The sequence below is a fragment of the Hemicordylus capensis genome, chromosome 1, assembly GCF_027244095.1.
Source record: "Hemicordylus capensis ecotype Gifberg chromosome 1, rHemCap1.1.pri, whole genome shotgun sequence".
Classification (NCBI taxonomy): Eukaryota; Metazoa; Chordata; class Lepidosauria; order Squamata; family Cordylidae; genus Hemicordylus; species Hemicordylus capensis.
The window spans coordinates 20,753,968-20,813,134 of record NC_069657.1 but is presented as its reverse complement, the minus strand read 5'-3'; the positions used below and the strand labels follow the sequence as shown (position 1 = coordinate 20,813,134).

The 59,167-nt window shown below is 47.3% G+C and overlaps 1 long non-coding RNA gene across 2 annotated transcripts; it reads left to right on the top strand.

The window, feature by feature from the left end:
- Positions 1–20,165: 20,165 nt before the first annotated feature.
- Positions 20,166–35,964, top strand: LOC128336524 (uncharacterized). Of its 2 annotated transcripts, none has more exons than XR_008311994.1 (3): positions 20,166–20,279; positions 30,095–30,205; positions 35,817–35,964. It is a non-coding gene; the product is annotated as an uncharacterized LOC128336524 (long non-coding RNA). The 2 variants fall into 2 exon arrangements; XR_008311992.1 differs by lacking the exon at positions 20,166–20,279 and adding an exon at positions 24,470–24,779.
- The last annotated feature ends 23,203 nt before the right edge of the window (positions 35,965–59,167 follow it).

Here is a 59,167-nt window from a genome sequence, read left to right as displayed (position 1 = left end):
TCATCTGAGCCCAGGCTGTTATGTAAGGTGTTCTACGGCTGCAGCTTTTCCGCTTCAAAAGGATGTGATCGTCTTCGCTGCATGTTGCTCTGAAGTACGGTTTTAAGAGAAAGCAGGATGGAAGCTCCTGCATCATTAATGTGATCACTATAACTGCCTGCCTGCAAGGGAAGAGAAAGCACATGCATATGTAAATGCAAGAGCTACTGGACTAAAGCTGGGAGGAGGCGCTGGCTCAAACCTACAAAGGGAGAGGAACCGCTGAGCTAATGCCACCTGTCTGTCCTTAAAACACCTTGCGCGTAATTGGAAGCCCTTGCATATGAGCTAGACTAGCTTCAAACAAAGTGCTTCTAATGAATGCTGAGGACAGAATCAGGCTCTTAGGTTACATCTGCACCAGAAATACTGTAGCGTGTCGGAGTCATGGGTCTGTATTGTAATTCATCATTGGCGAAATGCCTACCAAATGGTGATTGCATAAATGGACTCGCCATTTTGTTTTTAAAAATTACTTTAGAAGAATGGGCTATTTATAATGGTTGACCTAAGGGCAATTTTCAATCTGATCGGCAAAGGTCATGGGCAAAACTACAGCAAACCAGTACTGACAAACGGTAATGGGAATCTTGGCAATATCTCTGTATTTGCATTTCTTGAGCCATCCAATATGCCCACACTCTTTGCTCTCCCTTTGTTTCCAGAGGCCTGTTAGGTTGGACGGCTCCTGCCCCATTCCTTAGTTTTGGTTGCTACTACTAGACATGCAGGTAGGTCTGAAATGCAGGTGGGGATTGGTGTAATCAGAAGTGCACCTAGGTAATTTTGGAGCCTGGACTGAAAGGCCTTTGAAGTCCCTGCCCCCACCCCCTGCAAGTTAAGCATCATCCCATACACACACACACACACTATTTTTAACCCATGGGTTCTTGAGGGCACAAACAGCAACTGAACTCACAAGAATGTAAGGATATAAAACAGGTATATATTTAGGCAAATATACATTAGCAGCAACATTTCAACACACAACATATTCCCATCCCACATATTTCTTTCCCCACTCCCGCCGCTGTCTTTAAAGCAGAGGTCATACCTGGCCGCTCAATGCAGATCACAGTCACACTTGGCCACCCAGCACACTGCAGGCCGGCAGCATGGCGCTCACACCACCTGGGACAGACTAAAGAGGATGGGGGGGGGGGCCAGGTAGAGTTGCCATGCCCCCCGGAATTTTGGGTTTCACCCAGATTTTAAGCATCTCACCCAGATTGCTTAGCCCACCCAGATTCGCCCGGATTTCAGCTTTTATTTTTTTAAAAAAGAAAAGAAAAGCTAAGCTCTAGCCCTTGCAGAAGCGGAGTTATGGAGCAAAACGTGGAGTCACTCTTCTGCTCAAGAATTATTTTCAAGCCAGTTTACATCATATGCAAATTAGGCACCCGGATTTGGAAAGCCAGAATATTTCAACCCTCCCCCCACCAGGGAGTGTGGCGGCCCTGGACTTCAACCTGGAAGGCCACGAAGAGTAAGAGCTCCTCTGGGTGTAATAGCTTCTGATGTGGCAGAAACACTGATCACTCCCTAAAGCGGGAGCTCCCATCACTCCCAGCTACAATTCATTGCTCTCTACATTACAGTGTAGATAGCAGTAACGTTCCTTTATACAATTCCTAAGAGGAATGGTGAAAGATTGTAGGGGCCACAAGAAAAGTCAGCTACTTGCTCTCCTCTCTCAGCTTTCAGATGGTAGCTTCCTTTTCCTCACTAGTAAAGCAGTCCACTAGGAAGACGACTGCTTGCCTTCCTGCCTTACAGGCATGGGGAACATTATTATAGCAGGTTGTGCTATGCTTATGTCCAGCTTCCAGGCTTATATAAAAGGTTCAGTGGTCATTCCCAGTCATGGCCTAATTGGGTTTCAGCTTGAGTAAAGCTACTGTTAGGGGTATAGCTCAGGGGCAGGGCACTTGCTTTGCATGCAGTGGGTCCCAGGTAGGCATCTCCAGGTAGTACTGGGGAAAACACCTGGTTTGCAATACTGGAGAGCCATGGTAGGCGTAGGAAAATAAGAAGCTGCCTTATACTGAGTCAGACCCTTGGTCCACCTAGCTCAGTATTGTCTGCACAGACTGGCAGCGGCTTCTCCAAGGTTACAGGCAGGAATCTCTCTCAGCCCCATCTTGGAGATGTTGCCAGGGAGGGGAGTTGGGACCTTCTGCATTCAAGCATGCAGGTGCTCTTCCCAGTGCAGCCCCATCCCCTAAAAGGAATATCTTACAGTGTTCACACATGTAACTGCTAACTGAGCAAAGAGACACCCATTAAAGTGGTGATTTCTCTTCTGTTTAGCAGGAGGAGAGCAACTGGTCCTATCCAACCACAGTCCAGCATCCCCCCAGTGGCTATTGCTGGTGTCTACCATATGTTTATTTTTCGATTGTGAGCCCTTTGGGGATGGCGGGGTGGGGGGGGTGGGGGCGGATCTTATTTATGTATTATTTATTTTTCTATGTAAAATGCTTTGAGAACTTTGGTTGAAGAGTGGTATATAAATAGTCGTCATCGTCATCTCCTGTTCAAATACAACCCTGCTTACCAAGGAGACAATTTATGCTTGCAAGTTGCGACCACAAGACCAGCTCTTCAATGGTCTGACTCAATATAAGGCAGCTCCATCTGTTCATGTGGCATTAGATGTTCCCAAACCATTTACTGGGTCCAACTTAATTTTTATTCAGTGTGTTAGACCCCAACCCCCAACCATATGGCACCTGCAGATTGATAGATTACACCCTACTCATTCTCTGAGGAGCTTAGCACAGCTTAAGTACGGTTCTCAGGTGATCTCCCGTCCAGGCAGCTTATGGGGCTAAACCTGCTTAGCTTCACCAGCAGATCTACATTAGGTGTCTTCAGGCCATTCTCTAGTTGGGAACCTGCACCAGTTACCCACACAGCAGATGCAGGGATTTTAGGAAGTGGAAATACACTGCTAATGGGCAAAGCTCCCGAATCAAGCAATGAGGGGCGAAATGAAATGTGGCAAGGAGCAGTGATGCAGAAGTCACAGCCTAGTTTGGGTTTCTTCAGTGTAGAATTTGCAAAAGCTGGAGCAGAATTCACAGGGCATTCCTTTGATGCTGAAACTAAGCCCATCTCCCCATAAACTCTTGAGAGTCAAAGCATAAACTACATACCTATGTGGAAGAAGAGATTTGGGAGAGAATTGCATTCTACTGCCTGATTTCTAAATGTCTGCTCCGAAGCAAGTTCCACTCAGCTCTATGGGACTTGCTCCCAAGTAAGTGTGCATAGGACTGCAGCCTCTTACAGCTTCAAAATGTCTCCCTGTATTGATCCTGCACTCACCGCATTGCAGCGAGGTGCCGTAATAAGATGTATTTTTCTTTCTCTTTTACTGCAGGACAGAGCATCAAACATAGCAGTATAAATGTCATGCCATTTTCTTCTCCAGTATTAGAGGCATGGAAATCAAGTCTTCACAGCAATATCAGCTTCACTGCACTGCAATATCCATTTCATCTTGTTTTCCAGGCACCCTGCTTTTCTAACCATATAGTTTTGTCTCCTGTAGAGTTCCTTCTAATGAGGAAAAAAAATGTGCCTGTTTTCTAAGTGTGCCTTTCTGAGTGGCTCAGGGAGGACAAAGCAGCAAATCTCTCAGATGATGGCCTAATGGGAGAGGAGAGGGAAGACACCCCTTCCTCCCAACATGCATCTTCCTTCACAATTAAAGACCTCTACAAAAAGTGCCCATGCCACACTTCATTTTAGGTGGGTGGTGGAGTTTTTCTGCTCACCAGTTTTCTGCCTCTGGGAACGTCATTAAGAAGTCTCAACTGTTCTGTAAAACCCAAACCAACAGAGCTGTGCCTTACCTCCATGACTGGAATCTGATATGATCGGATTTTGATAAAGCCCATTGGCGTGGAGGGTACATAGGAAGCTGCCATATACTGAGTCAGACCATTGGTCTGTCTAGCTCAGTATTGTCTTCACAGACTGGCAGCTGCTTCTCCAAGATTGCAGGCAGGAGTTTCTCTCAGCCCTATCTTGGAGAAGCCAGAGAGGGAACTTGGAACCTTCTGCTCTTTCCAGAGCGGCTCCATCCCCTAAGAGGAATATCTTACGGTGCTCACACATCAAGTCTCCCATTCATATGCAACCAGGGCAGACCCTGCTTAGCTAAGGGGACAAGTCATGCTTGCTACCACAAGACTAGCTCTCCTCTGGTACTATTTATATTGAACTGCACAGTGGTGCTATTGGTTCAACATTGGCTTGAGCCAGTGTATATCAGAAGCCTTATCGGCCAATGGTGCAGTAGGTCAGGCACAGCCGGTGTTTGCTGTGGCGGGTGATGCAGGCAAGAGGGTACAACTTTTAAAATTTCTGAATCTGGCAATGCACAGCATCCCGTGGGCCCAGCCTAGTACCCAGCCCAGCATTCCACAGGCCCAGCTCACTTACTACAAACCAACTAGAGTAACTTAAAGTCTTCCTTCAAGCAATAAGGAGGAGCCATTCACTCCTTGGACTCCATCACAGTTTTTAGAAAGCTTCTTAAATCTTGGCTTTTTACCCAGGCTTTTTCATGACTGTTTCTATTGCTGCTTCTATGTGTTTTGACTCATTTATAGTTTTTATGCTTGTATTTTATAGTTTTTAAATTAGATTTGTTTTATATTTTTAGCTTAATATTTTAATTGTCATTTTTAGGGTATGTTTTTTAACTTCTGTAAACCGCCTTGGGGTTGTTTTTAATGAAAGGCGGTATATAAATTCAAAAATAAAAAAATAAAATAAATAACTATTTACAGAGCAAGCGAAAGCTTTTAAGGGGGTCCAGTTTCTTTCAGATTCAGACTAGGGTTGCCAACTGATCGGGGTGGGGGTGGGAACAAGCCAGCATTTTCCTGATTAACAGCAGTTTCATCTGCCTGTTGTGTTTCAGGTTTGTTTTTAGATATGAATGGTTTTAATTTTGTGTTTTCTGAACTTTTGGCAGCTCTGAGGGGCGAAAGGCAATCCATCTAGCAAACAAACCAGCAGGCAAATAGTTCCCTGGCATCTGAGCAGGTATGAGGACCGGGGCCCACCTCCTGTTCCACTGGAGAGTGACCGAGTGAGTGCAGCCTGTCCTGCTGGCAGCCTTTCCTCCTTTCTCCTTCCTTCAATTCGCTATCCAGGCAGGGGGTAGCAAATATTCCCCTGTGCAAGCCTTAACATGCCTAATGTAATTCCCAAGGTTCCTCTGGCTTTGCTGAGTGACAGGAAAAACTTCTGCTCCCAAGCTGGGGGTTGCTGTGCCACCGAGGCTGCCAGTGCTGAGTAGCTCATGGTAGCCTTGGTCTGTCTGAATGGACTGAAGGCCCACGATGATGCAGCCCCATGGCTGAAGCTAAGCATCTCTCACCCTGTAAGCTGTCCGGATGGGAGACTACTGGCTAGTACTGGGAGCCATCTGTAAGCTGCTGGGAGCTCCTCAGAACAATGGGATGGAAGAGTAATTAATGGTCAAGGATGCCAAATTCAGCTCAAAACTAGGCATTTGGAACACTGGTAAATACATTCTTATTATTCATTCATTCATTCATTCATTCAGCATATTTCTATACCGCCCAAAACACAAGTTCTCTGGGTGGTGTAAGACAATAAAAACAACCAATAAAAAGATTAACATATTTCAACAATTAAAATTTTAAAAGTTAAAACTATTAAAACACAATTAAAACAATATCTAATTAAAAGCCTAGATGAACAAATGCATCTTGACTGCTCTTTTAAAAGTTGTAAGAGATGGGGAAACTCTTGTTATAGCAGGAAGTGTGTTCCAAAGCCTCGGGGCAGCAGTGGAGAAGGCCCGTCCCTGAGTAGCCACCAGACGAGCTGGTGGCAACTGCAGACGGACCTCTGCAGATGATCTCAATGGGTGGTGCAGTTCATAGTGAAGAAGACGTTCTCTTAAATACCCAGGGCCCAAGCTGTTAAGGGCTTTATAGGTTATAACCAAAAGTTTTGGTCCAAAACCTTGTACTCTACCTGGAAACTTATCGGCAGCCAGGGTAGATCTTTTATTATCATCCCATTCAGAGGCGTATCTAGGGAAAATAGCGCCTAGGGCAAACACTGAAATTGCACCCCCTGTCCAAGCATCTGACACCCATCTTTCAGATAACTTTACCATAATATCAGCTGAAAAATACAAGTCAAGTTCGTTAATCTTTTAATATTTCAAAAACTATTTAGCAGTGGACTTAGCCAGACCAAAAAATGCTGGAAAACTACAAATTTCAGTATGTGGGGCCTCATGAAATACCCAAATACTATGTGGAGATGTACTTGGAAAACTAAACAGAAGTGCCTGTCTAATTCTCTACTATGCATTGTAGCATCACCATTACATAAGTTTTAAAAATCAATGGAGAATTTGACTTTTCCCAGATACTCTGTAAATAATTAAAGGATATGCAGAGTAAACTGTGTCACGGCTTGGAATATATTCTAGTCTTTCAGAAAGACAGTTAAAATGAGAGAAAGAGAGCAAGAAACTCCCAGTGGGCCTTAATATTAAGGGTTTCACACTGATTCAAAGACAAACTCACCATTAATAGCCATATTAGCAAGACATCACATTTAACTCACTTATCACAAGAAGCAAAGTAAGAGCAAATGAATACAATCCTAGCTCTTAAGCGTCAGCTCAGTATTCACAAGCCCTGATTGTACATAGTGCCAATCTGAATATGTGTACAGTGTCTTATATTATATTTTTATTATTATTATTTTTACCCATAGCCCCTTTGGGGGGCTTCCTAAAGGCTGGGGGGATTTGCAAAGATTCCCCCTCACCCTGCTGGCCTCTAGGGCCTCACAGGGACCATTTGAGCATGTGCAGTGGCCGTTTTAAAAAATATTTTTTTTTAAAAGGCCACTGAAAACAAAATGGCCACTGCACATGCTCAAATGGCCTCTGCAAAGCCTGGCATGACCTAGAGCCTCACAGAGGCCATTTGAGCATGCACGGTGGCCATTTTGTTTTTGGCAGCCATTTTTAAAAAAAAATTACAAAATGGTGCCCCCCTTCAAGTGGCGCCCGGGGCACATGCCCTGCCTGCCCTACCCCTAGATACGCCCCTGATCCCATTTTATTATCACCCCATTATATTATCATCCCATTCTTCCAAAATAACAGAAAACCTCAGTATTCATGGGGTTTCCATTTCCAGATAGTGCTGCAGATACCCATTAGGCATTGGGGCAATGCAAATCCTGGGGTTAGGTTCCTAAGGGGGAAATGGCAAAAAACCCCAAAAAAACCAAAACACCATGAAAAATGCACAGTAAAGTGCTCTACCATGCTCCGTGGGTACCCAGAAGCCTTGCAGTGCCCTCCAAGAGTCAAAAATCAGCCAAATATTTTGTTTGGGGGGGGTGTTTCTGGTCCCCCCCCACAATTAACCATAAAATGGCTCCCAATATAAAAATGGTGGCCAGAAATGCCAAGGTCATTTCTAGCCACTCCCAACCCACAGATACACAAGTTTAACCCCTTTTTGGCCAAATTTTTAAGCATGTATACCGAGGTCAGGTGTCCATTACCCAACCAAGATATGCGAATCGGCAGATGCAGAATCCTTGAATATCGAGGTTCTCCTGTAATATTGTCCAATTTGATATTAATGTGACAAGGAATATCAGCCTCAACTAGTGCTCCACTGTTATTGTTTTCCACCTCTGGCAACTTTTAAAATATATATATTATTTAACAAATTTCTAAACTGCCCAAAACGCGTGTCTCTGGGCAGTTCACAATTAAAAATACCATGAAAACAAAATTAAAACATTAAAACAATTTAAAATTTAAAACATGTTAAAAGTGTTAACTATTAAAACTATACATCTAATTAAAAGCCTGGGCGAACAGATGTGTCTTGACTGACCTTTTTAAAGTTTTCGGAGACGGGGAGGCTCCAGATGATCTTAATGGGCAATGGGGATCATGGTAAAGAAGACATTCTCTTAAATACTTCTTCCTTCCTTCTCTAAATGGAGTGAACCTCAAGATCATGAATCTCAAACTGTGACCCTCCAGCTGTTTTTAGACTGCAGCTCCCCACCACCCTCGGGAGTTATAGGCATCCTCGGCAGGAGGGCTGCCACTTGAGACCCCTGCTGGAGATAGTAGAGAAAGATTTGGGGTAGAGAAGCTGGTCTTGTGGTAGCAAACATGAATTGTCCACTTTGCTAAGCAAGACATGCCATGGGCTGCATTTGGATGGGAGAGTATTATGAACACTGTCCACTGTGAGATGTTCTTAGGACATGGGGCTGTAGCTCAGTGGCAGAGCATCTGCTTGCATGCAGAAGGTCCCAGGTTCACTCTCTGGCATCTCCAGGGAGAAAACCCTGCCTGAAATGTTGCCAAGACACTGTCAGTCAGTGTAGACAATACTGAGCTAGATGGACCTATGGTTTTACCCAGTACAAGGCAGCTTCCCTAGGGTGAAGTAATCCTTGGAGCACCATATTGCAGAGTTGGCCAACTGGGGCCCTCCAGCTGTTGCTAAACTATAGCTCCCATCATTCTTGGCTCCCCTTCATGTCTCAGTCCCCCTTTGCTCCATGGCTCCTCCACAGGTAGCTGCAGGACAGGTGCAAGCTCTGGCTGCTCAGGGTCTGTTGGATCTAGGGGTTTCTCATCAGGGCCAAAGGTCTCAAATGGAGCATGCTTCTCCCTTGCAGAAAGGTGCACCTTTGAGCACCTTTAAGCATTGGGGCAGTTTTCTTAGGAGGTAAGGTGAGGCAATCACCTCAGGAAGTAGATGATTGGGATGCCAGCGGGATGCTACCCATTGCTGACATTTTGGAACTGATCATCAGCACTTTGGAACTGATCATCTGGCTCTTTCAAGGAGCACCTCTCCTCATGTTTCTTGAAAAGCTAAGCATGCAACCATAAATGAAAGAGGAAGGTGGGGACACAAACATCTCTGGATCCAAGAGGTGGTGGGGCCACTGCCTCGGAACCAGCCCTCTCTTTGCTCTCCCCTCCTGCCTCCCTGACTTATTGGCAAGCTGCTGGCTCCTTATTTGAGTATGGGAGTGTGTGGTATTATTTGCATAGGAGCAAAAGAAAGGTTGTGCCTGGTACGTTCTGTTTTTCACCATGTCCTTTCAGTTCTTCCTCAGCAAAGACATGGTGGAGGGGAGAGGAGGAGGAGGAGGCGGTGGCCCAGGAGTCCATCTTCACCTGTTGACTCAGGGCCTACTTCAACCTTGTTATGCTCCTGGTCAGTTTTGAAAGGGAGTTGACCTCCATTGGACACATAGAGCAAGGCAGCATTTGGGGCTTCGCCTCAGGCACTGCAGAACTTTAAGCCACTCCTGGTCATGATCATAATTGTTTTTCAGTTTATCTGACCAAAAATGTGTCGAATTCAGTGTTCGGGTCTCCCAACAGCTAGTTGGATGCCCCAAAGTAGGGCATGCTGGACTATTTTTCATGGTACAGAATTGGGGTGCAGAGTTTTGTACTTTTTAGCAGAGTGAACACAGCTCTCTGAGTATCAGAGGCTGCAAAGAAGCCATGGGGGCAGTGGCGGTGGTTATCTACCCCTATGGTTTCTCTGCAGCCTCTGATACTCAGAGAGCTGTGTTCACTCTGCTAAAAATATACAAAACTCTGCACCCCAATTCTGTACCATGAAAAATTAATTCTATGATCTGTAAATGAAGTGAATTAATAATGCATATTTCTATATACATTTTTTCATAATTTTGCTTCGGTGTGCTATGGGGTGTAGCAAGATGCTATGCTTGTCACTGAAACCCCATACCTGAGCACTAAAAACCCTGCTCAGTTTGTGAGAGTTCAGTAAAAGTTGCTTATGCACTTTCAAGGCTATCTATAGGTCTTAAGGACTAGAAGCTTGCTTTATATAAAAATGAAAGCTGAGAGTCACTTTTTCATTTCATGCAGAGTATCTGCATGCTTGCATGCAGAATGTTCCAAGTTCCCTCCCTGGCAGCTCCGGATAGGGCTGGGAGAGATTCCTGCCTGCAACTTTGGAGAAGCCGCTGCCAGTCTATGTAGACAATACTGAGCTAGATGGACCAATGGTCTGACTCAGTATATGGTAGCTTTGTATGTTGGTATGTTCATATTTTTTAAAAAGAAAGCAGAGTTTTATATGCATACTTCCTGCATATAAATCTTCTGCACAGCAAATTGGTAGAAGTTCAGAATATAAACAACTCTGGACCTGCTTTCTCTGAATATAGACTTTCCTATTATAGCTCTATAGCCATTGCTAAATCTATCCTCCGTGAATCTGACTAATTTTTCAAAAGCCCATCTGCTACTGGCTATCACAATATCCAGGTTTAAACAGTCTGTCACAAACAGAAATGTAATCAATGCACCAAATGAACTAGTCACAGATAGCCAATTCAATGAGTGGACTGTGCATTGTGGGAGCAAATTATTAAAAACGATTAAGTGAGGCCTGTTGTTGACCAGGCAAAGTGATTTTGTGTATATTACACTTATAGGAAAGTTTAGGAAATTAAACAAATGTCATATATATATTTAATATACTTGCAAAAGGGAAGTAAAAGAACAGTTTGAAATGTGTAGGATTTTGACTTCAAACATGATTCATTCTATTGAATAATTACCCCAACTTCTAGATCATTTATGAATAAATTAAAAAGCACCAGTCCTAGTACAGATCCTCGGAAGAACTTACCTAAGCCACAAGCTAAAATTTCCTGATGCTGTACACCCAAAACTTTGTAAAACCTTAAACTAAGATAAAGTCACACTTCCCCTGCCTGGAAAAACAAAAGTAAATGAAATTAGTGGATTCAGTAATAGTGACAGTGTGATCCCACTTCATGATTATTCAGCAGTGAATAAGGACACAAAAAGAAGCAGGTAATATGTGTTCACTTTAAATCCGCACTTCAGATGAACCAAACTATTTGGGGTAGTTTTTCTCCTCTCTCATAACACTAGAACCAGGTTATCCCATGAATGATTGCCAAGAAATTTAGGACTGATAAAAGGAACTATTTTTTCCTTAATTCACGCATAATTCACCTATGGAATTCTCTGCCACAAGATGTACTGACAGCCAGGGGTGTAACTATAATTGAGCAGATAGGTTCAAAGCACCTGGGTCCCCGAGCTCCTGAGGGCACCCCCCAGCTCCACCTCTCCTATCTTCTTCATTATCTCCTTCAGTCCAAGGGGCTGCCAAAGAGAGGGGCAAACACAGCTCCCACCCCAGCTATGCCCCTGGTGACAGCCAACAACCTGGATGGCTTTTAGAATGGTTTAAATACATTCATGGAGGACAGGTCTATCAATGGCTACTAGTCTGAGGGCTATAGGCCATCTCCAGCCTCAGAGACAAAATGCTTCTAAATACCATTTGCAGGGGAGTAACAGCAGGAGAGAAGGCATAGCCTCAGCTTTTGCCTGTGGGCTTCCCAGAAGCATCTGATGGGCCACTGTGTGAAACAGGATGCTGGACTGGATGGGCCTTAGGCCTGATCCAGCAGGGCTGTTCTTATGTTTTTATTGTAGGGACAAGTTACATATTTTTGCTAGGAGATCAGCAATTTCACATTTGAGTTCCTACAGAACTCTTGGGTGGATGCCATCTGGCCCTGGCGATTTGTTAATTTTTAGTTTTTCTAGACAGTTTATAACATCCTCTCTTGTCACCTCAAATTGGCCCAGTTCTTCAACCTCTAAGCTTCAGAAGCAGGTATATTGTCAGGATCCTCTGCCATGAAGACAGATGCAAAGAACTCATTCAGCTTCTCTTCAGTCTCCTTATCCTCCTTAATCATTCCTTTCATGTCCTCATCATCTAAGTGTCCAACCACCTCCCTGGCAGGTTTACTGCTTCTGATATATTTAAAGACGTTTTTGTTATTCCCCTTGACACTTCTAGCTATATGCTCCTCAAACTCTCTTTTTGCATCCCTTATTGTCTCCTTGCATTTCTTTTGCCAGAGTTTGTTCCTTTCTGTTCTCTTTATTTAGGCAGGACCCATTTTCTGAAGGAAGTCTTCTTCCTATAGCTTCCCTGACTCTATTTGTTAGCCATGCTGGTGTCCTCCTCAACTTGGTGGTACCTTTCCTCTTTTTTGGTATACATTGTGGGCAGGGGGGAGACACCTACCTAAATTTAACTAGTGCCAGCAGTCCGTCTGATATCTCTCGAGAGCAGCTAAAGTGCCACAAGACCAGGAATTCCACCCCCCCCAAAGTAGGAGGCACTTCATTCTCCCCACATTTCCTAGCCAGCCCTCTCCCTCTGCTCCTATCTTAATCTTCTTGTCACCCCTAGCTCAGGGGCTTTTCCCTTTAGGAACATAGGAAAGACTCGGGAAACACAGCTTCTTTCACTCTAACGTAGTAATCCCCACCCCACCCCTGCACAGATGCTGTTTCCCTGCCCTCTGCTCCCCACCTGCTCCCAGGATCACTAGAGATGGTGGTAGAGAACGAGAGAGTTCCTCAGTGCTCCCCAATATTCCACCCAAATTAAGGCTGCAACCCCTTCATGCACCAAAGGCCTTGCAGTGCCAAGGCAAGATATTTGCAGCCTGCAAAAGGGCAGCACGTTGACCAGTAAAAAGTAACTGTAGCTGGGAGAAGAAGCCCTCACTTTCCCCGCCCTCTTAAAAAAAAAACACCCTGCAGTTTGTTCACCTTAATAGCTTGATAGGATTTGGGGGACTATCAGTTAGGGTTGCCATATTCAAGCTTCCCAAATCCAGGTGACATAATCTGCATATTATGCAAAGTATGCAGTAACTAATTTGCATTTATTTATTTATTTATTTATTTATTTATTTAATGGATTTGTATACTTTCCCTGCCTTCTCTGCGCTCCAGTGTGATCAGATCCAGAGTAAAATCTGGGCAATCCAGGGAGTGCATTTGAAATCTGTGTAAATCTGGGTGGAATTTAGCAGCTGGGTGGAAGAGCCAAATTCCAAGGGCTACCCTACATTCTTGGGGACATGGCAACCCTACTATCAGTTGGCAGCAAAGTATATCAGAAGAAGACAGACTAAAGCCAGTAGAATAAGCAGCTCAATTTGCAGTAAAAACGTGCCCCACAGAAGACCAAAGTAGTAAGATGCCTGAATAAAAAATACATATTGATTGCTTCTCTGACCTGCCAGTGTCTACCTTGAGAGAAAAGTAGTCTTTTAATTTAGCAAGTGATGAATAGATGGGGAGCAACGGCTAATGGTCTATGATTAAGCACCTCTGGTGGCTACGAAGCAATTCATTGCAAGTGATGAATGATTTATACTGCGTTTGCAAGGAGACAACTAATTCCTCCAAGTTGCAGATGAATACAGGTATCAGCTGACTGTAAGGACTCCATGGCTATGGAACACATACATACAGATGGTGGAAAGTCAGCTATAGAGGAGAAGGGGGTTGAGAAACGAATGTGATTCCAGGAGGATGCCTGCCAGAGACACTTTGGCAGGGGGTTCTTCACTTTTCCCAGAATGCATAGCATAGCAATGCAATGTGAAGTGTGTTTGAAATGTGTATGAAACACACACACACACACACACAAATCCAAGGTGGAGGGAGGGAAGTGACAGCTGCCCTAGAATGACTAGTTTCAAGCAGGAGTTGTTGTTGTTGTTGTTGTTATTTCCCAACCTTGTTCCCAACCAAGAGTTCCCAAACTTGGGTCTCCAGATGATGTTGGACTACAGCTCCCATCATCCCCTGCCACAATGACCAAAGGTCGATGTGGCAGTGGATGATGGGGGGGGTTGTAGTCCAACAATATCTGGGGACCCAAGGTTGGGAACTCCTGCTTTAAACTGGAATCCCTGCTTTAAGCCATTCCACATCACTTGAGCAGCTGTTTCCACATGATGAAATGTTTTGTGTGCAGTGGCTCATCATGCAGGTTAGGTGAGTTTCACCAGACTGGCATAAATCATCCAAAAGGGTTTGTGCTGTAGCAAAAATGTCCTCCAGGCTTGCTGCGCAGCAGACAGAGAGTACATGGAAGGGGTGAGAGTGCTGAACTGACCAGGGAGTTAACAGGTGTGAGAATCTGCACCTGCATCTTCTCCTGCTCAATGTGTAGTGTTAAAAGGAAAGCCGATTTTGAGGTTGTTACCTGGCAACCCAAGTGTGGCTGGTGCTCATTACAGCTAGACCAGTAAAGGAGGGATGCTATTTAAGGAGGCATTCACAGAAATTGGGCCTTTATTCCGGGTAACTTGACCTCATATAATATATCCCCCAGCCGGTCCAGTTCTCTCTATTGTTAGCAGCTTGGACTAGATTCACAATTCCGTTCATCCTGCCACAGATCCTTAAAGTAGCTTAATACAGGTGAGAATCAAAGTTGGGAGATTCTTCAGTATAGCTCAGGGTTTCTTAACCTTGGGCCCCCAGATGTAGTTGGACTATAACTCCCCAAATCCCCAGACATGGCCTTTGTGGCTGAGGATTCTGGGAGTTGTAGTCCAACAACATCTGGGGGCCCAAGGGTAAGAAACCCTGATATAGCTCATTAAATAAGAGTCTACACATGTTCGCTATTTCTTTAAAACAGGGGTTCCAAGAGGGGGTACTAGTACTCCAGGAGTACCTGAAGAGAAGAGCTCCCAGGGGGTACTCAGTGCCCTCCTGTCTCCCCATGCTGTAGCCGCACTATTTGTTCCCCATCTGAGGATCATCGGCTTGAAGCCGACATGTGCTCAGCGATGTGTCCACTGCTGAAGGGGAGGAAGTAGGGTGAAGACCCTCCTCTTCTGCTCCTGACTGGCTGGCTATGTGCTGAACCCCAGCATACCCCTCTCCTCAGCCTGACTAACATGTTTCAGAAAATTAGTCCAGAGTAGTAGTAGTAGTAGTAGTAGTAGTAGTAGTAGTAAAACAACTTTATTTGTTAGCCGCCCCATAACAAATTGTTCGAGGAAACTTGCCCCATTAATTTCAGTGGGAGTACTCATGAATAGCTTAGACGGGATGTAAGCCAGTGACTGGAGTAGCCTCTCTCATAACTGCAATATTTAAATGTGTGTAGTGTGCACATGCGCGCGCGCACACACACACACATACACACACACACACAATCTCTATGGGGCACCAGAGCTGAAGGTTTGCAACAGAGTATACTTGTTAAAAGAGATTGGGAACCCCTGATTTAAAACCATTTTAAAAGATCGCAGCCGAAAAAGCACATGTATAGCATTAGCATCAGTGCTTCTGAAATGTGGGTGCTCCTGAATAGAGGGATGATTTTAGCTGATCATCCCTCTTCTCAAAGGCACTTTATGTGCTGAGGGTCCGCAGCCCTCAGATACCTACTTGAGTGTTGTAGAAAGTGCTTTGATAGGAAAGGGAGATCAGCTAAAATATCACACACACACACACACACACACACCCCTACACCTGTGCAGGAACACCTGTGCTTCAGAAGTGCTCATGCTAGCACTGCATATGTGCTTTTTAAGCTGCACACATTCAACTTTTAGGATGTCAGCCAGCTTTATATCTAGTTCATAAATTGATCACACACACAGACGAAACTATAGGCAGCAGTTGACCAGAAAGAAAAATTAGTAATAATCAGAGATCAATAAGACCTTGGATGTAAACACCTGAAAGTTACAGCTTCCAGGGTGTTGTAGACCAAGGCAAGGACAATAAGGGCATTTTAAAGTGAGGCAATTGCTTTGCCATGGCATGGATACACCCACATTCAAAAGAAGTCTGAAAGTCAATACCTTGCTTTAGAGGGAACACTGTACAAAGGATTCTATGCAAATAAAAAGCTCACCTGGTTACCATAGAGGCAAAGTTCAGTTTAATGCAAGCAACATTTCAGTAAAGATCTTATCCGTGCGACAACACAATGGTATTGTTTGACCCTTTGCATATCTTGCGTAGACTGAGAGAAAGGGGGGGACATAAATAGTATTTTACACAACAAAATCCAGGGCCTGCTGAGGAAAGTGAGTATTTGTCCCAGTCAGATTATATCAGTCTCTACAGCTCTGTCCCTCTTGAGGGCAGGACTAGATCTGATGGGTTGAAATTTCAAGGAAACAGATTCAGGCTAGGCATTGGGAGAAATTTCCTAACTGTGAGACAGTGGAATGGTCTGTCCCACATAATGCTGGGCTCTCCTGTGCTAAAGGTTTTCAGACAGAGGCTGGACAGGCATCGCAGGGATTTTGCTGCAGTTTCCTGCTCTGAGCAACGGTGGGAGGTGGGGGGGCATGGTTGGACAAGAAGCCCCACCCAAGGAAGCCCCCCTCCAACTTTAAAATCCAATGAGTCTATGTCACGCTGAGCAACTAGCTGTGGGTACTGCCGTTCCCAGATACTGTAACTGCAGTGTCCTAAGCTTGGTCCTCCCATTTTAATAGGATGAGAGAAAAGAATCTCAGGATTATCTATCTATCTATCTTATTGGTTTGAAGCCCCACTGGTATGTTTTGCAGACTATGGGAAACACCTATATTGGGCAGCAGCGATATAGGAAGATGCTGAAAGGCATCATCTCATACTGTGCAGGAGGAGGCAATGGTAAACCCCTCCTGTATTCTACCAAAGACAACTACAGGGCTCTGTGGGCACCAGGAGTTGACACCAGCTCAACGGCACACTTTACCTTTATCTATCTACCTACCTACCTTTCTTTAACATATTTAATTTATTATTATTTTATGTGAAATAAAATATGTTAAAATAAATAAAAATATGTTAAACAAATCTTTCTTTCTTTCTTTCTTTCTTTCTTTCTTTCTTTCTTTCTTTCTTTCATTTACTCAGTTTATATACTGCCCTTCCTAAAGTGGCTTAGGACGGTTGACATTAAAATAAAAAACACGTAATAAAAACAATTTAAAAAAAACATTTAAACCAGATTAACATTAAAACTAGATGATATTAAAAGGCAGGCTAAAAAGATGGGTCTTTAAGGCTCTCCTGAAAGCCTCCAAAGAAGATAATCCTTTTATATCCATGGGGAGTATGTCTCACAACCTAGAGGCGACAAGTGAGAAGGCCCCATCCCAGATCAGATGAACTGGTGGCACTGAAGATGGACCCCTCCTGATTATCTTAATGAGCAGCAGGGATCTTGTAGAGAAAGGTGCCCTCTCAGGTAACTCGGACCTAAGCCATTCAGGGCTTTAAAGCTAATAACCAGCACTTTGTACTTTGCCCAGAAACATATCCACAGCCAGTGCAACTGTTTAAGAACAGGCATAATCTGGTTGTTGCTGGGCTGCTACAGCCACTGTCCTTATTGGCATGTGCCAGTGGCGGAGCCAGACCGCGAGCGGCCCAGGTCCGGATGCCGCGGCGGCCCCATTCACCCCACCCCCTACTTCTCACATCAGACGGGGGGGGGGCTAGCCATGCCCTCGCATCAGACGTCAGATGCAGGAGGCGTGGTCTGGCTCCCGAACGGGGCCACACAGCCCCATTTGGGAGTTAGAGCCAGGCAGGCACTGCATTTGCAGCACGGCCGGGAGCGGCAATTCCCTGCCTTAAATGCAGTGTTGGCCGTCCAACTCCAGAACAGGGCTATGTGGCCCTGTTTGGGAGCTAGATTGGGGCCAGCTGTGCGTTCACAGTGCTGGCCATTTAACTCCCAAATGGGGCACTGCAGCCCTACTCGGGAGCTAAACCAGCACCTCCCATGCCAGACGCGGGTGGGGGGGGGGCCTTTGAGGGCCTCAAGGCATGGCCCCTGAGGGGTGGCAGCCCAGGTTCTTTGAACCCGTTCGCCCAGTGGTGGCTCCGCCCCTGGCATGAGCTCCAAATGTCTCAGTTTATCAAAAAGAGCCCTTATTTTTTAATACCTGCATCTGATAAATCACTAGCTGTACCTCACTGACTGACATACCACGTGAGGGTACGTCATGTGGAGGATTAACTACAAGGATGCCATTTTCAGCAGCAGCCTCATGCTGAGTGTAATATATAGTTCCCTCCTAGGGTAACAACTTTGTGAGGTTCAGATCTCACAGGGGTGTGTGCTGCTTATTTATTTTTAAATTACTTATAATTATTGATCCTCCCAGACCAGCAAAAAGTCTTGAAGCTATCACTGTCCTTTTGTGGCCCAAAGGAAGAAGAAAATAAATAAAATCTTAACATGTTAGATGCTGTGAATATCTTTCCAGTGTCCAGGGGAAAAACAGGTTGTGAGAAGGGATTCGTCACAGTTCCTGAGATACTAATTGTCACACTTGTCAGTCCTATTAATAAGCACTCACCAGTTTTGCAGGGCCCCCTGTAGCTCATGATAATTTTCCATTGTGGTCTTGGGTTGAAAAGGTTCTCTCTGACAGTCATGGAAATGTAAGGGGAAAAGGCCATGATTAGAATTTCAGAAGAGATTGCTTGTAAATTGGAAGACTAATTGGAATAATAAATTAGCTGCATTTGAATGATGTTACCTGTGCTGCGCAGGTGAGTCAGAATGTGACAGGATCATGTTCTGTGGGAGCTCTTAAAATGGAACAGAAAAGTAAGGACTCTCTAGAGAAGGGGTTCTCAACCTTTTTAAACAAGTGTTCCACTTCTATCTCAAACAAGTTTCAGCTCAGATATCGCAGCAGGGAAGTAAGTTGCCTAGCAAGCAAGAGGTTGCTGTTTCAAATCCCTGCTAGTATGTTTCCCAGACTATAGGAAGCACCTATATCCGGCAGCAGTGATATAGGAAGATGCTGAAAGGCATCATCTCAGACTGTGGGGGGAATGGCAATGGTAAACCCCTCCTGTATTCTACCAAAGACAACCACAGGGCTCTGTGGTCGCCAGAAATTGACACCGACTCAACAGTGCAACTTTACTTTAAAACTTTACCGCATATATGCAGCCAAGAATTGTGACCCCACCTCCCGTGCCAAAGCTGGTTGGAAATAAAATACAAACTAAGCGAATCTGCCCTGGAATCAGACAAGCAAGCAAGCCATCAAACAAAAACCCCTAACTCTACTCTCTGGCTTCCTTCCTCCTCCTGCCCTATAAAGCCTAATGGACAGAGCTCCACAATATACCTGTCACCCGACCTTACCTCTCCCTCCTCCTCTTCACCTGACTGGCTGGCTATGTGCTCGGGCTCAGCCCACCCCTCCCTCAGCCTGATTGAGAGGCTCAGCATCCAGGGAAATGCCAACAGTGAGCTGGGCCTAAGCCAGAGCTGCACAACTTTGCCCCTCTTGCAGATGTTGGACTACAACTCCCATCATTCCTGAATTTTGGCCACTATGACAGGATTATGGGAGCTGCAGTCCCATATTATTGATGTTGGTGCATTTTTCTGGCTCATTGCCACGGCAGCACTCTCCTGTGTTTTGATTTATAGTGGAGGAAATGTTCAAAGCCTTCTGTATAAGCTGTAGAAATGGCTAGCCTAGTGATTACCTTTTAAGCCCCATATTGCTTAGGACAGGCTGCCCAGCTTTGGCCCGCCAGCTCTTTTTGGACTGCGGCTCCCACCAACAGCAATAATTCTTCATGGAACATAAGCACACAAAGATGGTTCCTGTTTCAAATTCATCAAAACTACAGAAAATAGAGTTCTGGCTTGCAAACAGGGAGAGGCCAATGAAAGGGAAGTGGCTGAATTTGTCCTTGCAGTAAAAAGATCAAGACGTATCATGTGGCAGGCTGTTTTAAGGATAGTTGAATGTTGTATTACCTGTGTTTTGTACACATGTTTATTTTGTTATGACCCACAGTTAGGTCAGGTTAAGATCACTCATTGCTGATTGACTGATCTCATAAAGGTGTTTAATGAAAAAAGATTTGGATTTCAAATCTCCTACAACAAATGTGCCTGAGATGGTGAAAAGCTGCAGGCAGCTTTCACCATGGGTGATAACATAAGAGATAGGCATTCTGCATTCACACATAATGCAGAACCGTGGGCCCAATGGACCCACAGTTCCGCTCCCGCTCCCCTTGCTCTCCCGTCCAAATTCAGACATCGCAGAGAGCTCCCTGTCTGCAATCAGTGAGACTGAAGAGAGGAGGGGAAACTGGCTGCCTGGGCTTCCTTCTTGGCTGAAGGACAGCCCCAGCAGCCAATAGCAGCTGGAGCGAGGGAGGAGCTTCCTCTCTCAACTCTGGTTGCAGAACAGGCAGACTGCAGTGCCGCATTTGGACGCAATGCTGGCACCGTTAAACCGGAGGTCCAGGCAGCAAATCTTACTACAAACTGAAGGTACAAATTGGAGTCAGGGGATGGAAACTTTGGTTCCATTCTTAGTCATAACTGCTGTTGCCCACATACAGATGTACAGAGATTGAAACCGGGGGCCTCTTCATCTCTGGTTTCATGTTAGGTGCGAATCCAGCCATAGACTCCTTCTTTCACCTGCTGCCTTTCAGTGTGCAGCACATCAGCCACTGCTTTTTAGAAATACATCAAAGAGATTTCTTCTTCATGCATTCAGAGAACACATGAGGGGAACTTGGAGCTGTAACTCCACTGTCAATATGCTTGCTGGTTACATCCCCTCTGGCAGACATACGCTTGGCATTTGCTTGGCATATGCTAAATCATTGTAAACCGCTTAGAGAGCTCCGGCTATAGAGCGGTATATAAATGTAAGTGCTATTGCTATTGCTATTTGTGTGAAAGGGAGCCTACCCACATATGTCTCCATGCTCAAACACACACACACACACACACACACACACCCCACAGACACAATTAAGAACAACCTTTGCTGATCAGCAGCTGGGGCCCCAGTTCCCCAGGCAGTCAGACACACATCTCTGTCAAATGGTCCTGAATAAAATGTCTACAATGGAAGGTCAGCCTCTGTAATTCAGAATTTCATTCCAGTAACTCAGTCGGATGGGAATTCTGCCTTTAGTCATAGCCAACTATCCTGTATCTTATTCTCCCTCAGAGAGAAAAGTGGCTTGTAAAGGGTGGGGGGATTTCTGAGTAGACAAACAACTAGCAAGGAAATGTTTCTAATAATTCTTCTTCTTCTTCTTCTTCTTCCTCCTCCTCCTCCTCTTCCTCTTCCTCCCCCTCCTCCTCTTACACCCCAAACCTGTTTGTCCTCAGATCACCCCAAAGCCACAGGCTGCCTTCACACATAACGGCAAACCATGCCAGAGGCAACTGTGCCATAGGTTAACAAGTAAGAACTAATCAGCCTACTTTCCTTTCACTGTCTCTACAACTGGACTAAATTTGGCACTACGAGATCCACAAGTTAGATTTCTTGCACCTCAAGAAATCTAACTTGTTCATGTATCCACCATATTGGATTGGGGTGGGTGACATCATCACAAACTACGCCATTGAGGTGTCCCTATGTGTCCCTACAACTGTACCTAATTTGGTTTATATTGGTCCTGGCGTTGCAAAGTTGATAGGGTGTACAACACACACACACACACAGAGAATGCCAGGTGATCTCATAATGGTGAGATACACATACTAGTGTCTATCTTGTGTTTCTTTTTAGATTGTGAGCCCTTTGGGGACAAGGATCTATCCTATTTATTTATTTATTATTTCTCTGTGTAAACCGCCCTGAGCCATTTTTGGAAGGGCGGTATAGAAACTGAATTATTATTATTATTATTATTATTATTATTATTATTATTATTATTAAAAACCCAATGAAGCACTACCTTGGCATGGTTGTGGGGCTTGCGTGCTCTGAGGAAGGTGAGAGCTATGCCAGAGGTCCAACCATACTGGACAGGTCTCACCAGAGGAGCCAGACAAAGAGTGCCTCTCCCATCAACAATATGGTGAGACGTAACTTTAATAAATCTATAACAGATCAGTCATCGCCCGGGTCAACAAGGACCGTGCCAGGTGCTGGAGTCCTTGGACATCTGGTGGTAAGTGGGCTACATGACTCAGGATCTTCAGTTGAGCAACCAGGGCTGGAGACTGCAGGGTTATTGGAAGAAACGTCGCTTAACCAGAAAAAATATATGAAAAATGCCAACAAGGAAATAATGATCTGCTATTACAAGTCTAGTCCAACTAGAAGAAGTTATTTAAAAAGAATGTACCAAATTTGGAAAGAGAAGCATCCAGATACAGAAATAACAGAACAAAGGCTAGCAGACCAGAGAAGATTCATAATAAGAAATAAAGTATTCACAGGAGTTGAGCTGGAAGAACTGCAAAGATCAACACAGGCTCAAGATATGGAAGAAGAATTACCACCAATTGAAGAAGTTGCTCAGGCGCAGGTGGAGGAGGTGTTGGAAATCGAGGATGCCACTGTTGCTGAACTGTTTCAAAATCAAAACCAGGCAACCTCCCCTTTGCCTTCACCTCAAAATCCCAAATGCCGTTTAACAGAAAAGCAACAAGAACTAAAGCAAAAAAATAACTCAGCACATGAACCAAACAACCACCAGGGTTCGACTTCCAGCTCTAAAAACAGTTGCAAAAAACAACTTGCTCAGGCATTAAAAGATGTCAATGCTGCACTTGCAGAAATAAGAACCAAGAATTTGCAAGAAACAAACCAACTAATGTACAGTGCAGCAACAATAACAACACAAGAGCTCGGATATAAGATCAGTGAACCTGTAAAAAAAGAAAGTAGTACATCACCTAAATGGAAGATCAGATTAGAAAATAAAATCACCAGGCTTAGATCAGATGCTAGTAAATTGAAAGATATGAAAGACAAGAAGCTGAAGAATGAAAACACCAAACAGTATCTGATCCAAAATATCATCTAGATTCAAGGAGAATTAGAGAAGTCCTGGAAATAATAAAGCAGCAAATAACAGCAGTGTCAAAGAAGATTAGCAGATACGAAGCCAGAATTACACTACACAGGCAGAATCTCCAATTCCAGTCGAATCAGAGACGTTTCTACCAAAGCATAGAAGGAGAAACTACAAGAAACATAGAAACACAAAATAAAGAAAAAACAGTGCAATTCTGGGGGAAATTATGGGATAATCCAATAGACTATAATAAAAAAGCAGGCTGGGTGAAAGAGGTCGAAAAATGTAACCAACAAATGCAAGACCTAATAATAACACCAGATTTAATAAGTGAAAGAATTAATAAGTTAAAATAATTGACATAGCAATACCAGGGGATAGCAGAATAGAAGAAAAAGAAATAGAAAAAAATAACAAAATACAAAGATATACAAATTGAAATTGAAAGGCTGTGGCAGAAAAAGACCAAAATAATCCCAGTGGTAAGTGGCGCCCTGGGTGCAATTCCAAAACAACTTGAAGAGCACCTCAGCACCATAGGGGCCACAGAAATCACCATCAGCCAATTACAAAAAGCAACATTACTGGGAAGAGCCTATATTCTGCAACGATATCTATAATAATAACAGCAACAACATTGATAATAAAATTCAGCCATCCCAGGTCCTTGGGAAGGACTCAATGTCTGGATAAAACAAACCAGTCAATAACACCTGTCTGACTGTGAGGAGGAGGAGGAGGAGGAGAAGAAGAACCCTACTAGAAAGTAGGCTAAAAATTGTGGTACTCCAAATGCAGAAAACTGTGGTTTTGTCTCTGAACTGTGGGTCAATTTTAGCCCCCAAACCTGAATTGTCTCCTCCTGTAGTGGTCTGTAGTGAGTTTTGCCACCGAGACCTCAGATTTGAAGGCAGCATCGTGTCATCCATATTCCACCACCATGTTCTAACCGGGCTTGAGGGTAGGAAGCTCCTCCCCCTCTCTTAATGAATTGGCTGCTGCAGCTGTCCTTCATGCAGTGTGCGCAGCCAATGACTCCCCCTTTGCAGTCTCCCAGACTGCATATCGTATGGGAGCACACACGGGGCAGGGGCAGGGGGGCGAGGGGGTGAGGATGAAGGCCGTTATGTGTGAAGGAGGCCACAGATTGGCATCCTGATTAACAAAGTGCTTGTGTGACGAGCAAAGTTGCGCTAGTGCAAGAAGATTGCGTAGTATGGTGTTTTTGGTTAATCCATTCCTTGATCTGGGCCAGCTTTTGAATGGGGCTTTAGTGACTTGTATTCCAGTCCTGGAGTGGAGGCGGGGCTAATAAACAGCCAGCAGCAAGAGCACGGAAAAGCAGTCTGCAGTTGCCTCTCTGTACATAATATCTATTTCATTCATTTATTAATATTCCTGATTCTACTCCACTGCCTTGTCCTTGCATACACAACTCTTTCTCTTGTATTCTACACATAATTGTGCTAACCCTGTAACATTAAACAGTTAAGAATGTAAAACAACCATTTAAAACAGTATCAACAACAAAACAACAAACAGTTCTATTTACTTATTCATTCATTCATTCGATTTCTATACCGCCCTTCCAAAAATGGCTCAGTGCAGTTTACACAGAGAAATAATAAATAAATAAGATGGATCCTTGTCCCCAAAGGGCTCACAATCTAAAAAGAAACACATGATAGACCCCAGCAACAGTCACTGGAGGCACTGTGCTGGGGGTGGATAGGGCCAGTTATTCTCCTGCTGCTAAATAAAGAGAATCACCACGTTAAAAGGTGCCTCTTTGCCAAGTTAGCAGGGATACAGCTGGTCAAAGACTTTATGAAATCAATATGTATTGAGCACTCTTTTAAAACCTGCTAGAGATGGGGAAGCCCTTACAACAACAAGTTCGTTCCAGAGCCTCGGGGCAGCTTTATAGAAAAGGCCCATCCCTGAGTTGCCACCAGAGGAGCTGCAGGCAGCCGAAGGTGGAACTTTCCTGAAGATCTTAGTAAGTGTCGGGGGTCCTGAAGGAGAAGGCGGTCTCTTATATTTTAAATTAAATCTTTCTATTATGTGAAAGATGAAAATCTGTTCTCTGGTTTGTTTGTTTTTAAAACAACCTTAAAAGCAGTCAAGGGTAAAATTAGATCAGAGTAGTGGTTGTGGGAAGGAAAGATCTAACCCTTTCCCCCATATCTTTTCCCTGATCAAAATTCCCCCAATAAAGTTGCTTGAAACCCCACAAAAGAGAAAAGACCTTTATTGTGCCAGTGGGCCTAATCGCAGTTTTAGGAGGGCGCTTTTGATCAGGAAAACAGCATAGGAGGGAAAGGATTAAACTCTGCATTTCTCCCCAGAACTGCCTGCTGCCTAGGGTTGCCAGAGCTTGGCTTTCCAAATCCGGGTGCCTGATTTGCATTTTATGTAAATTGGCTGGAAAATAATTTCTGAGCAGAATAGTGTCTGCTCATTTTGCTCTATTACTCAGCTTCTACAAGCAACAGCAAGAAAGAGGGCATACCTTCCCTTCTTGCCTGTGGGCTTCTCAGAGGCATCTGGTGGGCCACTGTGTGGAACAGTGTGTTGGACTAGATAGGCCTTGGGCCTGATCCAGCAAGAGTGTTCTTATGTTCTTATGATTCAATTCCACCTTCCACCACAGCTGCTTTTAAGTCAGAAATAATACTTGGGAAATCAAATCATGGGTTTCCTGGTAATTTGTAGTTTGGTCCTAAGGAACATGATTATAGGGGGCTGTGTTTGCAGTCATAGTGGAAGCTGAATGTTAAGTTCTTTAAAAGATGTGCTATTTACATGGGGGGGGGCATATGAAATGAATGCCTCCAAAATTATGTCATACTAGCTGAACCCGCACAGAGCTTCTGTGCGGTAGTTTACTTACTTTTTGGAGTTGTGTTGTGAGAATTTCGCCTTCTGCCCCTCTGTCCCGCCTGCCATCTCCCCGCCTTCTGCCCCTCTGTCCCGCCTGCCATCTCCCCGCCTTCTGCCCCACTGTCCCGCCTGCCATCTCCCCGCCTTCTGCCCCACTGTCCCGCCTGCCATCTCCCCGCCTTCTGCCCCACTGTCCCGCCTGCCATCTCCCCGCCTTCTGCCCCACTGTCCCGCCTGCCATCTCCCCGCCTTCTGCCCCACTGTCCCGCCTGCCATCTCCCCGCCTTCTGCCCCTCTGTCCCGCCTGCCATCTCCCCGCCTTCTGCCCCACTGTCCCGCCTGCCATCTCCCCGCCTTCTGCCCCTCTGTCCCGCCTGCCATCTCCCCGCCTTCTGCCCCACTGTCCCGCCTGCCATCTCCCCGCCTTCTGCCCCACTGTCCCGCCTGCCATCTCCCCGCCTTCTGCCCCACTGTCCCGCCTGCCATCTCCCCGCCTTCTGCCCCACTGTCCCGCCTGCCATCTCCCCGCCTTCTGCCCCACTGTCCCGCCTGCCATCTCCCCGCCTTCTGCCCCTCTGTCCCGCCTGCCATCTCCCCGCCTTCTGCCCCACTGTCCCGCCTGCCATCTCCCCGCCTTCTGCCCCTCTGTCCCGCCTGCCATCTCCCCGCCTTCTGCCCCACTGTCCCGCCTGCCATCTCCCCGCCTTCTGCCCCACTGTCCCGCCTGCCATCTCCCCGCCTTCTGCCCCTCTGTCCCGCCTGCCATCTCCCCGCCTTCTGCCCCACTGTCCCGCCTGCCATCTCCCCGCCTTCTGCCCCACTGTCCCGCCTGCCATCTCCCCGCCTTCTGCCCCACTGTCCCGCCTGCCATCTCCCCGCCTTCTGCCCCACTGTCCCGCCTGCCATCTCCCCGCCTTCTGCCCCACTGTCCCGCCTGCCATCTCCCCGCCTTCTGCCCCTCTGTCCCGCCTGCCATCTCCCCGCCTTCTGCCCCACTGTCCCGCCTGCCATCTCCCCGCCTTCTGCCCCTCTGTCCCGCCTGCCATCTCCCCGCCTTCTGCCCCACTGTCCCGCCTGCCATCTCCCCGCCTTCTGCCCCACTGTCCCGCCTGCCATCTCCCCGCCTTCTGCCCCTCTGTCCCGCCTGCCATCTCCCCGCCTTCTGCCCCACTGTCCCGCCTGCCATCTCCCCGCCTTCTGCCCCACTGTCCCGCCTGCCATCTCCCCGCCTTCTGCCCCTCTGTCCCGCCTGCCATCTCCCCGCCTTCTGCCCCACTGTCCCGCCTGCCATCTCCCCGCCTTCTGCCCCACTGTCCCGCCTGCCATCTCCCCGCCTTCTGCCCCACTGTCCCGCCTGCCATCTCCCCGCCTTCTGCCCCACTGTCCCGCCTGCCATCTCCCCGCCTTCTGCCCCTCTGTCCCGCCTGCCATCTCCCCGCCTTCTGCCCCACTGTCCCGCCTGCCATCTCCCCGCCTTCTGCCCCTCTGTCCCGCCTGCCATCTCCCCGCCTTCTGCCCCACTGTCCCGCCTGCCATCTCCCCGCCTTCTGCCCCTCTGTCCCGCCTGCCATCTCCCCGCCTTCTGCCCCACTGTCCCGCCTGCCATCTCCCCGCCTTCTGCCCCACTGTCCCGCCTGCCATCTCCCCGCCTTCTGCCCCTCTGTCCCGCCTGCCATCTCCCCGCCTTCTGCCCCACTGTCCCGCCTGCCATCTCCCCGCCTTCTGCCCCACTGTCCCGCCTGCCATCTCCCCGCCTTCTGCCCCTCTGTCCCGCCTGCCATCTCCCCGCCTTCTGCCCCACTGTCCCGCCTGCCATCTCCCCGCCTTCTGCCCCACTGTCCCGCCTGCCATCTCCCCGCCTTCTGCCCCACTGTCCCGCCTGCCATCTCCCCGCCTTCTGCCCCACTGTCCCGCCTGCCATCTCCCCGCCTTCTGCCCCTCTGTCCCGCCTGCCATCTCCCCGCCTTCTGCCCCACTGTCCCGCCTGCCATCTCCCCGCCTTCTGCCCCACTGTCCCGCCTGCCATCTCCCCGCCTTCTGCCCCACTGTCTCGCCTGCCATCTCCCCGCCTTCTGCCCCTCTGTCCCGCCTGCCATCTCCCCGCCTTCTGCCCCACTGTCCCGCCTGCCATCTCCCCGCCTTCTGCCCCACTGTCCCGCCTGCCATCTCCCCGCCTTCTGCCCCTCTGTCCCGCCTGCCATCTCCCCGCCTTCTGCCCCACTGTCCCGCCTGCCATCTCCCCGCCTTCTGCCCCACTGTCCCGCCTGCCATCTCCCCGCCTTCTGCCCCACTGTCCCGCCTGCCATCTCCCCGCCTTCTGCCCCACTGTCCCGCCTGCCATCTCCCCGCCTTCTGCCCCTCTGTCCCGCCTGCCATCTCCCCGCCTTCTGCCCCACTGTCCCGCCTGCCATCTCCCCGCCTTCTGCCCCACTGTCCCGCCTGCCATCTCCCCGCCTTCTGCCCCACTGTCCCGCCTGCCATCTCCCCGCCTTCTGCCCCTCTGTCCCGCCTGCCATCTCCCCGCCTTCTGCCCCACTGTCTCGCCTGCCATCTCCCCGCCTTCTGCCCCACTGTCCCGCCTGCCATCTCCCCGCCTTCTGCCCCTCTGTCCCGCCTGCCATCTCCCCGCCTTCTGCCCCTCTGTCCCGCCTGCCATCTCCCCGCCTTCTGCCCCACTGTCTCGCCTGCCATCTCCCCGCCTTCTGCCCCACTGTCCCGCCTGCCATCTCCCCGCCTTCTGCCCCTCTGTCCCGCCTGCCATCTCCCCGCCTTCTGCCCCTCTGTCCCGCCTGCCATCTCCCCGCCTTCTGCCCCTCTGTCCCGCCTGCCATCTCCCCGCCTTCTGCCCCTCTGTCCCGCCTGCCATCTCCCTCACCTCTTTCCCCAGTGTTGTCTCTAAAAGCCCACAGGTTTTTGTGTTTGTTTCTTTGAATGTTTTTATGGAATCACACAGAACATCTTTCTCCTCCCTAGCTCTTACCCCTGTGTTTGCCCTAGAAGTCCTTGGGGGTTTTGTTTTTGGTTTTAGTTTTGAGTGTGGCTACTGTTGGACCGATGTTTTTCAAGGTAGTACTTGGGCGGGGCGGGGGGAGAGATCTGGTGTTTGTTTTTCCTCACAGTCTGGCTCTCCGTGGCTTCCCCCCCACACACACACGCCCTTCAGTTTTCTCCCCCGCCAATACAGTGTGGGAGACTAAGCTGAGTCTCGTCTGTCAACCGTCTCCTCTGTCCCAGCTTGCCCCTGCAGCCGGGCCCCCTGCGATCTTTGGCCTCCCAGACATGCCCGTGGATGCTGCCTCCACAGCCCCCAGGTCCTCCGCCACCACTTGCCCTCAGGCTGCGCCTCTTGCAATCTTTGGCCATGCCCCCCAAAGCTGCCTCTTGTTTGCTGCCGGCCAGGCCTGCCGCCGCCGCTTGGCTCCACGGCTGCCGGGCCCGCCTGCCACCTCTGGCGTCCTCGGCCATGCCTGTGGGGCCACCAGCCAGGCCCGCTGCTGCTGCCGCCGCTTGCCTGCGCGGCCGCTGAATCCTCCGCCGCCGCTTGCCCCCGTGTCCGGGCCCACCTGCTGCATGTCTCCCCGGCCATGGCCTCCTCCTCCCTCCACACACCCCTTTTCCTCCTGGCGGCGGCGGCGGCGCTCCGCCCGCCGGCCCAACCTGCTCCTGTTGCGCACTCTTTCCTCCAACGGCCGGCCCCAGAGTGCCACCGCCGCTGGTCCCAGAGTGCCGCCGCCAGGCCCGCCACCTCGCCTCCATGGCCGGGCCCAGCCCACCCCGCCTCTGCGGCTAGGACTGCCTGGCTCCCCGGCCATGGCCGCCGCTGCCTCGCATAATTCTCCTGGGTGTGTCACCAGGACCAATCAGGCGCCCCCTGCAGCCCAGCCAATCAGCTGGGCTGCCGGGACGCATTTTTCCTGGGCACACCCAGGAGAATTATATATATAGATGTTTTTCCAGGTTTCAGATTTCAGAGTGATGGCTTGGACACATCATAGGAACATAGGAAGCTGCCTTATACCGAATCAGATCACTGGTCCATCTAGCTCAGTACTGACTACAGTGACTGGCAACAGCTTCTCCAAGGTCGCAGGCGGGAGTGTCTCTCTCAGCCCTATCTTGGAGATACCAAGGAGGGAACTTGGAACCTTCTGCATACAAGCATGAAGGTGCTCTTCCCACAGCAGCCCAATCCCTTAAAGGGAGTATCTTACAGTGCTCAGTCTCCCATTCAAATGCAAGCCAGGGCAGGCCCTGCTTAGCAAAAGGGACAAGTCATGCTTGCTACCACAAGACCAGCTCTCCTCCCATTTGCTAGCCATACTAACACCTGCCATTTGGGAGACAGGGAGCCATTTTATTTATTATGTGATCCACTTTGGGAACTTTTGTTGAAAAGCAGTATATAAATATCCATCATATTCGTATTTGCAGAATGGGCGGTGTCTTACTTCATGGCATGGAAAACCAGGGTTGCCATTTTTCAGGATACACCCAGACTCTGACCTAGAGGAGACCCCTCAGAGGAGGAGGAGCATGCCCCAGGTGAGAACCTTGGCCCCCCGATGAAGGCCCTCTAGATGCAACAGACCCTGAGCAACAAGAGCTTGTCGCCCCTCCTGCAGCGCACCCCCCCCCCACTCCACCCTTGGAATTGCCCTGCACGGCTCCTGCCTTGACCTTAGAACTCCTCCATGACCCTCAGGAGCTGAGGCGATGCCTAGCCAGGGCCAAACTGCAATGCCAGAAGCAAAGTGGTCACCTGGCTATTCAGGGCCTCTCTTCCAATAGGACTGCTTGGGAGGAGGGGGCAGCTCAGGCATCTGCCTTGGATAAGAACTAGCCTGAGCTCCAGAAAAGGATGGAGGCTCTTGTTTCCTGAATGATGCCTCCATTTGCAGCCACACTTTGCTAGGTCAACACAACGCTTCCTTGCAGATCTCGCTTCTAGTTGTTGCCTTTCTAGACTTGATTCAGACATTGGCCCGGTGTTTCCAGGAATCAGCATCACTCCAGAACCCGATTCAAACATTGTGCTGTAAGAGTGTACCTATGTCTGTACACTCGTACATGTGTTTATATGAATGACTGTACCTGTGTCCATTTTCAAAGTCAACCTGGATGCAGGCCCTTCAAATACATGGTACACATAAGAAGTGTACAGTCATTCACGTGTTATTCACATAACATGTGAATGACGGTACCTGTGTACAGACCTGAACCTGTGTATACTGTGAATGGGCCTCAGGGTGCCTCTTGAAAGCAGTTCTGAAGATTTTAATGGATTGCTATTATTCCAATATTGAAAGAAATATTGGAATAAACATCTCCTGGAATAGCTTCAGTCAAGATTTGGCAACTCTCTGGAAAATTTGTGTAGCTGTTTTCCTCTGACAGTTCCCCAGAGAAACGTGTGTGTGTGTGTGTGTGTGTGTGTGTGTGTGTAATAAATTATATAGTATGCTCTTCTGTTTTACCACAACACGACTCTGCCTGCCCTCTGCCTACCTATCATTAAAAAGAAAAGAAGTCATCATCCCTGCAGGGAATGCAAAGTGCACCATCAGATTGCTCAAGGCGTCACTGAAAGCAGGGTTGCTGCTATCCTTCCACAAATTGATTCCCCAGAGACAAGCATTTCTGTGGAATACGAGTGCAACAGCCCCTTATCTTTGCTATGTCCCTATGATCCATAGAAAATGATTGCAGTAGATTTGCCTCAGGGGCCCCATTTACAGATTAGGCCCTGCCCCATGTCTCAACCCTGTCAGCCGAATGCCTGACACACAGTTACCATGGCAACCAGGTGTAGTAAAAGGCAGCCATATTTAATAAGACTTTGATCTAATACCCAGGCTGTTTGCACTCTGCTGCATCACAGTTTCCTTTGTTTGCTTGTTTGATTTCTATACCGCCCTTCCAAAAAATGGCTCAGGGCGGCTTGCACTTTCCGGCCAGCTGCAATTTTCCTGTCCACAACCTCGCATGATCTTGCTTTTCTGATGCCACACTGTTCACACAAATAGACCACATGAAGCATGTCGTTATGGTGTGGGGTTAGGGACCAGGGCATTGCAGTAGTACTTGCACTGAAGCCTGAAGATTTTCTAACGTGGGGTAATGATTAGAGTATTGGACTTAATCAGGGAATTCCTAAGGTAAACCCTGCTCAGCCACAAAGCTTTCTGCATGTCTTGCTTGGCCTCATCATGGAGGCTCTCCCAGGCCTACTCCACACTGAAGTGGTGCCCAGATGATATCACTCCAGAACAGAGGTGCATCTAGGTAATTTCGGAGCCTGGAAAGATCTTTGGAGACCCCACCCCCCGGCTGCGAGTTAAGCATCATTTTTTAACATGTAGGTTCTTGAGGACACAAGCCACACCACCCAGGACAGACTAAAGAGGATTTGTGGGCCCCCAGGGTGTGTGTGGAGGCCCTGGTCTCTGCTCCAGAATGCAGGTAGAGGCTAGGGAGGCGCATGGCAGGCGCATGCACAATTGCTACTTCTGGTATTTCAGACAAAAAAACGGGGGCAGGGACGGCAGGGAGTAATGCTGCTGCCCCAAAATCATTTCCAAAAAATGGAGCGCCGGCGGGGGGAAAGCGATGGGAGGGGTAAGTGCAAACCACCACCACCCACCCTTAAAGGGAGATCCCCTCCGGCGCCTGACGATACCTTCACGGTTCCATGCACCTCTCTAGTAGAGGCTCATGTGATGGAATGTTTCTCCATTAAAATGTCCCTCTGCAAAGAAAACTCTGGTGACCTCCAGATGAGATGATTTCAATTTGTTGCATGAGAGGCTTACAATATGAATACGACGAATATTTATATACTGCTTTTCAACAAAAGTTCCCAAAGCGGTTTACATGGATTATACAAATAAATAAATAAAATGGCTGCCTGTCCCCAAAGGGCTCACAATCTATAAAAGAAACATAAGATAGAGACCAGCAACAGCCACTGGAGGAATGCTGTACTGGGGGTAGATAGGGCCAGTTGCTCTCCCTCTGCTAAATAAGTACAATTTGCTGTATGCAGGGCCAGGCTTAGGAGCTGGCAACTTAGGCAGCCATCAGGGATGCCAGGTTGTGAGTGCAGTGCCTTGACATTATATAGCAACATAGGAAGAACATCGGAAGCTGCCATATACTGAGTCAGACCATTGGTCTATCTAGCTCAGTATTGTCTTCACAGACTGGCAGCATTTTCTCCAAGGTTGCAGGCAGGAATCTCTCTCAGCCCTATCTTGGAGAAGTGAGAACATTCATGAGGTGAGGCGATGGCTTCAGATGATGAGTGTGCTACAGGGTGGAGAGTGTTGGCACCTTCCTGCCACAGGTATCACCCACCTTTCTGGAGCCTCTGCCCCCACTTCACCTCTGCTGTTGCCATCCTTGCCTATGGCTCTGCCCTTGCCTCCCTCACTGGTCAATCCCCCCAGCAACCCGGGACCGGGCCTTCTCTGTGGCTGCCCCAGGGCTTTGGAATGTGCTCCCTGCAGAAATAAGAGCATCTCCTTCTCTGTTTGCTTTTAGGAGGACCCTGAAGACGTACCTGTTTTCCCAGGCTTTTAACTGAAATTTAAATTTTAAATTTTCATGTGTTTTTATCTATGGTGATTTTTTATCTGTTTTTATGAATTTTAAATGTTTTATATTTTATATATATTTTTAATCTGTACATTGCCTAGAGATTTCTATATTAGGCGGTATAGAAATTAGATAGATAGATAGATAGATAGATAGATAGATAGATAGATAGATAGATAGATACAAACTATTAAAACAGTTAAAATTAAAACTAATTAAAAGCCTGGGTGAACAAATGTGTCTTGCCTTTTAAAAAAATTAAGAGATGGGGAGGCTGTTATTTCAGCAGAGAGCACGTTCCAAAGCCTCGGGGCAGCAACAGAGAAGGCAAGAAGCCACCCTGAGAAGCCCCCAGACGAGCATAGTTTCCAGGCAGTCTTCAAATTCAGCCTTACAGGCCCGGTCCTAGATTAAATGGCACCCTGGGCAAAAAGCATCCTTGGGCGCACTCTCCATCACTGGTCCCACCCCCTAGGCTGGAGCTAACATTGATGCCCCCTGCCCTCTCACTGGCCTCAGCCCCCATGGCCCATCCCTTGGCTAGGGATGTGCGAACTGGTTTGGGGGTTCGGTTTGCAGATTCAGGGGTTCGAGTTAGAACCGAACCCCCCCCCCCCCCGGTCTGGGGGTGCCGGACCGAACTGGCCTGGTCAGGTGCGGGTGCAGTTCGCACCTGAACCGTACCGGGCCAGCCGGTTCCGTGCACACCTACCCTTGGCCTATCCCCCAGCTCCTCTCACTGCCAGTTTTTTGGGTGCATCACCATGGCAACACGGAGCATACATTCATACCAGTAATACAGCTATTAACTGGGACCAGTAATTGGGAAGACATCTAATCAGTGTTTAAACAGCTTTGCTGGCTCTTGATTTATCTCCAAGCAGAATTAAAACATGCTGGTGCTTATTTTTAAAACCCTACACAGCTTGGGACTTGGGCACCTGAAGGAGCACCTGCTCCCATATCAGCCTGCTCATGCACTGATAGTCTTCAGAGACCTTCCTTTCAATGCTCCCACCATTTGAGATCTGGCAGGCAACGACCAGGGAAAAGCCTTTCTGGTGGTAGTCCCCTGAGAGGTTTGATATGGAATTATTTAATTCAAGCTTATAAAAGTGTTTCAAATAGGTGTATAAAAGTTAGTTTGGTTCATGTCCCTAACAGAATATAAAGCCATTAAACTTGAAATAAAGAAAATTGTTCAGTCAGGAAAAGTGTTCAAACCAGGAATGTGGGGCCCCTCTCAAAAATGTGAGATAGGAGGCCAGAAATAACAAATGCCAGAGCCTGTCAGGAGATAGATAACACAGGTATGCAACTAGTCCATTAGCCAAATCCCTCACTCAAGCAAAAACAGACATCCCTGGCACCAGATACTGATAGGGAGTAAGGTTATCAGAAAGGCCAAGTAGTAACTCATCTTCCCAGGCTTTAAATAGCACCTCTGGGATGTGTATGTTTAATTACCAATGATACGTATTAATTGCTTTACTGATATGCTTGTCTGCTTGAAACCTATATAAACTGGTCAACTGCACATCTTCAATGCGCAGTACCAGCCAGATTCTCCCTGACTGTACTCGTGCCTTTCTTGATCAAGAAATAAAAAGCTTATTTTAAGCACGTATCCTTGCTGCATTTGACTTCATTCAGTCAGGCAACAAGTATAATTGCGTGAAGTCTGTCTAATCCTCTTTGGTTCTGGCAAGACGCCACATTCTCTATCCATGTGATAGAAGGATGAACGCAAGTGGCTGAATCAAACAGGAGGGCACAGTTCCAGAGGATTTTACCCCGTTACAGGTTCACCTAGTATCCATGTCTTATTGGCACCAAGCAAAGACCTATTTTATTTTCCCAGCCCTTTTAAGATCTGATGTAATTGTTTTAATGCTACTGTTCAATTGCTACTTTATCAACTGATGTTTTATTGTGACTTTGATTTTATTGCTTTTTCTGTAAGCCACCCTAGAAATATTTATATTGAACTCTATAAAATGTGATAAATAAATAATGTATCAGCTCATCTCCTCTGCAAAGTATTCATACATTCTGAAGCATGATGCCCTGTGCCTGGATTTAGCAAATTCCAAGCACAACGAGGTCATGGTGCCTAGAGATTTAACCATGGTGCCTAGAGTAGGATATTCAGAGGTGGAGTTATTTAATAAAATATTTGTTTGTCCAAGGCAGCCCTGTTTCTGTTCTAAGTAGGTTACTTGTGAAGGGATAAAGGGAAGCCATGGTGTAGTGGCTGCCAGGTGTCCATTGTCTGGCTCCTACATTTTTGGGCTGGCTCCTAGAACCAAATACATTTGTCAAACCCCACCTGTTTCTTCCTGGCTAGGAGGAGTATTGCGCCTGGAATCGTACAGTGTGAACAACTTTGCTACTAACTGACTTACACTAAGGTGCTTTTGACAAATCTCAACAGAGGCGAAGACTTGACTCTGAGAGTTCTAGATCTCACTCTGATTATCATTAAACAACTGAGTAGACAGGATGTTGTTAGCGGCAAGGCATTGATTGATGAGATTGATTTTTCTTTCCCTTTCTTCAGTTTATTATCCTGCTTTGAAATGGCTTTTCATGAAGGATGCTATGAAGAAGATGGGAGAAGAGAGGCTGGCTTCATGAAATTTCAGTACATAAAAATGTATTTGGTGTTTCTGCTTCATTAAATTTTAACTTCAAGAAATTAAGTCTAGGTGCCCTGTTAATAAATGTAAATCAAACTGCTATCATCCATTATTTGTGTTATTATACTGGATGGATGGAGAACAGTGTCTGAATCTGGAATCACTTGGGAGTAACCCCTTGTTGCCTCTTGCAGTTTCAATTAATTCAGTTTGCACAGAAGAAGGTGGAAGTCTATTTTGCTGCTGATCCTTCTCCTTCCTGGAGTACATTATTTATACTATAACAGTAGAAATAATATTACTCTGAGACTTCAGCCATCTGGCTGATCACTGCAAGATTTAGAAATTGGAAATTAAATGTACTGAATGCATTTAAAAGTTGATACATGTATAAATTATTGGAATTACATTTAAGAAAATGCGAATCTGTACAGGTACTTTGTAGAATATGCTATATTTATTATCATATTAGAAACTTAAGGAAATTCAAAGCAAAGGGGGGACATTAAGGATATTAAGGATTTTTATTCTCTCTCTCTTTAGATTCAAGGACCACTGAGCATTTGTATTGTTGTTTTTTATGTTATGATTTGGAATTTAGCCTAATAGAATAATGAGTTTCTTTTTTGTACAGCTCTATACTTCTCCCCAGTATTAGGTAGACAGGCTGCATTCACACAACCACAAGGATCTTGGTTGAAAGGTTTAAAAAAATTAGTGAGCCCTGTGGGCCTGAGTTTGAAAACTCAGCATTTCAGGGCAAGCCTGGTCAAACCGTAGCAGTTAACCAGGATTTAGTCAGGATTTAACCAGGATTGAAGGCGCTGCTCTTGCTCCTGACTGTCACAGCCCAGTCTAACTCTTTCGTCTCTGCCTCCAGCTTTGCCGCAGCACACCCAGTCTTTCCTCGCTTCCAGTTTCGCCCCATAACTTGGCAAGAGCTGGTGCTGTCAACTGGTAGCAAACAGCTAGTGAGCTCCAGCTTGTTTTGGATCAACTGGAACATAGGGACATTGGAAGCTGCCTTCTACCGAGTCAGACCCTTGGTCCACCTAGCTCAGTATTGTCTACACAGACTGGCAGCAGCTCCTCCCAAGTTGCAGGCAGGAGTCTCTCTCAGCCCGATCTTGGAGATGCTGCCAGGGAGGGAACTTGGAACCTTCTGCATGCAAGCGTGAAGATGCTCTTCCCAGAGTGGCCCCATCCCCTAAGGGGAATATCTCATGTGCTCACACATGTAGTCTCCCATTCATATGCAACCAGGGCAGACTCTGCTTAGCAAAGGGGACAATCCATGCTTGCTGCCACAAGACCAGCTCTCCTCCCCCAGCACTGGGAAGTGATGAGAAGGGATAGAAGAGTCATGTTTACATGCTGCTCCTGAACCACTAAAATCTGCTCATTCCCATTAGCAGCAGCTGACCTTATAAGATATGGATATAAAACCAGCTACAGATGGCATCCGCAGCTGCAACCTGAGACCTCTGTAATTGTCACTTTGAGTGGATCAATGGTGCATCTAACTGCCTGGCTATCATCTCACCAGCAGATGCTCCCAAGGAAGGTTTATATTCCCGGGCATACATAATTGTGTTATGCCATATCTCTGAGAGGTGGGACTGGTTGCCTGGCTCCAGCTGGCAAGAGGCATCTATTCCCCTGAGGCCTACAGATCAATAACCATTGTCATTTCTAGCCTGACTAATACGATGCAAATGCTGTTTGTGTCTAATCCTCTTAAATCCAATCTCAGTCTTATTTCATATTATTTGAGAAAGCTTAAGAATGTTGTTCTCTTTGCCCTGTTACTGGGTGCTTTTAAAGGAATACTTTCCAACAGCCATGCAAAATGTCAACAATAATGCCTTAAATAAATGGAAGAAAAAGTCCAGAATGGTAAAAAGAGGAAGGCTGACAGTCTTTAGAGTTTGGTGCAGAACTGTCTGGAGCCTATGCAAGCCTAGAGATAAATTCTCATTTATTTAAGTGGGGTTAGGACTGCAGTTTCAAGAGAGGTTGCAGGTGGAGTTGGGAGTGGAAGAGAGATTGTGCTGAAGAAATTAAAGTGGCTCAGAGGCAGGATGAGATAACAGGAAAACCAGAAAAGCCTCTCACGTTTGGGAGGGGGAACCCACTCAAAGCAGCTGTCAGAAGAACATTTATCCTACATGGTCCATTACTAGGCACCAAGTGCCGCTGCACAGATCGTTAGAAAAAGAAGGAGAACAAGACCACAAGTATCATTGGCAAGCTGGGAATCACACATTAGAAGCATTGAGATCTGGGAAAGACAGGAGGATTCAGGATTCATTACCTTCAAAATGAAGTGACGTGTTTCCGTCATCAGCTGCTGAGCCCCTTTGGAGAGCTTTGAGGGGACGTTTGAGGGAAGATCCTGTTAAGAATCCATTATTATTATTATTATATTTATATTTATATAATACATTTCAACAACAACAAAAGTTCACAGAGTGGTTTACGTAGCAAAAAGAATGAGAAAATTATTCCCTTTCCCAAAGGAGCTTACAGTCTAATAAGAAGTTTTTAAAGTAGAACTAAAGGAGCCTACTTTCTGCTAGGGGTGTGCACGGAACCGCAGAGCTGCGGTCCGGCACTGTGTGGGGGGGTTCATTTAAGGGTGGGGGAGGGTTTACTTACCCCTCCCGCCGCTTTCCCCCCTCCAGCGCACGTATTCTATGTAGTATACCTCCCTGCCGCCCCTTCTCCCACTTGAGTGCAAAAGGCTGCGCGGAGCCTTATGCGCACGCGCACATCTCTCTCGCGCGCTTCACATTTCCCCGATGTGAGCGCGCGCGTGGCCACACACACGTACGCACGTTGGGGAGATGTGAAACTCACGCGCGACGTGTGCGTGCACAAAAGGTTCCGTGCCGCCTTTTGCACTCAAGTGGAAGAAGGGGTGGCAGGGAGGTATCCTGCCGCCCCAATTACTACATAGAATACGTGCGCTGGAGGGAGGAAAGCGGCGGGAGGGGTAAGTAAACCCTCCCCCACCCTTAAAGGAACCACCCCACCCAAACCGAACCGGCCAGGTCCGGACCAGTCCGGAGGCCTTTAGAATGGCCTCCGGACCGGTCCAGGCCCATTCCTACTTTCTGCTTTGTTTAATGTAGTGACATTTCCAGTGTTCCCTATAACCAGGATTCCCAGATGTTGTGGACTACCATAATCCCCAGCCAAAGGCCATTGCAACTGGGGATGATGGGAGTTGTAGTGAAGAACAGCAGAGAAACCCGGTTACAGAAATCATTGCCTAGGACTCTCTCCCATGTGCGGTCAATTTGTTTTATATCCAACTGTCAGCACACAGTTTACAAAGGGGCATTGCCTATAGTGTAAGTGCCTGCCATCTTGAAACAAGATGGTGAAGCGGCAAAACATGTCATGCAAGACAATACAGGCAGTAAGAGCACTGCGCACGCTGCATCTGTCAATGCAGCTATCAATGGTGTTGCACACCAGGGCAGTTCAGCTCCTGCATAAAGTTGTGCAAATGCAGTTGCTCAGTGGGATGCCCATTGGAAATGACTAGGCTGGAGCACAACTGCCCTAATGTGCAACACTATCAATGGTGTTTACACAGGTGCAGCAGTGCAAGCAGTGATCCGCCCATGTTGCTTTTGCACAGTATGTCAGCGGACAATAACAACAGCAAAAAAGAAGCCAAAGGTTTTTATTAACAAAGGGGGTGGGCTGTTAACAAAATGGCCACCCACCTGAAGTGATATGGTTCAGAATTCTGCCACCTCCGTCTGCCACCTCATTCTGCATAATGTGCCAGTCAGCTCTTAGAAAAGGATTCCATGAAGCAATTTGAAGGGAAAATAATGCTTCCTGTCAACTGCATTATCAGATGACAATAAATATCGTAGGAATCTTAAAGACATCAACCGGAGAACACTATTAATGTCAGAGTGAATAACGAAAGAGATAAGACACACGGAACAGCACATTCAAGAATATAGTCACCCTTTAATTACCTCAGTCACTGAAACCATGATGGATTTAAGAAGGAAGGATGTGCAAGTGGGAAAAGAGAGACTGCCAGAAGAGAAGATTCCCTCATTCCTTAAAGGGAGTATATGAACTTTATAGTATAGGGGAAAAGAGAGACCAGGAAACCAGTAGACCTGTGCAAAGCAAGGCCGCTTTGCTTTGGGAATGAATTCTGAGCTTCTGTCCCCAATTTGCCTTGGCCTCCTTTGGTCTCATTTCAAAGGGGCCTGCTTTGGTTCTAGTCAAAGCCTTCAGTGGCTCAAAAGTGAAGCTTTGCCCCCTCTTCAATACCACCCTCAAACTAGTTTCCAGGACTAGCAAGGGTGACGAGAAAAGGCTCTAGACTTTCTCTTCACATCCCACCATGAAAGAGCAAGCAGCTGCGTCCCACAGCTTGACTTTAAAAATGACGCTTTTTAACGTCGTGCTTCAGAACTGTGGCCACTTGCTCTCTCACAGTAGAGAGCAAAGAAAAGGACTGGAGCCTTTTCTCCTCACCTTTGCTCCTGCTAAGACGTTTGAGGAGTGAGGGAAAAGAAGCAAAGCTTTGAGGGGTCAAAGAGTTCAGCCTGGTTTGCTTTGCTTTAACTTCAGCCCCCCGACAGCCCCTCTCTTCAGGCTGAAAGGGTCAACACCCTTGAAGCTTCACACAGCCCTAGAAACCAGTACTAGGAGGGTTTGGGGTTTGTTTGTTTGTTTGTTTGTTTGGTTGGTTGGTTGGTTGGTTAGTTGGTTGGTTTTTATACCACTCTTCTGAAATGGCTCGGGGCGGTTTACAATTAAAAACAGAAATCATTAAAAACAATTAAAACAGAAATACAAATATGAACACCAATTTAAAAACATCTTAAAAAACAATTAAATAATCAGAACAATTAAAATGCTGAAAACTTTTAAATGGGTTTTTTTTAATTGATTAAGTGACATATCATATCCTCCTTCATAAAATGAGCGCAAGGCAACTAAAAAATCAATATTAATAAAACGGACACGGCAAAACAAATCTATAAAACAAAATGAAATATAAAAGCAACAACATAAAATCAACCCATTGACTGAATAAAAAAGCAGAGGTGAATATATCAAGTGGCCTTCTACTAAGTCAGACCACTGACCCATCTACCTCAGTATTTTCTACACTAACTTTCTCCTCAAGGATTCTCCTCAAGCCATTCTTGGAGATGCCATGGATTAAACCTGGAGTCTTCTGCATGCCAAGCATGTACACTGAGCTACACCCATTTTCCAATTAAAAGTCCTCGGGGGGGGGGGGTGTCTTCAGTAACCACCTGATGATAAAAAGAGAAGATGTTTTATCTCTCTGGAGGGAGAGTTCCATGTTGCAGTGTCACCACTGAAAAGGCCATGCCTCAGTCGGGGCATCAGCAGTCGGCAATATTAGGCAGCTGCCAAGACGTTACAGCTAAGTTCGGAGACCGTCACTGCTCCCCTGCCCCCATGGCCCCAAGATAACCTGTGCATCCCTGCTCAGAACAGCCTACTGCTGAAACCACCTCTGTGACTATAGCCTTTGTGTGGTGGCAACCCAGTGACACTCAGAACCCATGCAGATGGAAGAGGACCTATGGAGGGCAGTTTTCTGAAAGCCCCTAAAACCTGGCCCTGTCTCTGGTACCCATCAATGGGCTCATTGAAAGATGGATGAGAGAGCAGAAACATGTACAGCAAGCATGTGCCCTGCCACTAGGTTTCCACTTCCTTGAAACCAAGGGCTTGCGTACTTGACTTGGGGAACATTCTAGCCCTATTCACACATTCTGTTCAGTACTCATACACTCTAGCCCGATTCAGACAGAGAGGGTATGCACACAAGCAGCCCTACCCTGGTTTGTGTGTCCGTGTGGAGCACCAGTTAGCTGCCCTCTCTAAGATTATGGTTTCATAAACTATACGAAACTGCGGTTATCGTGCCGTCTGTGTTCGGACATAACGCTGCCACCAAAAAACCTTAGGTTATAGTGGTGAGACTCACTGAAAACCAAAGGTTCAAACTGGAGTTTGGCAAGGCAAACTTCAGGTTGTTTTTGCCACGAAACCATGGTTCCACACATTCGGACATAAGGGAGTTCCAACTTCTGTCCTGTTTATCTGCGGTTTCGCATTATGTTGCGGCCAGTGTGTGAATAGGGCTTCTATGTATATGCACAGTGTACATGTACAGTGGATATCTATGTACAGTTTATATCAGTACACTTCCTATCTGTATCCTGCATTTCAGGGTATCTGTACCCAGGTTCACTTTTAAAATGAACACAGGCACACTAATTCACACAAAAAGGTATATGTGTGTACAGACATCTGGATACAGGTACAATATCATGTCTGAATAGGGCGAACGTTGGTGCAAAAAATATGCACATTTTTGCTTCGGCTCTGATTCAGCCGTGAAACATAGTAGGTGTACAGCAACAAGAAACATCTCTATTTTTCTTGGCCCTATCCATGCTGAAGAGCTGACTGGTTTGCTTTTTCATGATGAGCTCAGTTCCTCCGCCTTATGGACTGAAGAGGAGTTGATGCACATTGTGATTCAGCCTCAGCTCCTGACCAAGGCTATTTCAGATCTCAATTCAGCCCCTCCTGACATGAGTAGGAAGGGCTGGTTTTGATTCAAAACCTGATTCATACTATCTTGATATGGAAGTGAAGGAGAACTAAATTTCACTAGAGATACAAACAAAGGCATCTAGTTTGAGAGAATCTCATTCAGAAATGCAGTATATTAGCTGCAGCTAGATTGTGTTGCCCACAGACTTTTTTTTGTGTGTGTGGTAATTTTACCATTGGCCACCATCTGGTGCAGCATTACATTTCTATTATGCTGTGCTGTGGAGCTGCCGTGTCCTTCAAAGGCAGCGTTGGGGTTGCACAAATGGGACAGTTTCTCCATTTGGGACAATGAGCCCATCTGCAGCAGTGCTGCTTGTGCAGCTGCCCCATTTGCACAACCCCAATGCTGCCTTTGAGCAGCACAGAAGCCCCATAGTGCAGCCTTTGACTAGAGATACAAACAAAGGCATCTAGTTTGAGAGAATCTCATTCAGAAATGCAGTATATTAGCTGCAGCTAGATTGTCTTGCCCACACACTTTTTATTTTTTATTTTTTATTGGTAACTAGTGAATTTAAGCCCGTTAAATTAACGGGCGCTAGTAGACCGCTATTGCGGCTCGCTCTTTGGGGCTGGCTGTTCCCTTCTCTCTCCTGCCCCACTCTCCCTCCCTCCCTTCTGCCCCACACTCTTGCCTCTCTTCCCCTCCCTCCCACACCACTCTCTTGCCCTTCCTTCCCCTCCCAACCCTCTCTCTCACCCTCCCCTCCCTCTCAGCGTCCGCTGTGGGCAGCCGGGCGGAGAGTTCCGCCGCCGTGGGCGGGCGGCCGGGCTGCCGGGCCCGAGAGTGCCGCCGGCGCCGTGGGCGGCTGGGTGGCCGGGCAGAGAGTTCCGCCGGCGCTGTGGGTGGCCGGGTGGAGAGTTCCGCCGCCACCACCAAGAGTGCCGCCCGCCGCTGCCACCTCTGCCCTCCCCGCAGTCCCTCCGTTCCCGCGGCCACTGCTTCCGGCCTTCCCATGGCCGGGCCGGCCATCCAGCCAACATGGCCGCCTGGTGCCTGCGGCCATATCTTCCTCGGACGTGCTCTGCACATGCCCAGAACGGCCGAGGAAGACACGGGCGCAGAGACACGGGCGCACACACAGGCTCTTTATTATAGAGGATGTTATGGAGATGTAATGCTGCCTAGATGCTGGCCAATGTTCTATGAGTTTTGTTCTGTTCTGTTCTGACTTCCAGTAGCCTTCCAAGGACTTTCCCAGCCTTGCTCTCTGCAATTTTTTGTTTTAAATTGGCAATAGCCGAGGCTGAACCTGGGACTTCCTGTACATGTGCTACAACTGGGCTACGGTCCCCGCCCATCATCGTAGAATGGAATGTCGAAGAGATGTGTCTTAAGGATGACCATTCTGGTCCATGTTGCATAGCTATCCATTGGCATATTTGAGCCCCACTTTTAAAACTATGGGAATGGGTGGGGTGCCTCAAGGTCTTGCAGTGCCCGAGGCAAGGTGCCAAATGCTGCCTTGCCCCACACTCCTGGTGGGGGCCAAGCAGTGTTCCATCTAACAGGGATTCCTAGATGTTGTTCACTACAACTCCCATAATCCCCAGCTGCAATGGCTTTTGGCTGGGGATTATGGGAGTTGTAGTCAACATCATCTAGGAATCCCTGTTTGAGGGAACACTGCTACCAATGCAGAGAAATAAGAGTTTTTGTATTTAAAAAAAGAATGAAAAGAGATCTATCATCCTCTTACGTTTATATGATAAAACCCTTATTGTAAATAATCAGACAAGAGTAGCAAGAAGTACTTAAGTGGCGCAGCAGGGAAATGCTTGACTAAGAAGCAGAAGGTTGCCAGTTCAAATCCCCGCTGGTACTATGTCAGTACTATATCATACTGCGCGGGAGAAAGCAATGGTAAACCCCTCCTGTATTCTACCAAAGAAAACCACAGGGTTCTGTGGGTGCCAGGAGTCAAAATTGACTCGATGGCACACTTTTGCTTTAGTCAACAACATCTGGGGATCCCTGTTAGAGGGATCACTGGGGCCAACCCCTTTTGAACCTGACCCTTGGAGACTGTGAAAGTGGTGCAGGGGAGGGAGAAGCTTGCCAGAAGCTTCCTCTCACCTCCTTCATGCTGCTTGCAAGCTTTGTAAGGAGAGTTAGGAGAGGAGGGTCACCTTTTCCTTCCACTTTGCAAAGCTTGGGTCAGATCAGTCCCAAAGAGCTGCTCCAATAGTGGTAGCAGTGGGCGGCTTGCTGGCATCTCAGTAATCCACCACCTGAGGAGGTTGCCTCACTTTGCCTCATGAAGGGACCGCCCCTGCAGGGGAACGAAAACAAGGGGATTAGTGAAGCTGACAGGGGACTGAGAGAGGGATGCGAAAGGAGTACATTCAAGAGTGACTGCAGAGGTGCAGGGGGGGAGGGAGCAAGCCCCCCCCCGACAAGTGGCTTGTCCCCCTCATCCATTTCCCATTTCCATCTCAGGAATCGAATATGTGGGGCACAGCTCACTTGCCCACCCATAAATGCACTTTGCGCTTTCTGTGCCCCACCCATCAATTTGCTTCTGCTGCCATCACCGAGTACATTGAAGAGGGAACAGCTAACAGGAAGTGACTCAGTCACAAGAACATAAGAACAGCCCAAGTGGATCAGGCCCAAGGCCCATCTAGTCCAGCTTTCTGTTTGCCACAGGGGCCTGCTGGTTGCCTCTGGGAAACCCACAAGCCGGAGATGAAGGCATGCCCCCTCTCCTGCGATTGCTCCCTTGCAACTGGTGTTCAGAGTCATCCTGCTTCTGAGCCTGGAAGTAGTCTAAGCAGCAAGGAAAGTACGCAGAGATAAGCAGGCATCCTCTCTAATAAAAGCCTTGGTGTCCATCCGTGGACACCAAGGCGTGTGTCTGTGCCTCTCCCGGCTGTTCTGGGCATGCGCTCTGCGCATGCCCAGAACTGCCTGAGGGAGACAGGACCGCCAGCACACGGCGGCCATGTTGGGCGGCCAGAAGCGGCCGCCCCGAAGAAGCCGAGTAAGCGGCTGTGGGGGAAACTGGCCGAGGCATGGCCGAGGTGGCGGCGGAGCCATGGCCGAGGCCTGGCCATGCCGCCGAAGCCGGGCGGGGGGAAGAGGCGGCGGGGGAAGCCGGGCAGGGGGGAAAATTTGGGGCCCTTGCCCGGCTGGGGAGATGAGCCGCGGCATGGAGGCTGGCGGTGGCGGCGACAGTTGTTGGTTGCAGGGCCGGACGCGGAGGCAAGTGGGGGGGGGAGGTGCTAGCGCCCGTTATTACAACGGGCCTGAAAACACTAGTATTCAATAAAAGGATATAGCCATGTTACTTCTGACTGATTCTTAACTATTGACAAACACCACTTGAAAAACCACTGAATTCTGGACCATGAGAAAGCTTGGACCACTTTATTGTTTGCCTACACCACTGATCCAGTCTCTCTGCCCTTGTTGGCCTATAGCATACTTCTCTCCCCCTTTGCTATTCAACCTCTCTGCCCTCATTCCATCCTTATTAAAACATATCCAATTTTACAGAAACCCCAAACTGCTTCTGCAAATTCTTGTAAGAGTGTCTGATCAGAATAATGTATTCTGAATCCTGACTTCTTATTTCCTTTATTCCTTTTGGTGCAGAGGATTACTTTCTAATCAAATGTGAGTGATCTAATGAACACAGGCTCAAGAACTTTGGAGCTCTAAGCCCTTTTCCACCCAATGGCTGTGTGCAGAAAAGCCCTCTCCCCCATTGCCCCAGCAATGACCCGGATTTAAGCTGGTCAGTTCTGTAGGCAAGAAGCTTCCTGTTTTGGGATGCTTTTTAAAAAAATTCACTGCATGCCCTTCCTGTCCTTCTGCCCTTTCTTAACACTGTGGCCCACAAGGGTGCCAATTAGTGTCACTTCTGATGATGATTTCTTTGGATGAGTTTAGAAGCATTGAAATAAGACTTTCTGCTACACACACACACACATACTCAATCTAGGAGAAATGCATACAACCATCAGCTTTGTAGAGAAAGACATTTACCTTTTCTACCCCATCCCACATTTTGCAGTGCTCCCCCATACTACCCAATTAGAAGATGACTCTGAATGTAAGACGGTGAGGCTATTCTCATGACCATGCATAACCAGGCTAAGGGAGCCCAGCCCGGTATTGCACGGTCATGTGCAACACCAGGAGCCATGTGGCTCCTGGCTGCTAGCCCTCCTAATTCCACCCCCCAAATGAGATTAGCTGAGCTAGCACTCCTCTAACCCCGTTTCCCTGATCACGAGTCGCCGTGGCACGGCTCCGCAACATGGCGACTCATTAGGAGCCTCCCGACTGGAAGGCTACAAAAAGCCTCCCAGTGTCAGGGGGGTCCCCAGAATGACCCGCGCACTTGCGCAGGGTATTCTGGGACTTCTGGTGGCTGGGTGGCACCCGATCCCTGCCACCCCACCCAGATCCATGGCAGAACCAGTAATCGTGTGGGCGGCTGATCCAGCTGCCCAGGGAAGACTGAATGCTCATGTGCGGGGAGAGTGGGTCAAGTCCACTCTCCTCGCCAAACCCCTTCCGGCTCTCCAATTGCTCATGGGGAGAGCCTCGATGTCTTAAAAGATAGAGGTTAAATACAAGTTATACCTCTATTGACCCAAAAGAAAGCAGTCTCTGAATCTAAGATGACACCCCGCCCCGGAAATATTTAACAAACAGAGAGGCTGTTCTCACAAGCAGCCAAGACCAAGCTAGAGCATCTAAGCCCAGGTTTGGCTGCCCATGGGAACTCGTAGGAGCCAACCGGTTCCTGGCGGCATCTCAGCGGCAAACCCGCCTAGGGAGCCCACCTCTAAAATGGGGTTAAGGGAGAGAATGTTCCCTTAACTACATTTCCCTGACTGTATGCCAGCGCCAGCTGCTTTTAGCTGGTGCTGTAACTCTGATGGGCACCTTCCTGACGCTGTGGGGATGCCCACAAACCTCTGCGTTGCTTGGGGCAGCCAGTGACTGTCTGGGCATGCGATCAGCATGCCCAGCAAGGACTCAGCAATCATCTGTGTGGAAGGTAAGTTTAAGCAGCCTAACCCACCGCCCGCCCAGTAGCCCCCTCACAGGATTGTGAGAAAGGGCCCAGGAACTAAGAAAAAGCCTCAGCAGATTCAGGTAAATACAGTACTTGCTAACTTCTGGAAGTTGGAGGGAGATTTAAGAAAACACCCTGGAGGTTACCATCCAAACCAAACTACTGCTTGACATATGATGAAAGTAAACCCAAGGAAAACAGGAGCATATTATTAATGTCTGCATTCACTTGCAATTTACATTCTAAAACATTAAGGGTTTTGTTAATGGAATTGCCCCTGGGGTGATTGGTGAACACCCCAAAATTGTGTTCGGTCTTTGTGTGGGGAAATTAGCTCAGAGTGGAGCAATTCCATATCAGAATAAATTTTGTGCAAAGTGTTGCTTACAGGGAAATGATTGACTGAGAGAGAGAAAACAAAGAAGGTTTTATTTGAGGGTAAGGGGTACAATGGAGTAAGAGAGTCAACTAAAGCAATATTACCACTAAAAATATATTACAAGATTAACCAGATAACTGCAAAGAGAAAGTTTAGCTTAGTGTCCGAATTAAAGCTTCCAGCTGACCAGAGAAAGGAGGCTGGAGAGAAACAGTTTTTGGATTTAAGAAGAGAGCGCAGAGGGGTGCAGGGACTACTATACAACCTCATTCCTCCTTTGGTGGTGGTTGGATCCTTGTGGCTCTGGCACAAATGAGGGACCCCTTTTCTCAGGGATGGACTGGGAGGCAGCAGGCAGGAGCGGGGAGCAAGGGGTTAGATGGCAAAGATAGATCCAAAAGTGCCTGTTCTCAAGCAGCCAGCTTCTGGTGGCAGCATGACTGGCTGGGCAGATTGGGCCGGGCAAGAGGACCAATCTGGAGGCTGGAAGCATTCTGGAAGTGGAGCACCCAGAGGAGCACGCTGGAGGCCAAGTGGAACCCCTTATGGAGCACACTGGCTCAAGGAAACGGGCAATTAAAGCTCAAATCATGTCCTAGGGAAACATTTCTGCTGCTCTTCTTTCTTGAATAGGGTAGTTCCAGGGAATCTCAAAAGATCCCATTGTTTGTGTTTGCTGTGCTGTATTACAACACAATGCTTGAATGGGTCAAATGCACCCTTAATGCAAATGGAGTGACTGGACATGCAAAAACAGTATCTCTTTAGGTCGGAAGAACTTAGAGGGGGGAAATGAGTGTTTTAATGGGTACATATCTGAGTTTATCTCGTCCGCTTTAGTTTTCTTCTGATAGGGATGGAATTTATGTTGCAGAGTCTTATCTGACTTCCCTGCTGAGGTAATTGGTTTTTAGCTCGTTGGAGGCATCTATGGAGGGGAGGTAGACCAAGGGGGTGAGTCTCAATCTCCATGTGGAGAGTGAGACCTTGAAAGAGAGTTAACTTTTGCGAGGTCACTCTAGAGTCTTCTTAGGTGTCCCAGCATAGGGAAGGCACGAGGCTACTTCTCTTTCAATTTGGCTTTGTCAGCTGTTCAATCTGGGGGTAACTGTCCCACTGCCTACTATGTGACTGATCCCCAATATGCCAACAAACAGAGGGCTCTCAATGCTATGAGGCTCCTGTTAATAGTAAGACCCGTATGTCTGCAGTCTCCAACATAAGCAGAGAGGCTTCTGGGATCCTGTCAAAAAGCAGTGCTAGCAACAGTTTAGACAGACATATATCAGAAATAGGCACAACGTCTTATGAGTGTGAATTGAGTCCACTGTTCAATGTGCTTTTGACCAGCATAGCATATGGCCCAGCCTTTCACAGCATCCACTCACAGTCGCATCTCCGAGTCGGAAACATAGGAGGCGGGACTGGCACTAGCCCCAGCCCCGGATCATGACACCGGATTGGAACCTGAGAGAGCCCCAGACAGGGGTTCCCCAAGGAAGCTCCCTCAGGACCTGAGGTTCCTGGGACAACACCCCTAGAATCTGAGCCAACTATAGAACTGGCCTTTCCCACACCACCAACCACCCCCCACCATATACACACACAGTGTTTGCACACCAGCACCATCAGCAGGCTCGGAAGTAGCAGGTAGAGTGGAGGAGGGGTGTCAGAGTCCAGAAGGCTGCCAGCAAGGAGTCAGCATCCAGGAGTGGCAGCCTGGGCTCAGAGGTACTTAAGAGCTCCGTCAGCCTCTGAGTGGTGTTGGGTCAACTTGTTCCCTCAGACCTCTTCAAGGTCCTGAGGACTGACCTCGTCTCTTGGGCAACCATGACACGACACAACATGACACAACATGACACGACACACAGCAGCAAGGTAAAAGCTCTGCTGCAGCCATGTGGCTGGCTATGGTCTCATCCTCCCCCTCTTCTTAGGGAACAAAGCACCCCACAGTTGATTGCCGTGCTTACCGAAGGTCCCTGTGCCTGGTTTCAAAGATCCTCCCTCCCTTGCAGCCCCCTTTGCCCCATTCCACCCTGAGAGGCCCCGGATACCCAGGAGATGATTTGGAGGGCATGGGAGTCCTCTATAGGGAGAAGTGGGTGGGAAAGATCACTTGTGCGATCTTCATTCACTTGCACAAGTTCAGATTGGACCTTTAAAAAAAGCAGCAGGGAAAATGATCAAGCTAAAGTTAAGCATGTTTAAATCTCATAATTTTAATGGGAATTCAAGTATGTATATATGTATGTATGTATGTACAGTATGTATGTATGTATGACATTTATTTATGTAGATTTGAATGTGCTTAACTCTGGCTGAACTGTGTCTGGGAATTGCATAGTTCATTTCTGCTCTCAAGCTATGCCTATATACGCTGTCAAATGCAGTTTCAGAAAAGGACATAAAATGCCAGGCATGCAGGAACAGACTGTCCGAACTGGAAAGCCTAATCCTCATGGGAAAACACAGTGATTTTGCTGGGTATTATAGTCCCACTTTTGTTTTCCTTCTTTTTTTTAAGGGGACTTGCCTCTACATTTTTAATCCTAGTAGGGATGGCATTTTCCACAGCACAAGCCAAGTAAATGGCAGAAGTATCATTGCCGGAGACAGAAAACCCTCTTCACATATTATGTTCAACATTTTTACAATGAGTGTACAGTGTACACAGGTAGAGTGATTCACATTATGTTGCATGCAGGTACAACAGTACACTTCTGATCTGTACCATGCATTTGAGGGAAGGGTACTCAAGTACCCAAGTAAGGTGGACTGCTGGTCTTGTGGTAGCAAGCATGAATTGTCCCCTTTGCTAAGCAGGATCCACCCTGGTTGCATTTGAATAGGAGACTACATGTTTGTGCACTGTAAGATATTCCCCTTGGGGGATGGAGCTGCTCTGAGAAGAGCAGGAGGTTCCAAGTTCCCTCCCTGGCATCTCAAAGACAGGGCTGAGAGAGACTCCTACCTGCAGCCTTGGAGAAGCTGCTGCCAGTCTGTGCAGACAATACTGAGCTATATGGACCAATGGTCTGACTCAGTATATGGCAGCTTCCTATGTTCACAGGTATAGTCAGTCACACAAACGCACATGCAAGTATACAGCAGGCCTTGATTTTAGGAGCCAGACCCAAAATCTAGGAGCCAGATTCTTGACCAAGTTACCAGACTTTGTGGCAGACGTTGTGAAAGGGAAGGGTAAATAGTCTTCTCTTTTTATTCCCTTCATAAGTAACCTACTTTGAACAGATACTGGGCTGCCTGGGACAAAAACAGATTTTATGAAATACAGGAACACCACCTCTGAATATCCTCATCTAGGCACCACAGTTTAAATATATCTAGAAACCTTGGCTCCCTGGTGTCTGGGATTTGTCAAGCTTTGATGTACAGATATCTGGATGTGGGTACAACGTAATGACTGAATAGGGGTCTAGAGATGCCTTTGTGAAACACAGAAATAAAGTGCCATTCCTGTTTCCAGCTGACGTAGAAGGTACGTCCAGATATACTTTTGATAAGTGGCTGCAGTTCAGCGACTCCATCTGCTCAGAGCCCTTTGGTCGCAGAGTGACATTTAAGTTTCATTAATCAACATTAAAACTAGGGGTGGCTACTGCTGCAATCCCTCTTTTGCCTTAGTCTGGGAACGAATGGAGGAAATAATGTGGCATCTTCTGACTGGTCCCTTCACACTTCAGGTCTCGAGGGCGTTGCCAAAGGAACTTACTGCAGGAGCATTGCTCTTGTTAAACCCCTGCCTACACCCACGTCTTTTCGGCTGCTCTTTCTACAAAAATGGGTGAGATGTCTTAACATGCTGTCAGCTTCCCTGCTCTTCCCCTTTCTCCTCCCACCTGCTTCTTTTATCCAAACTTTTGCCTGCCAGTGCAGAGGGTGTGGCTTTGTACCGGTGTCACTGGCTGCTTCCTTTCACACTAGCCATTCAACCTGAAACAGACAGCCTTGATCTACCCAGTCTTTATGGAGAATCCAAACAGCATCACCACCCAATATTTGCATGCTAGTGTTTTCTGGGGTCACCTTCTTGCAGATGGTTTGTGGTGCTGCTGCAGCCAATGCGGCGGGAGGGGGAGGGGGACTGAGAGCGAGGACAACATCTTTGATGTCTTGTTTAGTTTGGCCCTAAGACAGATGCAAAAGGGAAACAGAGAAGGGGACAGGAACAAACTGTCAATTTAAATGAGTCGATTGCTTTACAACAGCTGACATCTAGACTAATCCTCTGCCCACAGCTTTTCTGTTATGCGGGGGGGGGGTGCCATTTTCAGCAATCTCCCCTTTCCTCTGTAGCCACCTGTGCATCCTGAAACTATGTCCCTGAAGGTTGGGGGACCCTCAGGGGGTTGATGTGCCAAGCCCCAACCAGTGACTCAGAGTCTGACCCTAAAGTGGTGGGACCTGTACTGGATTCTGTGCCCCAGCACCAGCTCAGAGCCTGAGAAAGCTCCAGAGTCTGACCCTGAAAAGGCAGGAACATGTGACCCAGCACCAGAGCAAAGCCAGACAGAACTCCAGAGATGGAGTCCCTTCAGATAATGCCCATAGAGCCTGAACCCCACCCCACCCCAAAGTGACACCCTTGTAAGCTGAATCCAATGGAAACAGGCTCTGCTCCTGCCATCACCCTCCCTGATGTCTGCATGTCAGCAGTGGCACCAGTCAAGGCAGAGGAGGAGTAGGAGTGCCAGATTCCAGGTCAGAGGGCTGCCCCTTTAAGACTGTTGCTCTCCAGGCAGGGAGGCGGAGTCTAACAGGGCAGACTGAGCTCAGAGGTATTTAAGAGCTCAGTCTGCCTCTGCCTGTTGTTGGGTCAACATGGCCTGTGGCTCTGTCCATGGTGCTGCCATCAGATCTTATGGGCTCTGCACAGCGATCGGGATGGGAGGATTGGATGCTGTTGCACAAGGGGCTGCAGAGGGAAGGGGAAATTGCTGATCATCACCCCTCCCCACTCAAGCAATGGAAAACCCTGGCAAGGCTGGCCCTAGGGCTTTTGGCACCCTAGGTGAAATTTGAATTTGGTGCCCCCACCATCTGAGAAGTACAGAGTCCTGGCTTTACCTAGAGTCACACAGGCTGCCCATTTGCTGGGTCAAAAGCCCAGCCTGCACGGATGGCCAGTGAATGACGAACCTGTGCTAGTTTGAGGATACAGTAGGAGAGAGTTCTCAATCTATTATGGGACAAAACTCTAAGACTTCGGAGGTGAAAAAATGCTGCTGTAAATTTGGAAATCTAGTCTGAGACCATTTCTTTGGGAAATGAATGCTGAGACAGGCAATGCATATTCAAGAGAGGGAGTGCAGCTTATGAGATTAGTTGTTTATTGGGGTGCAATGAGTGCAATGAGCAAAGAAGACTGTGTATTTGGGGGGCAGAATGTGCAGACCCTTTGGGGAGCAGGCTACAGTATTACACCTAACATTCTTACACCACTGTACAAGTACATCAGTGATGCATTGCAAAAGGGAGAGAGAGAATAATAGGCAGTGCTATATTCTGGTGCTGTTTATGCACCCCTCCCAAGAACTGGTGCCCTAGGCGACTGCCTAGTGTACAGGCTGGCCCTGAACCCTGGTGTGTTGGTGGAGGGTTAGTCTGGATGTTGGCCATTAACATTTTTATACATCTATCTTTTCACGTTTGCAATGTAAACCACTTTGAGAACTCTTTTGCGGAAAAGCGGTGTGATGATGATTTATTTGAAAGGACATAACACACTTTAGCCTTACAGGCTAAACAGCTAAATACACCAAGGGGTAAATCCAGAAATATTTTTTTTGTTGGGGGCAGAGGTGCATCTAGGTAACTTTGGAGCTTGAGCCTAAAGGCCTTTGGAGCCCCTCCCACACTGCAAGTTTCTTAATTTATTTATTTGACATATTTTTATACGGCCCCAAACTTACGTCTCTGGGCATCATCCCCCTACACACACACACATACACCCCGTGACACACACACACACAGAGTATTTTAAACACATGGGTTCTTGAGGGCACAAACAGCAACTGAACATCACAAGAATGTAAGAATACAGAACAGGTATATTTATGCAAATATGCATTAGGAGAAACAGTTGAACATGCAACTTAACATATTCCCATCCCACATATCCCATCCCACGTATTTCTTTCCCCACTCCCCACTTTGTCACAAAAGCAGAGGTCATGTTTGGCTGCCCGGTGCAGGTCACAGTCACACACAGCCACCTGGTGCAGTGTGAGCTGGCAGTATGGCAATCACACCACCCAGGGCAGACTAAAGAGGATGGGTGTGTGTGTGTGGAGGTCCTGGATTTCTGTAAAGAAGTCTGGGGCAAGAGTGCTTCTGGTTAAGGGAAAGCCAGCTAAATGAAAAATCTGTTGTAGTCAGAGCAGGGTGGATCTGAGTGACAAATGGCTCCCACTCTGTTGCTGCCTATAACTTTGTCCTCCTCCAGATGCTGATTCACAGTCATGATAGCTCTCTCTTGGTCAGCCATTAGATCTATGGCTGACTTCTCCTATTTTCATCCTCACTCATAACTGGTGGAAAGTAATATTGAATCAGCTATATACAGCCATCTCCCTCCATTGCAGTGAAATACTATCATTGTCACAAATCAGTAGCTGAGCTCAATGAGAACATAAGAACATAAGAACAGCCCTGCTGGATCAGGCCCAAGGCCCATCTAGTCCAGCATCCTGTTTCACACAGTGGCCCACCAGATGCCTCTGGGGAGACCACAGGCAAGAGGTATGTGCATGCCCTCTCTCCTGCGGTTGCTCCCCTGCAACTGGTATTGAGAGGCATCATGCCTCTGCAGCTGGAGATGGCCCACAGCCATCACAGCCATCAGACTAGTAGCCATTGATAGACCTTGGTAGAAAGGTAGAAAGCTACCAAGAATTGTAGTCTATGGGGGGACAGATGTTATTACAAAGTGGTAGCAACACTTGTGAAGTTCCTCTTCCATCCTGTCACCTTGGATGACCTCAAAGATCCAAGCAATGTTCTGAGTTTATCAGAACAGCATGTTTGCCAGGTGTAGGTCTGTGTACTGTAAGCAGCGTCCCAGTGGTACTTAGAAGGAGATTTGCAAAGCAGTGTTCTACTTTTACATGAAAGGATTTCCTGTTTCTTTTTCATTTCCTAGAACTGTAGTCTTGTTTGTTCTGGTAGAATCAAGACAGAGAGTCTGACGAAGTTCAAGTAAAGCAGTCTGGCTCTGTCATTCAGCTTTACCTGAAGACAAGACAAGAACATGGTTACATGAATAACCACGTCTTAGAGCAAGATCCAACAGCACATGACACAGCTACTGTGCTGAAGTTAGGAGACCTTGGTGTAGTCTCTGGATGGAGACCCATGTATGTCACCTTTGGGGATGGGTCTCACTCAGTACTACTACAACTACGAATATTTATATACCACTTTTCAACAAAAGTTCCCAAAGTGGTTCACATAGAAAAATAAAAATAAATAAAACAAAATAAAATGGCTCCCTGTCCTCAAAGGGCTCACAATCTAAATAAGGCAGTATAAGTCAGCTTCCTATGTTCCTATAAACAAGGGTCTCTTCACACATATGTGCAGCATGCACAGATGCATTGGTGGATGTGGAATCTCAAATGCAAATAGGTGTTTGCATCCACAGTTCCCCAGCCTGATCCAGCAGCCAAGACGATCTGTCCTTAGTGATAAAAAACCAAAACAAAACAAAACAAAAAAACCCCATCTGATTTCTGACCATTTTGGAAGCTGGATTCAGACTCTCGTCCCGCCCCTTGGTCCTTATTTCAGTTTGCTTTTAAAAGGTGTGGGGCAGGGCGGGTAAGGGTTGTGCACATATGCCATGTATGCATTGTGTTAGACTGGAGTTTACTTTTTAGATGTACTCCTAACTTTGGAAGTCTACAACTAAGTGTGAATTGACAAGCAAGTGCACGGATACACTTCTATCCGTGTACAGGTATACTTACCTGAGACCTAAGACAGGCTGCACTTCCCACTAGAACATGCATAACGAGACATGTGGACATACATGTGAAATGATCCTACATGGGCTCCTAGACCCCTCCCTAATCCCCCCTACCCTGATCCCACCAATGACATGGAAGCATTCACGTATGTTACTCCAGAGTGGGGAGCAAGGATCAAAACCATTGGCAGCTGCTACTCCAGCAAGGAGGTAAGGGCCAGGTCCTGTGCTGGCTAAGGTGGGCCTGGCTCTTTAAGACTAGTTAAGAACATAGGAAGCTGCCTTATGCCAAGTCAAGCCATTGGTCCATCTAGCTCAGTATTGTCTTCACGGATTGGCAGTGGCTTCGCCAAGGTTGCAGGCAGGAGTCTCTCTCAGCCCTATCTCGGAGATGCCAGGGAGGGAACTGGGAACCTTCTGCATGCAAGCATGCAGGTGCTCTTCCCAGAGTGGCCCCATTCCCTGCAAGGAATATCCTACAGTGCTCACACGTCTCCCATTCAGATGCAAACCAGGGTAGACCCTGCTTAGTAAATTCATGCTTGCTACCTCAAGACCAGCTCTCCTCCTATGGAAACTGCCGATGGAGTTATTGGGGAAGGACTGTAGCACAGTGGTTGAGATGGTGTCAGGTTCAATGCCTGACATCTCCAGGTACAGATGGAAAATGCTCATCTGAAACCCTGCAGAGCTACTGCCAGTCAGTGTAGACAGTACTGAACTAGATGGACCAATGGTCTGATTCAGTATAAGACAACTTCCCATGTGCCTATGTGGTGCAAGCACCACTGTGCCTCTGAAACCCCTTTGCTTGCCAAATGACCCCTTTCACTTTACAGAACTGGCCACTATGCATGTTCAATGAAATACACATGAGGAATTGCCCACGGCATTGATTGGGCAGGAAACATCGGAGATGCTATCACTCTAGGCCCAAACAGCAATGCACAGGAGGCTCTGGGTGGATTCATAAGGGCAAATCTGCACAAGATCTTTCTCAAGAGTCAGATGCACGGCTCTTTCAACAAGCCACTTCTCATATCTGTAAATTGCATCATTTCCTCATGGGGCAATCATGCATTTCCTGAGTTCTGCTTCTAAAACAGAGGGCCACTCCACACTTGATTTGGCAAATGTCACTTCCGCATTCTCACCGCCTGCCCAGTGTCATGACACAGATCTGGGACCTTCCCAGCTGGAGGACAAGGCAGACAGTTCTGGGGATGAGACAGGATGGGAAGGACAGGAGCTAGTCTTGTGGTAGAAAGCATGAATTGCCCCCTATGCTAAGCAGGGTCTGCCCTGGTTTGCATTTAGATGGGTGACCACATATGTGTGCCATCTGCTGTATGACTGCCCCTTTGCTAAGCAGGGCCTGCCCTTATTGGTTGGTTGGTTGGTTTAATAAATCTGTATACCACCCGCTACAAAAGTCTCTAGGCAGTTTACATCATAATACAAAAACAAACCAAGAATTTAACAGTTGAAACATATAAAAACCAGATTAAAATATCCATTAAAACGCCAACTAAAAAGCTTGGCTAAAGAGATATGTCTTTAGCTCTTTCCTAAAAGCCCTAAAGGGATGGAGCAGCTCTAATCTCAGCAGGAAATGCATTCCACAGTCTTGGGGTAACTACAGCCTTTGAGTCCCCACAAAACAAGTTGGTGGCACCCTCAGATGAACCTCCCCTGAAGATCTTAATAGGTGGCGGGGTTCATAATGAAGAAGGTGTTCTTTTAAATACTGTGGGCCCAGGCCATTAAGGGCTTTATAGGTAATAACCAGCAATTTGTATTTTGCCCAGAAACCTATTGGTAGTCAGTGTATTACTCTTTTAGAATCAGAGTAATATGGTCTCTATGGGACATCCCGGAGACCAATCTGGCAGCAGCATTTTGCACCAATTGCAGCTTCTAGACTATGTACAAAGGCAGATCCATGTAGAGTGCTTTGCAGTAGTCAAGCCCGGAGGTTATCAGCATGTGCACCACTGTCTTAAGGTCACTCCCAGGAAAGGACGCAGATGGCGAACTAGTCGAAGCTGATAAAAAGCACTCCTGGCCACCACCTCCACCTGAAATATCAGGGAGAGGGTTGGGTCCAGAAGTACTCCCAAACTGTGAGCCTATAAACTGTACTCCCAAACTATGAACCTGCTCCTTTTGTGGGAGTTTAACTGCATTCAGAACAGGCAGATCTATCCTACAGTGAGCACTTCCATCTTGTTTGGATTCAGTCTCAGTTTGTTATCCCTCATCCAGCCCATTACTGCCTCAAGGCAGACATTTAGGAAAGTTATGCCATTGCCTGATGAAACTGACATGGAGAAGTAGATGTGGGTGTCCTCAGGGTACTACTGATAACACTCCACACCAAATCCCCTGATGATCTCTCCCAGTGGTTTCGTATAGCTGTTAAAAAGCATTGGAGACAAAATGGAGCCCTGAGGGACACCATACAAAAGCTCTCACTTTGTAGAACAGCATTCTCCACAGGGTGGATTTGATTTAAATCAAACTGATTTAAATCACGATTTAAATCACGATTTAAATCACTAGCAGTGTGGATAAAAATCAATGATTTTTTTAAAAAAAATAAAAAAATTGGATTTAAATCAAAAAAATCGGATTTAAATTTTAAAAAATCCAATTTTTTTTATTTTTTAAAAAAAATCATTGATTTTTATCCACCCTGCTAGTGATTTAAATCGTGATTTAAATCGTGATTTAAATCAGTTTGATTTAAATCAAATCCACCCTGATTCTCCAAGTAACACCTTCTGAAATCTGCCCAAGAGGTATGAGCGGAACCCTATACCCAGTCCTTGCAAGTGTTCCAGAAGGATATCATGGTCGATGGTAACGAAAGCCGCTGAGAGATCCAAAAGGACCAACAGAGTCACACTCCCTCTGTCAATTCCACTTTGGAGATCATCCATCAAGCCGACCAAAGCAGTCTCCACCCCATAACATGCCTGAAAGCCAGTTTGAAATGGTTCTAGATAATCAGTTTCCGCCAAGACTGCCTGGAGTTGAGAGGCCACCACCTTTTCAATCACCTTGGCCAACCATGGGAGATCTGAGACAGGGCTATAATTGCCCAACTCTAAGGGATCCAGTGTAGGCTTCTTCAAAAGAGGTCTAATAATTGCCTCCTTTAAATAAATCCTATCTTCCCCCAGAGAAGCATTTATTATCTCAATCAGGCCTTCTCCAAAT